Here is a 72,089-nt window from a genome sequence, read left to right as displayed (position 1 = left end):
CCCCCTGCAAGTAATTGACCTAGATAAACGTACTCCTTCACAGAATCTAGAGGCTGACTGGCGATCTTGAACTCTTGTTCACTTGCCAGGCTATTGATCATTATCTTTGTCTGCTGCATATTAATCTTCAACCTTGCGGTTACACTCTCTCTGTTAAGGTCCTCAATCATGGGCTGTAACTTGTCCCCAGTGTTCCTGAACAGGACAATGAAGGTTGCTGAGATATTCATAGTTGATCCTCACTATACACTGTAAAATAATTTACACCCCTAAGGGTTTTTTTGAGTGTCTATAACTAACCCCCTAGCACCCTAGAAAAAGCTGGGTTTTATAGGCAATTACACCCTTATGGTGGTTATTCTATGTTCCAATAACACCCTATCCCTTGAGGGTGTTTTGAACATATTACCCTTCGACCCATGGGGTGTAATGAGCAATATAATAGCCCTTGCTATAAGGGTGTTGAAGTACGGCATGTTGAAGCGGGTACACATGCACTTCATTGTTTGTTTCGTAAGTCTACAGTCAGGCTAGCACACAGAAATGTTATGTACGGTGTGCATACAATAGCTAATGTGTTTCCAAATGCATGGCATAGCAACTTTGAAGAAAACACATAATCACGTGTGAGTGTTCTGCGTGAAATAATCCATTTACCACAGATACAGGAAGAGTGACTGCATGGAGGGTCATTTATTCTAGCCACCTGTACAATATTTAGAGCTTGCACTACGCCTTGTATGTGGTGACAAGTCTTGTGGTCGTTCTACACTGAAGAACAGTCTTATTCAAACCAATGTTCCAGGGCACAGGCGAGGCTGGTGATGCCTTTGTGTAGCTCCATTCCAATGTCCTAAGGCGAGCCATCATAGATGAAGCCATTCCTTCATTGATCGCTGTAGCCATCTGCTTGTTTTCTACCTGCAAAATGATTTGTTGCAATTTAATGTCAGGAAAAGTACACGAAACATGACAAGCAGCGCTTCCCTGCATCATTCACTTAAATATTTCAAGATCACATGAAGACAAGGATAATGAAAACAAGCACAGATGGTGCTTACTTCCAAGAAATCGTTATTTCGAAAGAATAAGGCATTTATTCTGCCACATCATGAATGTAGGAGAGAGAGGCTACACAATTATATGAGGGCAATTCAGAAATTACTGCCTCCAAGCCCACTACTTCGCCAATATTACTGCAAACATTTTGAACTCTTTATCATTGATGCGCTTATGTTTATGCTATCGAATGTCGCCTCACCATCCTATCTCTTCTCGTTCCAGAGTAATCGAGCAATTCATGGCATCCAGTGGTGAAGTCCAGTTGAAACAGCAGGCTGTAATTGAATTTATGGCTGCGGAAGGTTGTGCGCATATCAACATTCATCGCCATCTGACTGCAGTTTACGGGGATGCCTGTGTTGACGTCAGCACTGTGCAGAGGTGGGCAAGGACTGTGAAAGACCAAAATCCTGCCACATCAAATCTCCAGGATCAGCACCGAAATAGACGGCCCACAATGGCTTCTGATGAGGGTCATGAACATCAGGCAGATAAGTTGACTCAGGGCAATCGCAGGATCAAGCAACACCAGATTGCAACAACACTCGCCATTTCCACTGGCTCAGTGAACCACATCATTAAAGACCTGCATTACAAGAAGACTTGCGTTTGTTGGGTGCCACGGCAACTGAAGACTGACATGAAAAAGTTCAAGAATAGCCAGCAAGTTAAAATCTTCTTGTAACCCAGGAGTTTCTTAATTATCTGGTTCACTGAACCAATGGAAATGGTGAGTATTTTTGCAATCTGGTGTTGCTTGATCCTGCGATTGACCCCATTCAACTCGTCTGCCTGATGTTGATGATCTTCATCAGAAGCCGTTGCAGGCCGTCCAGTTCGGTGCTGATCCTGGACGTTTGATGCGGCTGGATTTTGATGTTTCACAGTCCTTGCCCACCTCCGCACAATGCTGACTTCAACACAGGCATCCCCGTAAACTGCTTTCAGATGGCAATGAACGTTGAAGGGCGTAGAACCTTCCGCAGTGAGAAATTCAATTACAGCCCGCTGTTTCAAGTGGACATCATCACTGGATGCCATGCATTGATCGATTACTTTGGAACGCGAAGAGATAGGAAGATGGGGCAAGTGACATTCTATAGCATAAACATCAGTGAATTAATGATAAAGAGCCAAAATGTTTGCAGTACTACTGGCAAAGTAGTGTGTTTGGAGACATTATTTCCTTAACCGCCCTCATATTACAGCAATAACGCTGGGCAGTTTGTTTTTGTGTGTGACATCTGACCCAAAACTACAATTTGGAATGTGCACAAATAAAGATGCTCGTGTTGAGTCCAATAAATTGCTTACAAATATATCAATCCTTTCTTATGCAATAAGTTTACAATGAGAAGCCACATCATCTCACTGCAACTTTTCCCTACAAGCAAGTTATATTGAAAATAAGGTGCAGCCATATGCTTCGCTATGCATTGCAGGGTAACCATCAAGAGGTACTTTGACATTAATGCCTTGTTCCCAAAACCAATAGTGTAAATGCCAACCATTATTTCACAGGAGGTGGTGGCCACAAGGCAAAAACAAATTCGCAGGGTTTACGTGCCTAAACAATGACCTTACGTTCATCGGTTAGTATAACACATGGCATTGTTGTTTTGCCTGCCTCCTGAGGAATATACATTATTTATGGGAGTAGAAATCAGCATTTTCACAGAAGCTTGCTCCTTTAACAAGAGACACAAACGATGCTGTTCTTCAGATTTCCCAGGCAAACAATGCAAGCATCACTATACTCACTATCACAAACAATGCAAGCATCACTATACTAAGCATCACTAAGCTGACCTTTATTTTTTTTCTTAATCTATGACCTACACAGTGGCTGGTAACAACCCCTCTCTCAGAACTATTTGGCATCTCTACTAGAAGCCCTACCTACACTTTTTAACATCATCTTAGACATCTCCACTAAGCAAGCACATAATCCTGCTGGTATTTTTATTACAGAGGTTTTCACTAAAGATCTTCCAAGCAAGAACTTTTTAGCATCTGATCATTTAGATGCTTTGAACTGGAACAACACAGTGAATGCATCATGCTTAACAGAAGTTTAGCTATTTTAATCAAAGCACAGTTAAAGCCTTTCATGTATGAAGTTTGTCATCTGCTTTCACTTGATCTTGCTGGTTATATGATAGTGAGTTACACTAAGATGAAACATTCTAATGGCCAACATCTTTCATCTGTGAAGCGCAGAAAACTTTAGTGCACTTGTCAGTGTTGTTACGGCATTCTTAAATGTGATGATTAGGCTGCTGGCTGTTTAGCACTGTAGTGGCATTGTACAGGGTGATCATTTTCAAGTTTTATGGAATTTTTAAAAATTTCCTGTGGCAGATGGCATAATTCTTGTCCTTGAGCTAGATTATTTGAAGAGGTGGACATCACTAGCATAAGAAATCGAAACACATGTCCGACTAATTAAAAAAAATTCACTATTCACTTTGTCACTAATTATTTTACTGCACATATTGCAATTTACGAATTGTAGCCAGTGAGCTTGGAAGACGTGTGCACTTGAACTTCCAGGATGACACCAGTTTAGGAATAATTCCCTGATAAAGAACACTACACAAGGGTGTTCCAGTTACTTTTGTGCATCAGTGCATAAAAGCACATTTTGTTAAAAAAGTAAGTGGAACAACAGTGCATTTTTACGGCAAGTTTGATGGTACATATCTCCAAACTGGCGTCATTCTGGAAATCAATTCCAGAGTGGATGCATCTTGTAATCTCACTGGCTATGATTCGTAAATTACAATATGTGCTTCATATATGTGGTGGCACTGGCAAACACTCCTAGAGTTCTACTAGGAAACAAATACCGAAGAAAGTGGATGGGGAAAAGGCACCTGTTGTAGTTCAATTGGTAAAGCATCGCACGCGTAATGCGAAGACGTGGGTTCGTTCCCCACCTGTGGCAAGTTGTTTTTTCATCCACTTTCATTTTCAGTAATTTATAATTTCTTTGTTTCATTTACTAATCACAAGTAATTTACCCTAAGTTGTCCTTGGTGTTAGTGTTTGCTGGCTTCTTAGGATAAGATTAATAAACATCGGCCCCTCGGTTAAGCCACTTTCTTTTTGTTTATATGTGCCATGAAGTAATTAATTGAAAAGCTAATTAATCGATTTTCGTTAATTAGTTGAACATGTGTTTCGATTTCTCGTGCAAGATATGTCTGCCTGTTTGAATATTCCTGCTCAAGGACTAGAATTATGCTATATGCAACAGGTTATACTTAAAAATTCCAAAAAACTTAAAATCATCACCCTGTATAAAGACACTGTGAATTTTAAAACAAGCTTCAGTGAACCTTACTGAATTAGCAAATGGCCAGTGTAACTAGCATGATTATCCTGGAAATTTTTTGTAGCTTATAAGCATAGAGCATTTCACTTACACATTTAGGAATGCAAAATTTTCTTGAAATCAGCCCTTTCTTTTTAACAGCTAGCATCCCTGCCAGTTTGGTTAGACATAATGTTGCATGACTTCAATAGTACTGCAAAATCAGATTTTCTTTCTGCTCCCAGTGTCTAGTGATATATCTTTACCAGTGCCCTTAGCAGCTGAGATAACTAATGTTCCTGCAGGTAAATATCAGAAAACATTGCGAAAACTGCCAAGTAAATGCAATCGTGCGTCTTGTTTACAATACAGCATGTGCTCTACCTCCTGCCAGGTTTGTTCTCCATATCAGGCCAGCATGCAACTTGTACAAGAGGCACCTTTCGCATGCATGAAGATATTTTATGAGGTTATGGTGGTGTCAAAATATGACATCAACCATAATGCCTTAAACTATTATATGAAACACTTGTAGAAAGATAGAAAAGGCACCAATCTTGAATTTATCACGTTCGGTTTACAGTACCATAGTAGAAATGGCTCAACTAGTACAGGTACGCAAACGGGCTAGTTGGTATTGGTCGATGACGTTCGACAATGTGAACTCGACAAAGGATGGAGAATGAGGTGATAGCATTTGTCTCCATTTCTCGCCACTTTCGACGTCCTTTGTACAAGTCCGCACTGTTGAACATCATGGGTCAACTAGTACAGCCTGAAAAAAATGTAATGATAGGAAACTTGGCTCTCAACCTCGACAATTCTGCCTGTCAGGTATTATGGTTTCTTCAGAACGTATTTCTTTATAAAAAGTCATGCCCATCAAGTAAAGCTTACTGAAAGAAATGAAGAACAATATCAACACCTCTCAAGGCACATGCATCAAAGGAGTTAGAGCATCATACACATTACCTTTAAGTGCAAAAGTATTGTTTTTCTTAGGCAAACTGCATTTCTAGTTTCTTAAAGCCTATATATTCATTTGTCACAGCTATGGGAAAATCACAACGTGGAAAAAGATGTGTTGGTGCAATTTCAACATTTATGTACAACAACAAAAGGTAAAGCACAGGAAGTCTCACTGCTCCTCTGTCTAAATGACACTCAGTTTCATTTGTCATGTCCACTCCCATCCTGATGGCAGCAGAAACAGGAAGAGAGCAGCGTGGTTCAGAAAGCAGGCGAAGGTGCTGATATCCTAGCTGACATAACGAGTAAAGAAGGGAGCTGGTCAGGCCATGTAGTGCAGACTTGAGACATCGTTAACTAGCGCGAAAAAAACAACGGACGACAGCTAGAAGCACACACGACAGAGCTCTAGGCTTCAACTGAAATTTTGGCTACACAGAAACATAGGATCCAGGGGATGTGACCTCGACGGATGGAAGCAACATTCATCTCTCCCTTCACCTCTCAACTCTCAAACCTGCAAACACAATTAAGCATTTACCAGCTTAATACATACATATATACAAGCCAAGAATAGTTACAATAACCATACGCTTTATAACTAGACATTAGAATAAGGTAGTGAAACGTAGAATAGCCGTAGGATGTTCAGTGCAGTTCATTTCAGAAATACTGTCGACCACTGACAGGACGCCTTAGGCAGGGTTCAGTCGTACAACAAGAAAACAAATAGCAGTAGTAATAAGCATGCGTGAGTGAAATCAAAAAACGAGTTCAAGGTCGAGAAAAAAATGATTAGGCTCGATGTACTTATTTACACAAAGATAAATTCATAAACAAATAGCGCAACCACGCGTTCATCCGCAACGGCACGAAAGCTTCTAGAACAAACGAGTACAATTGAAAACGAAGGATAACCACATAGCCGGGATGGTTATGGTTCTTTTGTATTAGTTCTAGCGATGAAAGCACAAGCATTGCAAGCTACCAGCGTCATTACCTACCACGTGACCTGGGACAAAAAATAAAAACAAAACGAGTGCAAGTACACAAGCGACATTTAATACGGTTGTCACACTGCACACTTTTGGCCGCGATCGATCCTGACTGGGATCGAATTTCTGGTCACGTTTGGCTTCCTTGCTGAATCTGCGGACGGGGGCCAATCGCGGTCGAAAATTTCGATCCGGAACAGGCTCAACCGTGGTCGAAAGTGGCCGTGTGACACCGGTATAAGTATGCGCCCATCTTTAGCAACAGAATGAATTAGCCAAACCAAAGTATTATTTACCTGCCTGCGCCGTATACTGACGCGTAGCAGTACTTAATTCTCTACAACTCAATGTGCTGTCACAATTAGTTGAGGACACACGAACAATGAAACATCCGATATATTTTCATTTCTTTTTCACGTTCGGTGCCCGTAGGCTCCGCCTGAAGTACACATACTACACTCGCATCCAACACACCTTGTGCTGTCCTTTAAAGAAATTACGCGAAAATTACTACCACAATGACGCACCATAAAAACGCGACGCTGAATGTGACCACGTACGTACCTTTTATATGAGCCGTCCATGCGCCTTGCAAGAGGCCCTCGGTTTGAAGGCGGAGCGCTGTCACGATGTATACTCTGGGCACGCCATTTCGTTTACGTAGTGGATGGACGATGTTGACGATGGATTCCGCCGAAAAAAAAAGTCCACTTCCTCACTGGTCAGGCCGAATGGAAGATGTTTTCTCGTTGGCCACGAATGACGGCCGTCGTAGGCATAGTAAACACACTGTCACAAAGAAACACCGATGTCGTAGGCCGCTACTGCCTTTCTTTCTCACGCATAATCGCGTCGCCTTCAGTCCGGATGCTCCCTTCGCGTCGATGAGCACAAAAGTACACGAAAACAACGAGGTGGTGCAACGTAAACGTAGCGAAAAACAATCTAATTACTCATAACTCCAAGACTGTCACGGAGAACACACACATGTGCACCCGGCGGCCCGCCGCGAGACTCAGCAGCGATCGCGGCGACACCCGTCGGTGGAAGTTATCTCAATTTCGGTTTCGTTTTCAAGGCATAAATACATATATTCTTTTAAACTACGTGTGTATATTACTTTCGAGGCTATTTATTTTACGCTACCTCTAAGCAATTATTTATTATTATTATTATTATTATTATTATTATTATTATTATTATTATTATTATTATTATTATTATTATTATTATTATTATTATTATTATTATTATTATTATTATAATAAACAACAGAGGCAGATCCCACGCACTGTGGGAATCGACATAAGCGCAGCTTGCTGTTCTGTTTGCGTTCACTGACGATATTTGGCGATGATGTTGACGGCCTACCACAGTCGTGATGTGATGTTGAATGTTATAATACAGAAAGACGTGCTTGCTCGAGGCGCTGTTGCACGCCATTTTTCGTAGCTTACGTGAAAGTTAACGCTCTAATTCCCTTACACGAGCGCATCGCATCGGGGCTGAAGCGTTGATTTGCCGAACAGCCGTTTGCGTGTCTTGACGCTGCGGTGCTTTAGTGCGGCTTTGCGTCTCTGCATGCCCTGAGTCAGTGATCCACGTGCACAAAACTGCGCGGTGCTTACTTTTTAGAAATAGCAGAAACGTGCCCTTTCATACCTTGAAGTAAAATTATTACTGTTTGCCCGCAACTGTTGCCATGTTTAGTAGTAGTGCTCCTTTTATTGAGGAGACCCCAAACGAAGCATGCTTTGTGTTTGTAGAGTGTGAGACCGGGCTAGTTGGTATTCCATGCTGAAGTGACTAGCGCTGGAGGGGACACGGTGCACAAAAGGGCGACCACGGCGACAGTGCCCTTACCTTCTCCGGCGATCATCCCATGTATGCGAGCTGCCACGGCGAAAAGTGGCATTATTTACCAAGTTCGTCTGGGTGTTGGCTTTAAACATTCTCTTGTCTCGTCGTTAGTCTTCCAGATGGCATTGTGTCGATGACCAGGGTGTTTCAGTGGGCATTATGACGGCCAAAGGGGTCCAGAGAGTATTGTAGCGATGCCCACAAAGTTCTCGCTAAAAGGGCTCGCACACGCCTTCCCCGAGTCCCTCTCATGTACATTATGCACGCTCTAAAACCACCCACCGCCGCGGCTGGCAAGGCAGTGACAGCAGCAGCAGCAGAATTGGAAATTATAAGGGAGGAGGCATAGAAAGCTTCGCTTTAAAATCTAGCAGAATGCCTCTGTGCACACTGTAACCTGTCATCCAGAGCTCTGGTGTTTTGACAGAGTTCAATTTCATTCTACAAAGTATTTCCCGTATTCAGCATGTGCACCTGTCCTACCCGTCTCGCGAGGGGAGACGGGCGAGTCTCGCGCAGGTCTGCATATGCCAAGACATCTCGAACGTACTTTGCAGGTGGGCAATCGCGCGCACACTTGAAAAATGCCTCGCCACTGTTCCGTGAACAAAGATGGGTCTGCAAATGGCCCGCCAATTTCTGGAATCTCATTCTATCTATAATGATTGGCTTAATGTCCTATCCATGCAGGCAATAATACTGTCTCCAATTTGGGAGGGGAAATATTTGAGTAAATAGCGCTGTTAGTCGGTGTGGCAAATACTGTATGCATCGCAAATTGTACGTTGGTTCTCTATACTTTCTCACATTTCCCTCCCTTTCTTTTTCAGCACTCTGTTCTGGCAGCTGTTTGTAAGCCAGTAGAACTTTCCTTTCCTATACAACTACAAACTTAATAGTTTCTTTTTGTACAGCCAGCTTCGTAAATTGACGCAGACGCGAAGCCATGAGCGTTTTGCACGGCTCTTTCTGTAGAGGCTGCTTGATCAAAGCATTGTGGTGGGTGAGAAGGCTCAAGTTTGCCTACGAAGCTACCTTGTTTTTAAACGTCAGAGAAGCAGAACGAATTGGGGTTATTGATTCCGCGAAAGAATCTCAGGTGGGGTCAAATCTTCCCGAATCGGCGTATCTTTTGTCCGAGTATAGTTCGTCGCCCCCTTTTCTGCCTGTTTCGTTGTGCTTGAAAGAAACCTAGACGACCGCATTGCTTTGGAGCAATTGTGGCGCGTCCAGCTGCATGCTGTCACGTGGCCTATTCATTTTGCTGGATTGCTGGCGTCCCACAAGCAAGAGCTGCACTTGTTCTGCCTTGCTGAAAACGTTTTGAACATTTTTCTTTTTGGTTAAATATTCAATGCTAAAAAAAGTATGTGCGCGCTTTTGGATTCCGCGGAAATTGTGCGTGACGAGATTTGAGAACTGTGTGCCACCTAGCCCACTATGACATAATAGTAGTGCTTCAGCAACAGGTTTTTCGCAGGACATATTTAAAATGGCTCATCAAAACAGACAGTGAAACGGTGGGGAACCCTCTTCAGGCGTTTTGTCGGCATTGAAAGTCCGACATGTCTCGGGGGGAAGGGGTTGGGGTAGGGGAGGGCCCGCTTCTGGATCCGCCACTGGTTTGTAGTGCCGTGGGACACGCTGTCTCTTTGTACAACTGTATGTTTGTGAATGTAATAAAAATAAACAAAAACACCCTTGCACCCACCCCCAATATTGTTAGTCAGTGCACCCTTTTGGTGGGTAAAAGGGTGTTATGACATCTAGAACTGCCCTACGCTTCGCAAGAAATCATGATGATGGGATATTTCTAGAATGAAAACACCCTTCGAGGGTGTTATGACTCGCAATTCTCACCATCAAGGGTGTAAATTATTTTAAGCCTTCCCACTTCAATAGTTTTAATAATTTTTGTTAGACGCTTTGCTTTGTTGACCCTGTAATGGCCCTAAGGCAGTTACTTCCACAGCAAGGAACGTACTGGAACCATGTGTTGAAACAGCCGGAATTTCGGTTTCCCTTACAAGTTTCGGTTTCCCTCTTTCTAGTCAAGCAATGTTCCTGAACAGGACAATGAAGGTTGCTGAGATATTCGTCGTTGATGCTCACTACTAAGCCTTCCCACTTCAATAGTTTTAATAATTTTTGTTAGACGCTTTGCTTTCTTGACCCTGTAATGGCCCCGAGGCAGCTACTTCCACAGCAAGGAACGTATTGGAACCATGTGTTGAAACAGCCGGAATACTTAATACTTCGTCCAAGCGTACAGTGAATGGCATTAGGGAGATTGTGTCTCCTTGTCTGACAAATTTCTCTATACGTATCTTTCTACTTTTCTGGTGGAGATTCAAGGTGGCTGTGGAATCTTTGTGGATATTTTCCAAGATGTTTACGTAAGCCTCCTGTAGTCTTTGATTACGTGATGCCTCCATAAGTGCTGGTAGCTTTACTAAATCAAATGCCATTTCATAATCTATGAAAGCCGTATAGTGAGGGTTCTTATACTCTGCAGATTTCTCCGTTACCTGATTGATGACATGGATGTGATCCATTGTAGAGTATCCCTTCCTGAAGGCAGCCTGTTCTCTTGGTTAACTGAAGTGTTGCCCTTATTTTATTTGAATTTATCTTCGTCAGTATTTTTATGCAGTACTTGAAGTAAGCTAATGGGCCTAAAAATGTTTCAATTCTTTAACGTCTCCCTTTTTGTGAATTAGCATAATTCACAAATTAAGGACTCGTCTCGTCCTTAATGTTTCTTTCGCGCTTTTGTTTTTCTTCTCGAGGAAACAAAAGTGAACATTCTAAACAAATGCGGTTTACAATATATAACACACAACATAGCATAACGTAACAAAGTATGACATATAACATGCAACAACAACAACAACAACAACAATTGACGAGTCAAAAGGGACTCAGCGGCCCCGAGCGTTTGCCTACGGACACGACAGACCCATGGGGAGGTAGAGCTGTACAGTTTTCGCTGTTACCCGCCGTGGTTGCTCAGTGGCTATGGTGTTAGGCTACTAAGCACGAGGTCGCGGGATCGAATCCCGGTCACGGCGGTCGCATTTCGATGGGGGCGAAATGCGAAAACACCCGTGTACTTAGATTTAGGTGGACGTTAAAGAACACCCGGTGGTCAAAATTTCCGGAGTCCTCCACTACGGCGTGCCTCATAATCAAAAAGTGGTTTAGGCACGTAAAACCCCATAATTTAATCTTTAATTTAGGTTTCGCTGTTAAAAGATGTGCCAGGGCTCCCTTAAACATATGCGCCGCGGTGTCGTAACTAACAGCTATTATGCAGGATCGATTCGGAGCACGCATTTTCCGAGGAGTCGAACGAACGACAGACCTTTGTGCGCGTGGCGCATCATGACGGCGTATGAACGCAGTGCCAACACCGTTTAGAACCGATGCGTTAGCGAGATCTATAGCTGATCGTATCTTTGTGTGCACTTCGTGTGACGTCGTTGCTGTATCGACCGCCTACGTTTTCCCACGCTCGCGTCATCACATAGCCTGTACACCCCGTTCCCGAGGCTTCTCTTTTTATCAGTACAGGTATTTGGGCTTGTTGGTGTGACATTTCGCATTCTTTTTTTTTGCAGCACAAGGACGTAGGAGAGAAAACAGAGACACACACAGCGTCTGTGTTTCCTCCGCTACGTCACTGTACTTTCTTGCGCCACAGAAAAAAAAAAAAGCCTGCCAAATTGTCGTTTTAATCGTCCGCTTAACGTGGCAATCGTCCACGGTCCCGAAAGATCATGCGAAATCCAAAGGTGACGCTGGGCCCGCTGGTCCTTCGCTGTTCGGCTTGCTGTCGTGCGTAAGTTACGCCAGCCAACCAGATTTGCAGGCGTTCCGAGAGAAAAATAAAAGTCGGCTGTCAACGAGCCAAAGCTGAGCAACAGTAGACGGTACAGAAAGAGAGAGAGATGAATATAGGAAGGCAGGGATGTTAACCAGTCAAGGGCAGACGGCACAAAAATCAACGCGGGAAAGGTTGTCTTTCCCGCTTTCTTTATCATCGATGAAGAAAGAGATCGCCCGGAATGAAAATGTCATATGAATTCGCCTTTTCTTTCTTTTCTCTCTCTCTCTCTCACGTCTTATTCACCAGGAGGGTCCTCTTTTTTTTCCTGTACGAAGGGCTACGTACGCATGAAGCTTCGTAAACACAGCTTTCATTCGCGGTTCAGCCCGCGTGCATTCGTTTTCATACGACCTGAAGCACAGAATTGAAAAATCGGGCCTCTCGACAACGCTTCCAAGAAAACGCGGTGTATTTCGCGTATGACGGGCACATACTATATGAACTATGACTATGAGTGTGTCTATGAACAACAACGTGAACTATGACTTGTACAGACGGCGTCAAAAAAATGATAAGTTTCCGTCCAAAGGTTGCGAAAGATTTCCCTCACGTTCCGACACATTCCAACGGTACTCCTTTCCGACGCGTCGTCGGCAGTCGTCCTACGCAATATATATATATAATAGTGATTTTGATGGAAGGGGAAGAGTCACTGGTTTCACGCCTCCCATTCTTTCGAAGAGTGTGCGTCGTTGGCCACTTTGGAAAGAAATATGGAGAGGAGGGAAACGCAGGTGCGCTTGGAAAGGGCTCGGCGGTAATTCGGCGAAAATGCGATGAGCAATGCGGCCATCCCTTCCTCGTCGTCCACGAGTCGGATGGAGAGGCAACGGAAAAGGGGCGGGAGGGGAAGGGGGTGTCTGTGCGCGCACTCGGCGTCACGGGGTTGACAAATTTACTTTAAAGCCTGGAAGGTTTTCCGTTGTGCGGGTAGGCTTAAAGGAAGGGGGGGTGGGGGGGCTAAAAGGCATATGTATGCTCGGGAGAAGCACTTACGTCAGTTTGGACCCATAAAGTGTCCTTTCGAAAGTCTATTGTCGTTAACTTTCGTGGTGATAAATCGTTTGTCAAAAGAGAGAGAGAGAGATAAAACGAAGGGTGACCTTAAATTTACTTTTAAGTTTCGTGCTGAAATCTCCGGCGTCGTTATGTTGGTGTGACGGCAGAGATTTCAGTGTGTATGTGTGTGTGTGTGTGTGTGTGTGCGTGTGTGTGTGTGCGTGTGTGTGTGTGCGTGCGTGTGTTGTCGTACTTAGGCAGCTGTGGTTCAGTAATAGAGTTCTTGAATGTTGCTAAGTTCTGGCTCATTTTAGAATAAAAATGTAGCCCACCCTTAACGATTCGTGTGCCAGTCGTGTGCCAGATTCGTGTGCCAGTCCGTATGACCAACTCTGAGCGACCCGTCAACACCCGAGCGGCAAACACGGGGATGTCGATATCATCCGACCATTCGCACAATGCGTTTGAAAAAAAAAAAAAAAATGGCTGCTCAGACTTTTGAAGCCTCGTGGAACGAGTTGTAAACCCGATTGCAATGTGCCGGAAAATTTGTTGACTGCCTATTGTTGGTACGGATAGCCGCACGACGAATGTTATCGTAGACGCAGGCGTGTCAGAGCCGTCTGACGACGCGCCGGAAAGATGGCTTCTTCGCGGAATGTTTTGGAAATCCGATGCGAACCTGTCGGGCGCGGTTGTTGGCACGACATGGCACGATCGCTATTATTCAAATGATTTTCGTGCTTAAGTAATAAACGCCCGTTGATCAAAACCGCCTGATCTGTCGCAATGTTGGAAACCTGTTGAGCATAAACTTTTAAACTTGCTGCGTGCTTTTGTCGGATGTCTCGACAACGACCGTGCGTACAACCGACCCTGAGGACTCTGCGTACACGTGTTTTACGCTTAATGCATGTCTGTTCCGCATTCGTGCTCGCTTCAAACTAAGTTATTAACTGGGTTAGCTTGAGCGGAATAACGACTATTCAAAAGACGCGGGACATTCTTGCGTATCTTCAGCCGCCTCTGTCTATTCTCGCTTTAACAAATCGTCATCACCGTGTACAGGTGTGTCAGACACGTTTCTCATCTTTCACGTTGATTTATTTCCTCTCTGTTGTCTTCCTTTGCTGGTTTGAGCGACAGCGGGGCAAGCGAAAGCAACGATTAGAGAGAAGAGAGAGAGCGACAACCACAAACTTCTCGGCAGACGGCTTGGGGTACGTTACCAACTCTTCTCCTTCTTTCCTTCCCGTGACTCAAGGAAAACGGATAAACAAAAACAAAAAAATCCCACGCGTTCAGAGAAAAAAGAAAAGCTATTTGCGAGAGAGTCACAGCAGCGCTGACTAAATGGAATAGGCTTGGCCGGTCTCTCCGAAACGCCTCGGCCACAGACTGCGTGGCGACTGGTACGCCCTCTCGCGTGGAGCGAAATGGAGAAAAAAAAATAAGAAGAAATAAGATATCCTTTCTCGCAGGAGGCGCGGGTGTCTTTTGTGACAGAGAACACCTACCTCATCCTTGGATGGATGCCCTCTCTCCTTTGAGAGACCCCTCGGACAACGCGCATGTGTGGGGGGGGGGGGGGGGGATGATCTCGCGGAGTCGTGGGGAACTCAACGTCCGCACGGCGTCGCTAGCGTCGCTAATGATCAGCTCGCTCGCGCGTGGTTGTACGAAGCGGTGTCACCTAATAGCGTATGGCGCTGACCGGCCCTCCAGCCGGCGTCAAAGGGGTGGTGCGATGGAAACCGGTAAACTACGGTGGACGAACCGCGAATGCTCGGGTGCGCCGATTCTCGGAACACGGCCTTCTTTTTCTTTTTCTCTCTCTCCCTTTATTTTTTTGTCTCGTTCTTTTTTTTTTTTTCAAGAAAGCCCGAGGAGGCTTCTACGTAATCGCAGAAGTTGCGTAGTTTCCAGTGCGGACGTCGGTTTCTGAAAAGAAAACGAAGTGTCGGTACCCTGAAATGACACTAAAATATCGTCTGACGAGGCGATCGTTGGGACCATTCGTGCAGCAAGAGTGGAGTAGCGCGAACACAGACCGTGGAGATGAAATCAACATTATAGCATGGTCATCGTAATCAGCGTCAACAAAAACGACAAAGAACGAATTGATTTTACAAGTGAGCCAAGCAATAATACTGTTTATCGCGGATTCAGTCGTGCGTTCCGTAATCTCCCGCCACCTAAGAATTGTTGTACCCGTATGTGGCGCTGGTAGCAATTTGCGTGCCGCTTTACATAAACATAAAGAACACAACAAACCTACTTACTGTAATTAGTCTCGGTTTGCCGCCGTTTCGTCTGCAATCGATATACAATAGGCAGAAGGGAAGAACTTCGAATAATAAGGAGAGTGTGCACCGAGCGTAGGGAGCTTAGACATAAAGCATCAGTAGGGAACCCATACTCTAACCTTTGAAGGGCGGATTTCGAATCTGTAAGAATGACTACGGGTTGAGGCGTACAAAGCCGTAGCTTTTTTAGGGCTGCCTCAATGGCAACGCTTTCGGCCGTTGTGGAGGACACGACTGTAGTGAAGCGAACCGACCAATCATACTTTAAAGCGGGAATATGAAAAGCAGCTGCACTAGATCCTCTGACCTTGTCCACAGAGCCATCAGTAAAAATTTGAAGATGACGTGTATATTCAGTTTCAAGATGTTCCAGTACGAGCGAACGTGTTGCCGCCAAAGGAGAACTCCGCTTAGCACGAACGTGAGGAATTGTCAACGAACAATCGAGGCTCGCGAAAGACCAAGGTGGATTCAATCTCTTAGTTCGACCTCTAGCGTCAAGACCCAGGTAACCAATAGTATTAAGGGCCAAGTACGCTCGGGACTCGGATCTCTTTCGAAGGCTCTGTAGAAGGGCTCGACCGGCTATCGTCTGTTTGAGGCGGCCAATTTGCATCAATAGCCTTTGTGAAGCGACTAGGCTAAGAGGTCTCGATAGAGACTCATAAAGTACTGCATTATTAGGAGCAGACTGCGGAACGCCAAGAGCCCTCCTTAGGTCCTTTCTGTGCAAAACCTCAAGTCGTTCCAGCTGTGATAGTGAGGGGGAAATTAAAGGGAGCTGGTACATTATTCGACTCGTCACTAGTGCATCGTGCAGCCTGATCATTGAAGAAGGGTGATTTCCCCATTGCTCACTTGCAACTCTACGGATCACATTGAGACGCGGAGATAGTGATGTCACAATAGAGTCCACAGCTCGTCGCCCATAGGTATCATAGGTATCGCCTCGCACATAGGTATCATAGGCAACGAGATGGCGGACAGCCTTGCCCATAGAGCGCTGTCTGGGAATCCTTTGAGAAAAGTGCCTCAAGAGGACAAGAGACTCTTCAGAGAAGCGGTGTCGTGCCACTTCCACTCTTTGTGGAGCTCACCTCACAAGCCATGTGTGACTAAGGGTCTCAAAAGAAACCAAGCCACTTTACTGCTCCGCATTCGCACGGGCTCTGCTCGTACCCCTGCGTGGATGTGTAAGACTGGCCTGGCGTTGTCACCATTATGTTCAACGTGTGGTGTGTGCGGTGACATAGAACATTACCTTATGTGCTGTACTCTGTATGACGCGGAAAGGAGCGTGTTATTCGGGTCCCTCAAGAGGACAGGAATTCCCCACAGTTCTATACAGGACATTGTTTTCCCGCGCGGGAACCGGTTAGATAGGAAGGAGGTTTCTCGCCTTCTTTTAAATTACCTGCAGGACACGGATTTGGCCTCCACATGGTGACCTTAGGTGTGACTATGTGTAGTGTAGTTGTGAGGTCTGTGTCTGATTTATATGATTTATGTATTTTAAGTGTCGCTACGGTGGAGCAATTGCCGGCAGCTACTGCAAGGCTAATCCCACCAGTAGCCTACAACCACTCAACTCAACTCAACTCAACTCAACTTCGAATAATGTAAAACACTGAGGTCGGTTTAGAACCGTGTACAGCAACTGAAAATACATACATCATGGGTAGCAAAATCGCTTCACCACAGTTACCTGAAAGACTTGCCAAACTTTATTGAGACCACAAACCTTCAATTTGTGAAAGCACAGTGCTCCCCCCCCCCCTTCCACGCCACCTCCTCTCGCACTATAGCGTCACACGACAGACCTCAGTTGCACACTTGTAACAGCTTGGATACAACCGATAAAACGAACGCGCATGCGTAAATATGCGGGTAACAAAACACCCGTCAGTATACGGGCAATGTGTACCGCGAATCAAAGAAAACTTCTCGCAGACTACTATTATAGTAGGGGTGTGCCAGCATTAGAAACATTTGAATAACGAGTCAAATATTGTTCCATTCAATTCGGTCTTGGAATCGAAAAAATCAACATTCTCATATAAATACGAATACTGTTCGAATATTTCAGTACAACTGTGTGGGGCAAACGAGAAATCGGAACCAAAGTGCGGTAAATTTCATCCCTGTGGGCATGATATATATATATATATATATATATATATATATATATATATATATATATATATATTTGTGTGTGTGTGTGTGTGTGTGTGTGTGTGTGTGTGTGTGTGTGTGTGTGTGTGTGTGTGTGTGTGTGTGTTGCGAAGAAACTGGTTATCTGTTCCCGACGATGTAGTTGTGCTTTCAGTAAACGCTTCATAACGTACAAAGTAGTCACCGAATATTGTTAACTTCAAGAATAGTATCGGATGTGAACATCATATCATATCAGTTGTTATTAACCCGTTTTTAATTATTTAAAAGCTATTCGAAACCCGCCGCGGTTGCTAAGTGGCTGTGGTGTTCCGCTGCTAAACACAAGGTCGCGGGATCGAAACCAGGCCACGGCGGCCGCATTTCGAGGGGGGGGGGAGGGGGGCGAAATGCGAAAACACCCGTGTACTTAGGTTTAGATGCACGTTAAAGAACCTCAGGAGGTCCAAACTTCCGGAGTCCACCCACCATGGCGTGTACCCCTCATAATCAGATCATGGTTTTGGCTCGTAAAGCCCCATAATTTTTTCGAAAAGCTATTCGAACAAAAATTTCATTTGACTCGCTTCTGGCGCTATTCAATTCGTATTCGTTGTTCGGTGTCGGAAATTACTATTCGCATACCCAACCGAGAATAAAGAAAGAGGTGCGGCGAAGTTAACGGGTGCGCCTCAACGTCTACCACGCCGCACTTAGCAATCAACTCAAAGTCAAAAGTCAGGTCAAGCCAAGCCAAATCAATTCTTTCCTAGAGACAGTACAAACGCATCTCTAAGAATGGCTGAGATAGACGCGTTAAGGGCAAGCTTTATCTGGGGACCAAGCCTGATTTCCAACTCCTATTCCTAGGGAGTGTTGGAATCGCACCGCTGGCCCGAGTTGTTGGGGTCTCGGTGCTGACGCCCGTTATTGCCAATGGGTCGCAAGCCCCAAGGGTAGCGTTGGCCTGGCGGCCTGGGGCACTGGAAGCATCCGAAGGTCCCGGCAAAGCATGAGAAGACTGGTAACAGAACAACTTGTTTATTCTAACATAGCAAAAGAGCGGCCGGTCAGGTCGACCGGAGTGGAGAGACGGGAGAGCACGTAACTCAACAGTACAAATCGGAGCCTCTCCTCTGGCGTCCGGGGGCAGCTGCTCTTATACTCCCGGCGTCGCGGTCCAAAAGGGAAGGAGGGAAGGTCACGGGATGAAGGTCACGGGACGGCGCAGCAGGAGCCCACGACGGCGCGAACTGTCGGGCCGAGAGACCTGCTGAACCGAGTGTAGTGACGCATTGCCAACCGCCCACACGACGGCGCGAACGGTTGAGCCGAGAGACCTCCAGGCTCCTCATTCGGGGAACTCCGCTCCCCGGCTGCCGCGCTTTGACAAGCGAGGGCACACAAACACACACGCACACATGAAGACACGTGGCACTGAAACACGCCTGGACACGCTTGGCGGGTAGGCGTTGCGGCGGCGTCGAACAGGCCAAAATGTCCGCCGTTTTGAACAAAGCCCCGGCGTCCGTTGCATCCGCGCCGGCATTACCGCGCGTTGTAGGCGAAACGTAACAGACCGCCCCGCCGGGGGAAGGAGATCCCGATGGTCAGGGGACTGCATCCGCTGTCCGGAGGGATGTCGCTCGATGATGCTCATAACCGAAGTTGGGCGTCCTTGGGCGTTTCTTGAGCGCAGCGCACAGAGAAGGCCTCGTTCTCACGTTCAGGTGCACACAGGACACTGCAAAGTGACTTCGGGAGAGTTGACATTTTTGTTCTCGTTTTCGGCAAGCGTTAGAACCACGCCAAAAGTCAACCGCTCAGTTAGCAAGCACGGCACAACCCTCACTAAGCCCTGCCAGGCTCTTTCCCCTTTTATACTGCTGCCTAGTTCCTTACAGTAGTTTAGCAGCACTCAGAACGCGTCCACAAATCGGAAAAATTGCACTAAAAAGCACATCATCACTTTGAAACACTACACAAAAGCAATAAGTTAAAAATCCTGCCTCAGGAAGAAAAACATCAGTAACAAGCAATTTTGAGGCTGATTCCCACGTTAGGGGCTTCGACTTAAGCCATCGGCGTTACCGTTGAGACTCCCCTTTTTGTAACGCACCTCAAAGGAATATTGTTGCAAAGCGAGGCTCCAGCGCAGGAGGCGGCCATTTTTGGGAGAGATGGTCTGCAGCCATTGGAGAGGGCAGTGATCCGTTTCAATGATAAACCTCGAGCCGGCTAGGTAACATGACAATTTCTGAACGGCCCACACGATACACGCACACTCTTTCTCGGTGGCGCTATACGCCTGCTCACGACTGGTCAGCTTACGACTAGCATACAGGACGGGGTGTTCTACTTCTCCATTTTCCCGTTGGCACAGTACAACGCCCATGCCTCGCTCACTAGCATCACACTGAACAACGAACCCTTTTGTGTAGTCGGGCGATCGTAGCACAGGCTGGCTTGTTAGGGCGCTCTTTAGGGCGCTAAAAGCTCTTTCCTTCGTCTCATCCCAGACGACTGTTGGCGGCTCTGTCTTTCTTAGAGCATCCGTCAAGGGAGCCGCGATATCAGAGTACCTGGGGATGTACCTCTGATAGTAGCCGGCGACACCTAAGAACGACCGAATATCGGTCTTCGTGCGCGGTTGCGGGAAGTCTCGCACAGCGGCCACCTTTATTTCAGAGGGGCGGCGACGACCCCGACCAATCACGTGTCCGAGGTAGACAACCTCGGCCTGTGCTAACTGGCACTTGGGAGCCTTGACTGTCAAGCCCGCATCGCGCAGGCGGGTTAGCACTGCCCGCAAGTGCGCCATATGTTCCGGCCAGGATGCGGAGAATATCGCTACGTCGTCTAGATACGGTAAAGCGAATTCTTGCTGTCCCCGCAACACTTTATCCATGAGGCTTGAAAAGCAGTATGGCGCGTTCTTCAAACCAAAACTCAAAACTTTAGGACGGAATGTCCCCATTGGTGAAATGAACGCCGCATACCTACTAGCCTCTTCTGTAAGTGGAACCTGCCAATAACCCCTGACAAGATCTAGGGTGGAAATAAACTGAGCGCTACTCACTCTCTCAAGGCGCTCCTCGATGTTAGGGATCGGATAAATTTGATCCTTAGTGATGGAATTAAGCCTGCGGTAGTCGACGCAAGGACGAGGTTCCTTGCCCGGTACCTCAACTAAAATCAAAGGGGAGGTATAATCACTCTCACCCGCTTCAATAACACCGAGCTGTAGCATTTTCTTTACCTCAGCCTCCATAATATCGCTCTGGCGGGGTGACACCCGGTACGCCTTGGATCGTACTGGCTCTGGGGAGGTAAGTTCTATGTCATGAGTAAGGACAGAAGTCCTACCAGGCCTCTCAGAGAACAGACCTTGAAACTCTTGTAAGAGCTGGTGTAGTTCGGTTTCCTGCTCAGGCGACAGCGATGCTTTACTTATTAAGTCACTAATGACTTGATCGGTGTCTTTCCTGTTCGTCACTGAGCCTAGTCCCGGAAGCTCGACCGGAAGCTCTTCTAACTTTCCCGCATCGGGAATTTCCTCTCCAGTATCTGGTGCCTTTAACGCTACAGGCTCAATTTTATCCCGTTCGGGCGTGCTCTGAATACTAGCTTGCTGCGCCTCTGACCCTTTTTCATCGTTCAACAACGTCGGCCCCGCAACTACCGCCTTTGCAGCGAGCTCCCGAACCTTCGATCTGGTTAAGGCCTGAACGCTAGCCTCACCAAACAAAAGCCCCTTCTCGCGCAGGAGGTGATCGGACCTGTTCGAAAATAGGTACGGGTACTGGGGGGGCAGCATAGATGACACTGCGGCCTCCGTCTCAAGTGCTCCGAAAGGTCCTTCAATAAGCACTTTTGCTACCGGCAGACACACGCTATGAGCTTCCACTGCTTGCTTGATCCATGCGCACTCGCCCGTGAACATATCGGGTTCTACGTAAGAGGGGTGAACTACATCCATTGTAGCTGCGGAATCGCGAAGCACTCGGCACTCTTTCCCGTTCACGAGGAGGTCTCGCATGTAAGGCTCGAGAAGCTTCATGTTCTCGTCAGTGCTGCCTAATGAAAAAAACACGACTTTTGGTTTTGTTTCTGGGCACTGCGCCGAAAAGTGTCCCGGCTTCTGGCACGTATAACACACGCGCACTTGCCTCATCTCGAACCGCTTTCCGCGTTCGGCTTCGGCTGCCGCCGTCTCCTCACGTTCGGTCGGACACTGCGCCGAAAAGTGACCCGGCTTCTGGCACGTATAACACACGCGCGCTTGCCTCGTCTCGAACCGCTTTCTCATGGGCGTGAACTTCGGCCTCTCAAACTTAGAGCCAAATTCACCCTTTTGACCGTCCTTAGCTCCACGAGCCCGACGCGTCACAAACTCCTCGGCTAGCTCAGCGGCTCGAGCCACCGTACTAACGTCTGGCCTATCCAAGACCCAGTACCGCACGTTCTCAGGTAACCGACTATAAAACTGTTCTAGCCCGAAACACTGCAGAACTTTCTCGTGGTCACCAAACGCTTTCTCTTCTTTGAGCCACTCCTGCATGTTTGACATAAGCCTGTACGCAAACTCTGTATACGACTCACTTCTGCCTTTCTCATTTTCCCGAAACTTCCGACGGAACGCCTCCGCTGACAGCCGGTACTTTTTTAGCAGACTCGATTTCACTTTGTCGAAATCCTCTGCCTCCTCTCTCTCCAAGCGAGCGACTACGTCGGCCGCCTCGCCGGGTAGCAAAGTGAGCAAGCGCTGTGGCCACGTTTCCCGAGAGAACCCCTGCTTCTCGCACGTTCGCTCAAAGTTAACCAGGAACAAACCAATGTCCTCTCCAAGCTTAAACGGCCGCATCAGGTCAGTCATTTTGAACAATACTCGTTCTCCTGCACCGTGTGCCTGACTTCCATTACGAGCGCGTTCCATCTCTAACTCGAGACGCTTCATTTCCAAAGCGTGTTGACGGTCGCGCTCTTCTTTTTCTTTCTCTTTTTGTTCTTTAAGTTCACGCTCCTGTTTCTCTTTCTGTTCTTTAAGTTCACGCTCCCTCTCCTCAATGGTCTCAAGGCATTCCGACAGCTCGTCATCCTCAGCTTCTAACTCAAGAATAGCCCTTAGCAGTTCTGGTTTTCTGAGTTTGTCTGAGACATCCAGACCCAACTCTTTTGCAAGCTCCAGCAATTTCGGTTTGCGCAACGACTTCAAATCCATGGCTGCTCTGAATGCTGCTTTCTCTACTGCCTACTATTGTCTTGCCGCAAACTAACCCGGCAGCAACGACAACCACAATTACCAGCTCTGTTTCTAACACTAACAAAAGCCTGGCAAAACTCAGAAGAAGAAAGTCCCGCACTCACCAAACCTCGCAGTCAAGAATTCAGCGCAGTCGTTCCGCTGCAGGCAACCAGTCATCACACAGGGCTCGTTGCACTGCTCCCGGATGGTCGTTGAGCTGCTCAGCATACAGTCAACCGCATCTCTTCGCTGCTGGCCTCCGTTGTCGCGATCTCACCGCTGGCAACCAGATATTGGAATCGCACCGCTGGCCCGAGTTGTTGGGGTCTCGGTGCTGACGCCCGTTATTGTCAATGGGTCGCAAGCCCCAAGGGTAGCGTTGGCCTGGCGGCCTGGGGCACTGGAAGCATCCGAAGGTCCCGGCAAAGCATGAGAAGACTGGTAACAGAACAACTTGTTTATTCTAACATAGCAAAAGAGCGGCCGGTCAGGTCGACCGGAGTGGAGAGACGGGAGAGCACGTAACTCAACAGTACAAATCGGAGCCTCTCCTCTGGCGTCCGGGGGCAGCTGCTCTTATACTCCCGGCGTCGCGGTCCAAAAGGGAAGGAGGGAAGGTCACGGGATGAAGGTCACGGGACGGCGCAGCAGGAGCCCACGACGGCGCGAACTGTCGGGCCGAGAGACCTGCTGAACCGAGTGTAGTGACGCATTGCCAACCGCCCACACGACGGCGCGAACGGTTGAGCCGAGAGACCTCCAGGCTCCTCATTCGGGGAACTCCGCTCCCCGGCTGCCGCGCTTTGACAAGCGAGGGCACACAAACACACACGCACACATGAAGACACGTGGCACTGAAACACGCCTGGACACGCTTGGCGGGTAGGCGTTGCGGCGGCGTCGAACAGGCCAAAATGTCCGCCGTTTGAACAAAGCCCCGGCGTCCGTTGCATCCGCGCCGGCATTACCGCGCGTTGTAGGCGAAACGCAACAGGAGAAACACTTAACCAAGCTCAAACTCTATAGGCTGCTGGCCTAACTGTTAAGTACATCATTACCGACTGCTAACCTAAGTACATGCGAAACGAATAAATGTTCCAATTATAGACAACTGTTCAACTGACGTGAATAAATTCTATTGCGTGTAAGGCAGAAAGCTTAATTCTACCTGCCACAGAAAACATCACTTTGACTTATTGCCTCCGATATTTTGCAAAAATTTACAAAAGAAATTCGAAGCGTAAAGTTTACAAACCCTTAACTCTCCACCAAACACCGATATCGCAGTTTTGTAAACTGCGTCTGTGAGAGCATTTAAAGCGGATAAACACGGTGAATGCGTTTCAAGCAACTTTATTGCGTTAGCGAGAGTTTTGCAAGAGTCCTTACAAATTAGTGGCATATATTTCAGAGCGGCGGGCAAGTATCACATTACGTCAATTTTGTCCGCATTAGAAGCCTCATTATGTTTAGCTTATGGAGTTTCAATATCACTCTTAATGCATCTTGAAAGTGTAGAGTGTAAATGTCACTTTTTTTTTTTTTAATTCTGCGATATTCAACAATTCCTGCAAAAGTAAGATTGTAGCCTAAACCGTAAAAAATGCCTTCCTACAGTCGTCAGATTGTAACTTCTTTTTTTCTTTTAAAGGCAGCGAACCTTTTCGCATTAGGTCCACTGGATAGGGAGCGAAATTCCTTCTCCATTCCCATGTATTTGGGTAGTGGCTCCCTTACGTATATAGCTTCCTATTAACTCGCGAGCGAACTTAGCAACTGCCGCCTTACAGCGGAAGTTGCGTGAGTGAAAGTTTGTTGGCGATCGGGAGCTGAATAAATACGCAGTTGGGTCAAAATGCACAATTCTCTGAACATCCAATTCTGAGAAGAAGAAAATGTTCCAGGTGATGTGCATCAAGTGAGAAAACAAACAGCTGGCGTCACTAGGAAGTTAAAGGTCAATACAATATGGAGAGTAGGCTGATCCATCAAGACGTTGCTGGGTTGTACCGAGAAAACGTGCAAACAAGCCGTAATGTCAACGTTCCTCAACATAAGAATGACCTGAATGACGACCTCGACGGGCACGACATTTCAAAATTAACGAGAAATCCGACTTCCACGAAAACCAAGGTTGTTTGGCCCTGGTCGGATCTGAAAGTTCAAGCATGTACGTTTCAGATTCGTGGTAAACAATTCAAAATGATATCGTTGACAGCATTCTTTTTTTATCTGACACTAAATTTTATCACGCAATGTGTATTACGCAGAAGCTAAGATAGTGAAATATTTAGCAACGTCTCTTAAAGGTAGCTTTGAGACTCACCTCATAAGCTGCGCTAAACAATATCTTAAATGTGGGACATGCGCTTTGTCTTTACAGACGAAGGTGTTTCTGTATTATATGCGATTTTCTTACCCCGCTCTGTGTTTTTGTGTTCCCATTGCTGTTCTGTGTTTATTTCTGCAGTATTGCGCTACACTGGCAATTTTTCATTCGCATCCGGGCATATACATCAAGGTAACTCACGCCGTATATTATACCTGGCACGTTTGTTGATATTTAGCATCGTCTCCTTACTGGCCTGGTCGGCTAGGAGCCAATGTGATCACTGCATAAACTCTGACTTAAACCTGAATAAAATTATTCAAACGAGCAAGATTTTGTTAGGCTGCATTTTTTAAAAGGGTACTCTGGGGAGAACCAGGGCCCGTATTCACAAAAAAAAAAAAAAGCATACACTGTATCTGCTTGCAAGAGCAAATGCTGGCCAATCCTGATGCAGGACATATCATTAGCAAAGGATGCCATCCAATGGCGAAGAGCGCTTATAAAACGAAAAGCTTCGTGAATTATGGACCTGATACCGCGGTCCGTAAACTTTGCACTGGACTGCATGTAGGGTTCGTAAATACTTTCTCGGTGCTACAGTCGCCTGTCAGCAGTCATACATATAATAATAGCTGCAAAGGTCTTTTAAAGTATCAAGATGTCTAACGCGGCAAACATGCTTTAGGCGGGAATCGATGACGGCCAAATCGCTTTCGACCTACGACCTTTTGAGCATTTTGAGCACTTATATGGGCACGGCTTCGCTGGTAACGTTGGCGGGACGGCGTCACCGAGAAGTGACGTCAAGCTTCCTCTTAGTGCTTTAACCTCCCCGAAGAGCTGGAGATTGACATGTCTGTAATCAAACATTCACGTTATACGCCGATTTTCTTCTGCCACGACTGTCTCAGAGTTACTGAACACATTGGATCCGAAGTAAAATGACAACATTTCTTCCTAGCCATGCTTCTTAACGGTGAAGGTCATTAGAATATTATCGGTAAGTTGTCAATGGGATAATTCAAGAGTGTAAATTTAAAGTCGTTACCATTTAAGACGATGTTCTTTATTTTTGTTTTGTTTGCGGACTCGCGATGTGAAAATCGTATTTGGTATATTGACGGCTATCACCTCCTGGCGCTATTCGATTCGTATTCGATTCGAATCGCTTCTGGCACTGTTGCATTCGATTCGTTCTCGATAACTACTGCAGTCGAGCGCCTGTACAACTAACGCCTCTACAACGAAATTACCTTTATAACGAAGAAATAATTCGGTCCCGGTTCGATTGCGCTTTTGTTAAAACCTTTGTTAAGACAATCACAAAAACTTTCCGCCCCCAGGAAGGGGTTCCATCGGGGTGAGAGGCTCCACTGCGAGACGTGCGGCTCGCGACCCCTCTTTACAACGAAGTAGCCTGTATAACGAATTATTTCGGAGGTCCCAGGAGCTTCCTTATATAAAGAAGGGCGTTGCACTGTATTCGCACGCCCACTGTTATAGGGGGAAAAAAGCGTCCCCGACAAAAGCGCCACACCGCGAGACATTTCCGACATGGCGCTGCCTCCGGCTTCGACACGCACGCGCCCTCCAAAACATAAAAAAACAAACAAAAAAAAAACAAGAACTCCACCTTCCCAACCCGCCGCCACGTTTCGTTCGTCGCATCCGCTGCCGTTTTACGCGCGAAGCCGAACCTATCTCGTCTCCGCGGAGCTGCCATCTTTCCGGGAACGAAAGCCGGCCGTAAGGCGTGCGGCTCCACTTCTTCGAACCAACCCCACGCGCGCGCGCTCGCGCGCCGAAAGGCGTCCGACGTTCCTCCTCCTCCTCCTCCCCTACTTGGACATGGCGTGGTGGGGATCCGCACTCGGACGCAGAGCCGAGGACGCGCAGCGGCGAGCCGCATCTGCGGAGGCCACAACCGCCGCCGCCGTAAAACCGGCACGCAACCAACGCCGCGGTGGAGAACTCTTCCGACGCGTGACGGGCGCGTAGGCGAGAGGCCGAGACGGCGCGGTTGCCCGACTAACCCAAATAGAACGGGCTCGTCGCAGGGCGATGACGAGAGAACGCGCGCGAGCGTGCGTATGCACCCGCGTTTGCTCGTCTGTAAGCAAATGCCCTTCCTTCGCGCATGCTCTGTGCGTATGACTGCCCACGCAAAGCACTGCCACGACGAAGCCTCGCAGGAGTACGCCGCCCGTCCGCTCCAACCCCGATCCTTCCTCGAGGACTGGCTCACTGTATGGCGCGCGAGGTGCCAGGAGAGCTTCTGTGGGCCCTCGTGCGGCACGTGCAACTAGAGTTACTGTGTGGGCTCTGCTTTTACCAAACGGAGCCTGTGCAGTAACACTACGTCCGACAAGCGTCGGGCGACAGGTTGTGGGGGATATTATGTAAGCGCCCACCTAGTGGGTGGACGCTCGTCTGCTGCTGAAGTTCTGATCGGCTGACCTGGGGTACGCGTCAGAAGGAGACAGGTGCCCTTCCAGCCAGTCAGCACTGGTGATTGCCATCGAGTTCCGAACAGGGGACCTTCTTGAATAAAGTGTCTCTCTCTCTCTCTCTCTCTATCTTGTCTGTAAGCGCGCATGAGTCACGCAGTGCCTGAAGAGCGCGGAGACGCTGCAGTCGATTCCCGTTTAGTTCGACCCTCGCGGAAACGCAAGGTTTGGTCGAATTATCCGAAAGGTCGAATTAACGAACGGCGGCAAAATGAGCGAATTCAAAACTTTTACATCGCTCGAAGAAGGCTGTTGCGTCTGTTTGTTTGTTTGCTGCTCGCTGAAGCGTTACTCGACCTGCATGAGGCGTTAGTGCGGCGACATCTTTGACGCCCTGCCTCGGGGTGACACGACACGAAACAAGCGAGAACGGATGGCTTCACGGTGAGTAAAGAGCGTCGGCCTCTGAAAGATGAAAATAAATTTAAATTAATGCAGCTTCACGCCTAGGGAAGCGGAAGCACCGTACACGTTCAATTACTTGCGTATTCAAGCTCATAAAACCAGCATGCCTCCATGTAGTCGCGTCGCTCGAGGTTAACTTAAACCGAAGCGACATGCTTTCTTGTTCGTATTAACCGAGCTTTCCTTCCATAGCCTTGTATACTTTATTGCCGGCATAGAGTTTCTCACTATATTACCTAGAGGGAAATCTGGCGCTGCTGCGCTGTGGTATGCGTGGGAATGCCCGTATATTGTAACTTCGGATTGGCATCGTTCTCGGAGAGCCAGGCAAGCACCGTTCCGTCTGTCACAATGATTAATTTTCGACTAAAAGAGCGAATGACAGGCTGTTTTAGCTTTATTACACAAAAACATGTTTTGTTTAACTATGAGAACTCGTTGTTGCATGTACAATTATATGAAACGTAAAAAGTATCAGCGGCCCGCTAAAGTTGGAGGACAGACGACAAGATTCGCGCTCGCTTTGAAACAGTTTGCCGTCTCTTCTTGCTTTTCTTCCCTTCGTCATGCATTGTAGGTGAGTAAAGATGCAATTTGCGTGAATTGAAACATTTCATGAAGATTTTACTTTAAGAACGCGTTATTTGTGTAGCCATATCCACGTTTTAGACGAAGCCTCTTACAACACCAGCCAACACAAGCCTCGCAGACACATATACCGTTATTCCCATGACGGCACAGCGCCTCTTAAGAAACTCCCATAGAATGTGGCGCCAGGTTTCCCTCTAGGTGTTATAGTGAGAAACTCTATGATTGCCGGGACTTCGCAGTGCATTCGAATTAGGCGATATGTCGAATTAACCTGATTTGGCTGCGTATTATCCATATTCTCAGCAGTGCCAAACCACTTAGCCAATGTAGCCAGCAGGGGAAGGACTGTCTTGCAGGAGACGTCACGCGTTCACGGTGCCCTCTGGTCATTTCGAGGCGAGAGTGTCCAGGTTCTGCAAAGATGGCGCAAATGCGCATGACTTGCATACATCACGGCGGCGAAGGGCCAAAGAATAACTCGTTCTAACGCTGCCTTTGATAGGGCAAGGTTTCGTTTATCGGGTGTTCTTCGAGCACACCGTGAAACGGGCGCGTGTCTGTGCCCCGTTCATGTTGTCGTTTCATTGGTCTCGGATTCCAAGCGGCTGCAAGCGTCGACAGCACTTGTAGGAGGCCGAAACATCCCCAACATCATCTGGCCAGTTAGCAAACTGGGTGCCGGTTAAGTTTAAGGTAAAGATGAGGCTTTCTTTTTTTTTTTATTTGCGGGCAACAAAGGGTTAGATCGCTTAATGATGCCGTACTCGAAACATTACGACCGCTTCTTGCACATTGTGTCTGCCAAATGGTCCACAGACGTGCAGCAGACGCGGGCGGATTCGCTGTAAAATAGTTTGCGCCCTTAAAAGTGAATGAGGGTGTGTAACTCACTTCCATATTCCCGGAAACGATGTAAGGGCTTGAGTTATAGATTAATTTACACCCGTGTTCACTTCTAAGGGTGTAAAATTCTGCTATTTACACACTTTCTTAGTTTACACCCTTACGCCCAGAAAGAGCGTAAGTATGTGATTTACAGATCAATTTACACCCATTTTCACTTTTAAGGCTGTAACTTACACTAAGATGTCTATGGGCAACTGTACACAAATGAACTACATATAGCGGAAGGAGGTGGGGGAGGGGGGGCGGTAGCTGGTTACGACTGATGAAATACGGCATACAACGTGCCCCGCTGCGCCGCAGGTCCCTGCATATTTCCGACACTCGTTGCTGTCTCCCCCCTCCTCCCCTCCCTCATTTTCCTTTATTCTTTTTTTTTGTGTGTGTGTGTGCTGACGAAATTTCTGCTTGCCCGATCAGTTCCACGAAGGGTGTACACATGCGCTGGCGTTTACACTACATTCTCTTCGGAGAAAGGCGCTTCACGGATGAATAATGCGCTCGCACACATATAGCGGCGAGTCAGGATCTCTTGCCGAGCGATGCGGAGGCGAGCTGACTGGCAGGGATTATGTGTTCTCTCCTTGCACACGCGTATGGCCTTCCGGTAAAAAAATAAGAAGAAAGAAAAAACGAACAACTCCGTCGCTGTCTTCTGTTTGCTGCGTGCGCTTTCGACGCTCGTTTTCGACCCCCCCTGACATCGCGTCGAAATCGGGAGACGCGCGCGCGCGTTTTGGGTGCGCGATCGTGAAGCGGAAGTGAAGCGAGCGAGCGACGCTGGCGGAACTGAAGAGCCAGTTTCTTTTTCCGCGTGTCGAGAGATTTGCGTATACGGCGACGTTTTTGTCGGCGCGTGTTGCTCATTTTTCGCCCGAAAACGCCGCGCTTCGATTACCGCGCCGAGGTGAAACGCACACTCGGCCAACGATAATGTACGAGCAAGTCCGCCGTGCATGAGAAAGAACTGGAACAACCGGGCCGTAAGAGATGCGACGCCGAAATTGCGCAACTTTCATCACCCGTCGAGAAATCCGCCGCGCTCGAAATTTGGTGTATTACGTACGCCGCCCTGATAGGAAGCACTTCCTATTTGTCAGGGGCCCCTTTTTTCTTCTTCTCGAAACTATCGTTAACGTTGTGAAGACGTCGTAAGCTGCAATCTTGGAGATGAAGTATAGCGGTCACTGACTAAGACAACATGAAAAAAAAAAAACGCACACAGGGACTTGGTCAGTGAGCACAAATTCTTATTCATCGTGTTACCTGACCAGTCAAACAGCGTCTAACCCATGGACGACAAGCTGTATGCTGATAAATCCCTTATTTGTCCCCTTCAGAAGCTCTAACAGACGCGGTTTTACAGAAACGCTATATCTGTTAGCTGCAGCGAGCTCTGGGATTTGTAAACTTTGTGATTCAGTGTGTGTGTGTGTGTGTGTGTGTGTGTGTGTGTGTGTGGGGGGGGGGAGGGGTGTGTGTGTGTGGGGGGTGTGTGTGTGCGTGCGTGTGTGCGTGCGTGCGTGCGTGTGTGTGTGTGTGTGTGTGTGTGTGTGTGTGTGTGTGTGTGTGTGTGTGTGTGTGTGTGTGTGTGTGTGTGTGTGTGTGTGTTTCTCGATATTCGGCAATTTCTTCAGAAAGTTTAAACATTTTTTGGAAAAAACTAAATTCCGCTTTCTTGCTACAGTCGGTAGAAGTACTCTTCTCTCTCTTGAGGGTAATAAATTTCGCTCACATCGGTTAAGCGGTCGCGTACTGAGAGTATTTCTGTGATTCGCGTGCACTTGAATGGTGGAAATCAGAGCTAGACTCGTCTTAAGTTTTGCAGTGTTCAACAGTTCTTGTAGAAAAAATATTGATCGCCTTGATACAAGACCTACTTCCTATATTTCGCATATTTTTACTTCTTTTTAGTCTAACAAACCATACCAAATTCGTTGTAGTGGGTGCTAAGCAAATCGATTTGTCCACTCCCATATATTTCGATAGCAGCTTCCGATAGCATGTGGCCTTTGAGTAGTCCAATTTAGCCCAAATTGCTTGCTGTATGTTTTACATACTCCTTCTCTCGTCATCGTCGCCCATCATGCGCCTCTTCCTTCCCCCTTTCTTTCGCTCTTCCGCTTCCTCTCTCTCTCTCTCTCTCTCATAGCACACGCTCGTAGCCACTCCCGTGGCTGGAAGTGGTTTTTGCAAAGTCATGTGCATTTCGCGTCGAAATGCCTACACGATTACGTTACGATGCCATAGTTTAGCATTCATCTACACCATGGACCCTAAAGGTGCTGGATCCCGTTCACCACCCAGGCATCCGCCATGGGTACAGGCGCCTTCAGCCTTGTGGCAAGCCTCTCCACGTAGAGGTGATCGAGTGGTCACTCCGTCTGCAACGGCGATACTTAAGCTTCACGCATATATTTCTTTTTCTTTTTTTCCGTAACCGAATGCTGACTCAGAGCATCCATCATACTCAACCACAAATGACATGACCAGCAGTAGCCGCACTGTTTAATAATCGACCGGCAGCGATGGTATCCTTCTCACTGCGTTTAAGATATAACTTGATGAGGAGATGGGTGTTCCAACTCCCTGAACATAACCGGATGGCTCCGGCGAAGCCATTGTCGCCGTGGCATGTGGCAGCTCGTAGAATGTGACGCATCGCTTGTCGAGGTGACAAAACACGCTCCAGAGGCACATACTACGACGCACTTCCTAGAACATCGGTCGACGTACGCGTTGCACATAGTTTTACACTGACTCTGCGGCAGTTGGTTCACCCTTCTCGGAATCCGATGTCCTGCACCCGGAAACAAGCACTTCTACGGCTGAGGCTTATGCACTATTGTCGGCTGTGAAACGCGTAAAGAAATGAAAACTATGAAAAAAGCAATTAGGTTTACAGTCGACCTAAGCCTCGTAAAGCCTCACTGTCGCTACGTAAACACAACAAATCCTTTACACAGTGAGCTCTATTTCGTTCCGTGCACTGCGTATTTGTCTGACTGGCATGCCGTCATATGCCAGGTGCCTGTCCGTATATATATATCGAGAGCAATGTGCTAGCGGGCCCCAAATTGCCGCATCAATTGCATCACAAGGTAACGCAATCATTCCGCTGCTGTCCCAGCTGCCGCAGATCTGAAATTCTTTCCTGGGAAAGAAAATGAAATGTGGCAACGCTTGTGGGACGCTGAAACGAATGATAAGCGTCAAGTAATTAAGCCGCAGTTAGGTTTCTGGCCCTCCACAATTAAAACACGACGAACTGATGTTCTATTCTGTTGACTCGTGATAGGAACTTAAAAATCGCCTCCGATGTCTTAAACAGGCCTTGGTCCTTGCCCAAGTAATGTCCCATTTTACCGTGAGGTTCATAAAGCCGGAGAGCGCCCGATCTGAGCTGTATAGATAGGTTCGGTGAACGGTAAAAGAAAGGAAATTGCTTTGACGTGGAACAAGACATGGAGCAAGGCTTAGTAGTCCGAGGCGATTTCGAGGCGATTTGGGGGAAAAGTGACAAAGGATGGCTTCACTCATGTTTTCTAGGTAGGCTTCAGTATAAATGGTGGGACACGTTCGTTTCACTCACTACATAGAAAAGGGTAAACTCCCATATGAATAATTTTCAGAAAATAAAAAAAAAACACATTCAGAGCTTCAGTCTGAGGTCTTCATTGAACAACCCGCGTTATTATCATTCTTTTTACCTCCCCCTCCTCCCCCGTTCTTCGATACAGGGTAGCAAACCTGATTTTCCGTTGCGGTAGACCTCCGCGCCATTATTCCCTTTTTCTCTCTGTCTCTCCTCCTGAAATAAAGCGTCCTAATGCATTCATATGCGCACTCGTGTACCCCGATTTATCTGCACGTTAAAGAACCTCACCAGGTCAAAACATAATCCGTAAATAGGGTGTATGCGCCTCCCTCGAGACACCCTACACTGTCACGCCCGTAGAAAGCCCGCGAGCCCATCGGCTCGCCCGCCGGGTTCCTTTGTGGCTATAGTGTTGGGCTGCCGTGCACGAGGTCGCGGGATCGAATCCCGGCCACGGCGGCCGCATTTCGATGGGGCGAAATACGAAAACACCCGTGGATACTTTAGATTTGGGTGCACGTTAGAAGAACCCCAGGTGGTCGAAATTTCCGCAGTCCCCCACTACGGCGTGCCTCATAATCAGAAAGTGGTTTTGGCACGCAAAGCGGCGTAATTTTTTTAGCCCATCGGCTCGCCTTCAGACTGACACGCAACGAATTACGTGTAATTGATTACCCGTGATCAATCACGTTCTTTAGTAGTTTTGTATTTTATCGATTGCATTTCTTTTCTTTTTACTCGGTAACGCTCACTGTTTATCCAACCACATTTTTTTTTCCAGTAACAAGCTGTAACAGGCGAATACCGGGAGCGCCTTCTCAGAGCAGCCCAGCAGCAATGAAGAGGTGAGCTTCACAGACAGTCCTGATGGGCTTGCGTCGGACCATTGAGTAACCGCCATATTTTCCACGCTAGTTTGTGCTCCGATCTTGGAGATCGCAGGGATCTTCGTCCTGCAGTGGACATAAAAGATGATGATGATGATGATGATGATGATGGTGATGATGATGATGATGATGTGCTCCAATGCGTTACAAAACCGTGGCTGTTCCTCCAGCACACACATCGAGTGAGTTTCCGGTGTCGTTGCTGATGTACTCGTGAAAAAAAAAAAAGGAGCGAAAATAACCGATCAAACATTTTTTGAAACGTAATCGTTCGTGAAGGCATCTAGCGATCTAAATAAGTGAAAAATTAACAACGCGCGAATGGCTGCATAGGATCGACTGGAACAGCCAGTCCGACTCGTTCTATTTACTGCTTTCTTTTTTCCTTTTTTTTCTTTTTTTTTTGCAGCGTTGATAAACATTCGGAAGGAGAGTAGCGTAAAAGCAATCGATTACATTTCACTATAGTTGTTCAGTTACTTTCGTGAGTCACTAATTTGTCGCTGTAAAGAATTAAATTTCTGGATGAAGTAATTCTAGTTGGTTACTTCTTTTCTGAAACGCGTACAAATCTGCTCGCTTTGCCAATGTCGAATGAACTAGAAGTCATCAATCGTTACTCACATTTGTTAATTCATCGCGGAGAGAAAGACAATTCAAACGTTTAATAACGCGAATCAGTAAGAAAGAGTTCTTTCTTCACCCAAGGCTCGTGGCTTCCTCAGTCCGGGTAGCCATTGGCCCTTGCTGCTTCCCTGACCTCGTTCACCGGCTTTCGCTGGTCCTCCAAGTCCGGGGCCCGCCAGCACGGACTCCCACGATTCTTGGCGGTCTTCTTCTGCGCTTTTGTTTTCGGTTCTTCTTGACTGAGCTTCTTGATTGTTGGGTTCAGCAAGATTGGGATACCACGCGACACAGGGTGTCCGGCGCCCCGCAGGACAGGCAAAGGTATGAGAATTGGGTGGGGTTCATCCTATTCATTATACTGCCGTGTACGTAGCAGTTTGTTTGGAGACGCCGCAGGCCAACTGTCTCTTCTCTGGTTAGACTGACTTGTGGTAAAGGGTGTACCCTTCTTTAAAATTTATAATAGTGCAGGATATACAAATATTTTTTAAGGGGCATATCCTCGGACCTCGTCGCCTTTCGGAACCAACGCGGAGGAATAATCTTTTACGTGCCAAAACCACTTTCTGATTACAAGGCACGCCGTAGTGGAGGACTCCGGAAATTTCGACCGCCTGGGGTTCTTTACCGTGCACCTAAATCTAAGCACACGGGTGTTTTCGCATTTTGCCCCCATCGAAATGCAACCGCCGTGGCCGGGACTCGATCCCGCGACCTCGTGCTCAGCAGGCCAACACCATAGCCACTGAGCAACCACGGCGGGTAAAGCCTTAAGTGGCTCACGTACCTCCGATGGTCGGGAAAACGCGGCGTGCGGTACAGAAGGTCACGTGAGCTCGCCTCGCACAGACACGCGCTCGTTCCACTGCTCTCGTGTTCGTCGTCGTCTACTTCCACAGCTGTCTCCGATGCCGCTCATCCTGCCAGAACAAAGGCAAAGTTAATTAAGGTGGCGTCAGTTAAGACAATTGAACCCACGACCTCTGGAGGGAGAAAACAAGTAACAGCGCATTCTAATGAGAATGTCAAGTAATTTTCTATCTATCTATCTATCTATCTATCTATCTATCTATCTATCTATCTATCTATCTATCTATCTATCTATCTATCTATCTATCTATCTATCTATCTATCTATCTGTCTGTCTGTCTGTCTGTCTGTCTGTCTGTCTGTCTGTCTGTCTGTCTGTCTGTCTGTCTGTCTATCTATCTATCTATCTATCTATCTATCTATCTATCTATCTATCTATCTATCTATCTATCTATCTATCTATCTATCTATCTATCTATCAATCAATCATTCTTTCGTTCTTCATCTCTGCGAGGAGAAGCAAAGGGGAGCACTGCGAATGTCAAGGGTGAGCCGTTGTTTCCGCGGACCGGAAATTGCGATGCCACACCACTCTCGTTCCGTTCGATGCTCGCTTCGCACGCCACGGGAAGCGGAGACGGGCGGAGGAGAGGAGGCGGGGGTGATCGAGGCTTTGGCGGGTGCGGTCCCACCGTACACCTTTGGGACTTCCCGAGTCTCGAAGAGCGTTTTTGCTCGGCTATTCGGTGCCGATGCTTCGCGCGAAGAAAAAATGAATATGACAAAGCGCCCTTAGACCGAAGATGGATGGAGCAGCAAGCGTCGCCACACAAGCACTTTTCGGTCGTGCAGATCTTTCTACAGTAGTACCATTTCTGTTGTTGTTGTTAGGCGGTGGTTTTTGTACATTATTGTGAAGCATCGTCGTTTCTTCGCCTTGCCTTCTTGCGCTGGCGTGCTTGCAGGGGCGCGCTGAAATAGTTGTGATCGAACGTTTGCCTTAACGGACGCTGCTTTCCTTGAGGACTCCAAGTGCAAAGGCCAACTGCCTATGCAAGATTGATGGCCTGTTAATAATCGGAAGCTTTGAGTTAACTGACTTCTTGTCTTCGACATACATACATACATACATACATACATACATACATACATACATACATACATACATACATACATGCATACATACATACATACATACATACATACATACATACATACATACATACATACATACATACATACATACATACATACATACATACATACATACATACATACATACATACATACATACATACATGCATGCATGCATGCATGCATGCATACATCATGATCAGTCTATTGTTATGTCCACTGCCGGAGGAAGGCCTTCTGCAAACAGAAGTCGCTAACAAGTCCATTTCCAACAGTTTGCTGTCGTTTGTAGATTTCCGAGCGTTATCGCTTCCAGAAAGTACCTTGACGATAAATCAACAAAAATGTGAAAAACGATAAGTTCAGATCCTTTCTGTATAGATAATCTCTAGACACCATGATGTAAACTTTTACTTTCTATAGTGTGCGTTAATAATTTTTTTTAAGATGTGTTGTCTTCAAACCCAGTACCACGACGAATTTTCTTCAACTGCCAACCTCGCTTTCCGACGAACGCGTATCGGTTTCACTTGCAGCTTCGGACTATACGTTCAGGTGGGCTCGACGTTCGCGTTCATTACGCATCTCATCAGACGCCGAAAGCAATCAGTGACTAGAATAATTTGTCACCTCACCGTCTCTTGCCCGCTGGACATCTAGACACTATAGCTTAATTACCTTGTATCCGCTCTCCCTTCGTCATAAAGGTCACCTAGTCGTAAAGGTCGCGCATCATTCCACTCCTAATACTGTAGCAGGCTACCATCCTGCTTTGACCACGTGACCGGCGATATTTGTGTAATTAAATAAAATAAAGGGGTGCTTGCGAGCTCTCCAAAGTGAGCCCGCTAACTCTTCTTTGTATTCAATTATCCCCTTCAGTCATGGCGTCCACATTTGTGGACGCAGCTTATTTTTGTCATTTCTGTGCAGTGGTAGCAAGGAATAGAGCATAAACATTAAGCTTAGGGTAAATTGAACCATCTGCTAACCTAAATTACTTCTATTTTACTTCTAAGTGATATGTATCATTGCAGAGTACGGCTTTGGCGAAGGCACTACTGTGTTCTACGTGACGTCTGACGTGGGGCATGTGGGTAGCAACCCCGGAATGTTTTTCTTTTCTTTCTCGAAATGCTTGCGGCCAATAAATAACTTGCGCGTGTAATTTGAGCAGGCGATTCGATGCCATTTGCGAAGAAACCCAGCACGACTGCCTTTACAATATTCAAATATTTATTTACTCTGTAATTACAATGACTCATCGTAAAATGCACCAAGAGTCATTCTACCACCTTGATTTGCTTTCAATGGAGTCTCAAGCACCCTGGCACGAACTTGTCTGTTTCACCCATGTACCGACTATCGATCGTTATTGCGGATTGAAGGCGTTCTAACCGAACGCTCGATGCTCGATCACTCTCGATCGATCGAGCGCGGGGGCAGGTTGTGGGTTTCGATCACGTGGGACTCGGTCAGAGGGCACAACCTTGTCGTGTTCCGACACGCCTTCAGCCTCGACCACGGTGTAAGAGTAGGTAACTACTCTCACACCGTGGCCTCGACTCCTTGCCGCCGCTTTCGACGCCTCGCCTTCGGGTCGAAACTGACGCCATATTGGGGGGAGGGGGGGGGTGCCAGTGAACTTATAGCGATCTCCGCGCGTGACGTCCTCCGGGCTCTTGGCAATGGAGAACATTAGTTTAGGGGGCGCAAGCGGCTTGCGTACGCAAGAACTAGGGGCGACGGTACTACGCATGCGCGGACCTCTACGTCAGAGGTCTGCGCATGCGCAGTTCCGTCGCCCCTAGTTCGTGCGTACGCAAGCCGCTTGCATACCCTTAAGTAAATCTCTCTAATGTCTGGCTGCGACGGCAAGAGGAAACGGGCCGGTCGGATATCAGCTGAAAGAGCTCCTTTGCTTCAATATACAACAAGTTTTGACGCCTTGCCAACGACGTCGTCTTGGAATGCCGCGCGTTGCCACCCTGCCCAGCTTTCCTGGAGAGTTTAATGCCGATGAGTAATCCGCACACGTGGGGCAAGACCGCGAGTTCCTATTTTAGGTGTCTCTATACGGCAAATGCCAATGCGTGGGCTTCAGTGAGTCATCGCTGGCAATAAGGTGGCCGCGACAGTTGGCGTGTGAAAAGCTCGCAACCGTTTCCGTTCAGTGGTTGGACGTGGTATGTGTGTGTGAACACCTGCAACAGAATTTATGGTTAGTCTATAGAAAGTTTTGTTATAGCGCCTACAAAATGCCTGCAGCCAGCCGGTGACTACTATGGATTTACACTTTCTGTCGGCTATGGTGCCGAAATGCTTTCTGTGATCAATCTGCCTGGAAGCCTGTAAACGACAATAGACAAAACTAAATCTCCGTTTTAGCGCCTTTTGTTCATAGGCAGATCGGGGTACTCTTTATAGACCAAGGGACAAATCTGTCAGATGGCACAGTTATCTATAGATGCCTTCATGTAGCCTATAACAACCTTTATGCTGCCTAACTTGGTTTATGCCGCGGAAGGACCACCTTCCGAAGACGTTCTTCTGTGACCTGTACAGATAGTCATTGAAAATGAATAAATAAACAACCTGTAGGAATTGCGTTTTCTATAGATTGTATAAACGTATTTTTTTTTTTTTTTTTACAAACAGCAACTTCTAAAGTCTACTATCCACACTAACCATAGTGAACCGATTTCGTTATCAACGTTTCTCTATATGCAGCTCACGTAGGTCATATACCATGAGTCCAAGTCTTCAGGAGGCGGAGTGCGTGGTCTTCAAAAAGGATACAGACCATCCATAAACGGGTTGAATTCATTTTTAAGTCACGTCCACCTGTAACGTCAAAGGGTGTAACGTGCAAGGAGCATCGTCTCCGAAGCACAACTTTCCTTCAACATTCAGATCGATGTCTGGCCAATGACTTCGCCGCGAAAGGCCGCGACGTTTTCCTGCTCGGTTTTCCTGAAATGTTATTGCCGATTAGGCACTCAAGTGGGCGCGAAGAGCATCTTGTTTTCAGTGACTGCGTGGTAAGCAGCAGTTGCCCACTAGCTGCATGCGTCATTCGCAACTGGCTATGTCCGGCTGTACCGCCCAGGAAAAACGAGCAGACGACGCCGTCTGAAGGCACGTCTGCTTCGCAGCGATTTAGTTGATGACGGGCCAAGCACGTTGCCTTGGAATCCTGTTTCGATATCGCCCGACTCGATAACTCGCAGTCTCAGCGCCAGCGAGGTGAGCGTAATGAGTCAGGAGGGTTTATTTTAGGCGTATTAAGTTGCAAGACGGAATAGTCGAAAGGCATTCAGTGAGTCATCGCTCACATCCGAGGAGTCTATAGCTATATGAATCACGGCAACTAAAGTGACCGCTGCCCAGTATAGACATCAAAGTGCGCGTCTCACATAGGAGGTGTGTCGTGTTATGACGTCCCGTTACGCTTTTTTTTTTGTATAATTCAAATGAAAATAAACGGAAGAAATGCTGTCACCCTATAATGGTGACCACTGCTACTTTTCGCACGATAGTAACAACACGCCTTCATCTGTAGTATGTCGCCTGCATGTTCATTGCAGCCGTTGGAGCAATCACGCCTGCTACGCGCAAATGCAGATGGTGCAATTAACGGTTCCCGTTGTTTTCCCTCTGGCGTGCAGACGACAACCTCACACATTTCTCGCGGCATCTGCAACGCCAAGTCCGGAACAGACGGGAAAATAAAACGATGAGGACAAAAGAAAAAAAGGTATTGTTCCCGAGCTTTTCTTATTATCCTAACTTTATTTTCCACAGCCACATAAAAAGAAAAAGAAAAGAAAGCAATCTCCGTGGTTTGCGTAGCAAATTGCACCGCAAGCTTTCCTCTGTTACGTGTCGAGTGTGCAACTCAATCACTCGGGGCGCTAACAGCGCGCAAGCCATAAATGCTTCGCAGGAAGATTATCATGTCTCCGCCGCGGTCCTTCCTCATATTACGCCAGATTGAGCCACTTCCGCCATATTGTTTCGCAGACGTATCACACGTGTCGTCTGCAAACTTGCAGCAGGCATGCGTGACGGACATTGAAAAGGCGCGGGAAAGCCCCTCGCAATCGCCGCTCGTCCACTTCTGCTTCTGCTTTTCTTCATTTTTGGCTTACGCGAAGCCGATCTCCTCCTATAGAAAAGGATAGAATCACGCGATGCTTTAGTCGTGTGAGTAGTACTGTGCAGTATTGTAGAATGTGCATGGGGCGTGCTGAGGCTGTCATTAATGCGCTCAAGAAATTTGTGCGTTCGCGTCTGTCGCGTATAGCCCTTCAGCTTTGAACCTGACCGCGTTCTGGTATTTGATGCACTTTCCGTGTGGCAAGCGCGGTTTTCGTCGAGATTGGTCGCTGTTCTAATCGCAGTGCGTATTATACTGGCGCACACGAACAGAACAGTTAATTAGCCTCCAAGGAAAGCTGCGTTGCACGGTTATGTTCCTCGTCCGAACAAAGATATGATGCAAACAGGGCATGAAGAAATATCCACCGAAGAAATAAACAGTATAAGTCATCATCGGCCCAGTATTGCATGCATGTCCCCCCCCCCCCCCCTTGTTCTGTTATTCCCAACTTTAATAAGCCTCAAACGCGCCATGCCGCAATAATTGGAAGTCCTTCGAAATTCACTTTTGCGTTTTTGTGTTAAGAGGAAGCTTTAGCTCGGGCCCAACTCCGACGCGGCCTATTCAAATACATGTAAAAACGCAAAAACGTTTTTATGAGATAACCCCTGGACCGATTTTGATCAAATTTGTTGCATTTGAAAGAGAAAGTTAAATTCTAGTGACTGTTGGAAGCGGAATTTCGATTTAGGGCTTGAAGTTTCTTAAAACGATTTTCAAATATATGACCATTTGAAAAAAATAGAAGCACGAAGTTTACAAATTCATAGCTCTGCATCAAAAACTGATATCGCGGTTCTGTAAACGGCATCCATTAGATCATTCAAAGCGGACAAATGCAATATGTCATTTTACATCTTACGTGAATTTGTTACGTTGGTTACAACGGTTTTGCAAAAGTTGTATTTCCCTAGGATTAAATTTTTTTATATTCATGTGTAACGTATCAATTTTGTCCGCTTTAGATGTACTATTAGATGCAATTCACAGAATTGTATTATCATATTTAGTGGTTGAGTTACAGAGTTGTAAACTTGATAGTTTCGTTTTTTGAATATTTTCAATTTTTGCCAATATTTAATAAAAAATTGACGACCTAACTCAAAAATTCGAAACCGACAGTCACTAGATTTTAAGTTTTTCTTTTAAATGCAGCAAACCCCGTCAAATTTGGTGCAGTGGTTGCCGAGAAAAACGAATTCTCCTTTTACATGTATTTAGATAGGAGCACCCGAGCTAAAGCTTCCTCTTAAGAAAACGTTCCGGGATGACGCAATGTGGAGGCATCTTAAGGAAATTAGAACCGCAGGACTTCATTTATAACTTGGGCTGTAGTCGGTGCTGTAACGTCAGTTTACGACTTAGTCGCGCTAATCAGTACTAATATGATGTCAACTTTCACATTTAGCCATTTTTTTGTTTAGAAACATGACGACGATGTTGCCTAAGGTCTCCATGAACTCACTCTCCGTGGATTCGTATCTAAACAGAAATGCAATCGCGTTGGGACTCGCCGCGGTGTAGCCGAGTGTCTATGGCGTTGCGGACCTGAGTTCGAGGTCGCGGGTGCAATGCCCCCAGCCGCATTTCCATGTGGGCGACATGCAAGAACACTGGTGTACCTAGATTTATATGCACGTTAAAGAACTCCAGGGGAGGCAAAATTAATCCGGACTGCCCCACTCCGACGTGCCTCATAATCAGATCGTGACTTTAAAACATAAAGCCCCAAAATTTGTTATTATAATTATTTTGACCACGTTGGTTTTCACACAAATCTTGTGCTGCTGCTGTTTGTCGTTGAGGCCACCTTTTTCTCTCGCCAACGTCAGTTGTCTCCTTATTCTTCAGGATAAAAACTACAATAAAGTGAAAGTAAATAAGTCACGCTGAACTATAGTATGGGGCATCCCCTCAATATTTGGACATGGTGGCTGTAACTACCAAAGAGCCACAAGGTGTTCCGACACGCTCGCTATTCTGAATAGCTAACTTCATACATTTGCTACAAGTCTATGAAGTTAGTTATGTGCTCGATACAAGTGTAATCGGCAATGCTGCCCAGTGCTAGCCGCGTAACGTGGAAGCAGGCTGGCTAGCAAGGACATGCGGATGACCAGTGCAGTCGTCTGGACGTGAAACTCAATGCTTAATTGTGTCTTTTTTGTCCGTCTGCTGACGAAGCGCGGTGCAGACGGCTGTGAACACGCCCTGCGGTGCAGACGAACGCTGTTTCACCTGGCTGACGCAAGTTTCGTAGCTTTGAAACAGACGCTTCATGCTTCGCATGCGACCTGCTGCGGAAGGAAAAAAAAAATTTGCCGACGATTACGCTTCTTGGTAATGTGATCTTTGGGCGCAGCTGCTGCCTTATTTAAAAACAGGCAACCGCATGCAGAACACGCAGCGCCGAATGGCGGCGGTTCGGCGTTTCGGATTGGGCAGCACGCACCGCGATCCGCCGCCACTATTGAGCCGGCGCTCCGGCGACGCGCCATCGCGCCATTTTATAGTGCGTCACTGCCGCGAAGAGGGGCGGGGAGACTAGCAATTATTACTTAATGTTTCTTCCGAGGTGGGATGAGGAAACGGGTGGAGAACAAGTGTATTTAATAGAGGTCACACGCTCATTCACTCTCAGACACGCCTCAATGTGGCCGCACAAGGTTTGGGTGGGAAGTAGAAGTAAAGGGACGAAACGATATGTCTTTCCTGTCACCGCAACGGCACTGAGCCAGGTAAGGGGAGGTATAGGGCGAGAGTGGAGGCGGGAGAAGGACAGCCAGGCGCAAGCACTGTCAGAGGCAAGAAATGCCACTGAAGAATGCAACCCCGCAAACGGGGAAGCGAGACACGGCTAGACGTACAGCCACGCGACGTGGAGACGGAGGAGGGAAGAGCCGTGGATCACGCGCGAGGCTGCAAGTAGCGCCCGCCGCCGCCACCGCGGCAGTGCCGCGACAGCGGAAAAAGGGATGGCGAGGGCGGAGCGGACGGTAGCGGCGAGAGTCACCGCAACGGCGCTGCGCGGAGGTTGGGGGTGACAAGATAGGCGAGAACACGCGATCCGGCTTTGTAGGACAAGGGGAGATCAAGACAAGCCTCACGCGAGAGATGGCTGCAGGAGCGCGCGCAGCTAGAGCAGCGCGTGACCTTGGTTACGGCGAGGCCGACGGCGAGGCTCAAGGGCGACGCGACACGGTTGGAACGGGCGCCAGAGAGCTGCGCTCTGAAAGAAAGGAAGCAGCAAACGACCTGCTTCGAGCCATAAAAGGACAAAATGTATATTGTTTTTCTAAGTATTATGTTCTTGCGAGACTAACTATTTGCTTGCGCATTCTCCTTCGTCTCTTATCGTCTGTTTCTCAGGTTTTCTGCCAGCGCACGCAATCTCGGAGGCTATGCTCGGTGCCGCGCGCTGCCAGCCGCAATGCTTCCACGTCCCCTTCTAGCAAAGACAGCTGAATTACCATGTTGCACCGGGTATGTTATCATTCATAGTGCACGTTGGGCGGGCTCTCTCCTCCCTTCTCTGGAAAAGCTATCAAGGGCTCCTTCCTTACCGTAAAGCGCTAATTACGTTCAAATTAAATGCACAATTACACTCTGATATGCTTTATTCGCTGATTATGCTATCTATTATTACAGTGAAGGGACGCCTACCTTAGCGTAAGATTGGGCTGTGCTAGTCGATTTATACTTTAAAAAATGACCGTAAATAACGTGACGCAGGAAGTATGACGAAAGGTAACAGGACAGAAATGTGACGTCCCATCACTCTTCCTGTGTCAGTCGTATTAACTCTATGCGGTTATTGCTGCAAACGTATATATTTCGCGCTTTTTTGGTGTTTTGTTCGAATCATCTCTGACTCGTCTAGAAAAATGAGGCTGTCTCTTCTGCACATATTTATAATTCTTGTCAACCACTGCTACTGCCTAGTAGGCCCACTCAATCGGCATACCGCTTCTTTTAGGCCCTGAAGGACGTTTGTCGCGTTCATTAGGGAAGCGCGTTCATTAGGGAAGTACAATTGACTGGAATTTGATTTATCGGTTAACACGACCGCTATAGCCCTCACTGCGCGCGCACGCACGCACGCACGCACACACGCACACACACACACACACGCACGCACGTACGCACGCGCACACACACACACACACACACACGCTAAAGACGTTCTTAAGCTGTTGAACTATTCCTAAGAGCAACTGCCAGCCAAATCACGATTTTGGACATACTAGTCGCGAAGATAACCCGGCCAATGGCAAAGGGCACTCACGGACGAAAGACTGTGTGTACTCAGCCTCAGATCTCGCGAGGACAATAGATGGCTTTAGATTAGGGGACGCAACGGGCCTGCGTACTAGAAGCCATGGTGACACCGTCGCCCCTAGTTTTTGCGTACGCAAGCCGCTTGCGTCCCCTAATCTAAAACTCTCCAATAACAAACCAGCAGTTGCTTCTCGTCTCTCAAAAATGGAACGTGTGGAACTCTCCCGAGGAATACAAGAGAGGCAACTCGCGGAGCCGCTTTCTTCTCTCGTTTATACGTTTGCGGGGCAACCGTAATCCGTTACACCGAACGCCTCTTTCGTACGCGCTCAGGAATAGCGCGCGTTACGTTGCTGGCTTATGCAAGAACGAGGCGAGCGCGGTCATCGAGTTCCCGGTACTTCCCGACTGATGCGGCAGAACGAGTCGTTTTAACGCGGCGTTTCTCGCAGCTCGCATCAACTGGCAGCGCTTATTCGGAACAGGAACGCCGCAACGCGCGCATTCTAATCCGGCTTGCGAATGCCCGCGCCCTGTTCAATATGGAGAAAGGAAAAGCAAAAAAAAAAAAGACATTAAAGTGAAGGCGGGGGAAGAAGGAAAAAAGGCATTGAACCGGCAGGGAGCTCTGGAGTGGTTTCTCGAAATGGCCTTCCATTTTTTGCGCCCTTCAAGTGCACTCGATGCGTTCGAGTCCGCAAAACTGCCACCGCGTCTCCGCTTTCTTCTTCGGATTTCGTTCCTTATGGCGTAAGGCGAGATTCGCATTGCAGAAGACATTCGGGGAATTAAAGACCAGGAAAGCTTCGTCGGAGGCTGTGCCACGCATCGGATCAGTTTGATACGCAACTGTGGCGGTGTCTCGGTGGTGCCAGCTTTGTTTGGTCTTTCTTTCTCTCTTTCATTCCGCCTTCCAGTGCTTCGTTATTCTCTCCTCTTCTCTACCCTTGTCTCCCTACTCCCTGTCTCCTTCGTCTTTATCGCAATAGCAATTGTATGGACACGCCTGGCAGTTTTTTGCCGTCGGCGTCGCCGTGAGGTTCCGTACAAAGTCCTAGCGTTACAAGATCATCTCCAGCGCCGTATGCTGCAGGTGTGAGGAACGTAGTGCAACGGTCAGCCGAGATGCCCGCCAAATGTTAGAGGTCACGTAATAAATCGCGCGAAAGGCGGGTTGGGAGGGGGGGCAGGGCAGACGCGTGCCGTGGATGATGGGGAGGGGGGGGGGGGCAGGTGAGCGCACGTCTCCTGCGCTAACCCGGTCGTGGCTGCACACGTCTGTCCGCGCGGCTGAGTGCGTACACCGCCCGCGCCCTACTTTGGAGTTAGTCTATGCACGTGCGCAGTCTTTCCGCGCGCCTATGCCTGGAGGTAGCAGCGTAATCTCAAGTTTCGGAGACGTGTTGAAGCGAGAGGCGGCAGAAGCAGTCGCTCGGTGTGTGCGCTCTTCGTCAGTCCGGCGTTGTCACAGCGACTGTCTGCGGCCATCCAGTGAAATCTGTTCATGTTTGCCTGCGCGGGCGTGACACCGCAGTTATATTTTTTTGTTTAGTAAACAAATATTAACAGAAATTTATACGGCCGGTAAAACTGCGAGCCTTATTTTGATTAGTCGTCGAATACTTTGGTATCGCTGTTGTCAGTGCTTCGATTTTGGAGCGAGATTGCGATATTTTCTTCCTTCATACATTCTGATTCTCTTTTTTTCAATTATTCATTGTTTATTCTTTTCCATTCCTTATTTTCTTCTTCATTCTTTCTTTCTTTCCTTCGATATTAATACTTTCTTACTTTTATCTTTTTTACGTCTTCCATTCATCCCTCCTTCGTTTAGTTAATCCTTTCATTCATTAAAGATCTCTTGATTCCCTACTTTCTTTTGTCTCGGTTATTCCACTTATTCTTTCCTTCCTCACTTTTTCTTTCTCGCGTTCTTGCTTTCTTCACACCTTCATTGCAACCGCTCCCTCATTTGCTGTGTCCCCGTAGCTTCACTTTCAGTTTCCTGTCTGTCTCTTTATCGGCGTCGCCGAATGAGGAGACGTTGACAACGCGGTGCGGTCTACTTGTAACACGAAAGAAACAGGAATATCGCACAAGCCGTAGGACGCCATGAAAGCAAAAGATACCAAGGGCTAATTTTTTGCCATATTCTATGACTCATCGCTAAGTTATTTCCCTCGTTTTAGGATTGTCAGCTTCCTTCCTGCTCCTTCCTTAGAGGCTGCTGACTGACCGCACCACACATGCGAACCGGACTGATCCACGGTCCTGGCGATGTTGTGTCACTTCATTCCACAGCGACACGCACATAGGGCGCTCAATGCTAATAAGTCATCACCCGATCGGTGACCAAGTGGTCAAGGATCACGGCGTTGTCTGGTCGGTAGGCGGGAGGTTCGAGATTAGTGTTGTGACGGGGTGGCCTCACAGTCACCCCGATTCGGGCTTGTTCGCTGGGTGGAGTGCGGTAGTGTGGCCCCGGTTGGCCGCCGTCGAACCCTCGTCCCGAAGTTCAGGCTAGGGTTCTTCGCGGTCACGGTCACCACTCGCCCGCGCTGCCGGCCCTTGCAGGCGAGAAGGGGCGGCTGCAGACGACGGGAGCAAGACCGTCTGCGGGCGGGTGTGGCCGCAGTCCACTTCCATTCATTTTATTTCTTTTTTGCAGCATTAGCTTCAACAGCTAGAGAGAAAACTTTTATTGGTTGTTATCAGCGTCTGCATGAGCGCAATAGGCTGCATATTGTAGGCGAGTCCTGATGACCAGTGGGCCGGACACTTTGATTTATAACAGAACGTTAGCCCCGATTCAACAGTACCATAGGCGACGGCTGTCTTCGAAGACAGTGAGTACTCAATCCTCGGCAGAGTGCTCGTGGGACAACAACGTCAGCTCACCGAAGAAACTGGTTGAGAAGAGACACTTCATGTGTCGCCACTACGGAGCCTTCGCATAAGTATTGCATGCAGAGGCTCCAAAGACTGGGGAACAGGCAGCCATGTGGACACGTCAACAACATCAAGAAACGCCGAATTTTCCTTTATGTCCCACTACTTAAGGGGACTGGGCGCACGTGAGCATATACCGGGCGATGATATTTCAAGTTGTATAGAATTTTTTTAAAAATAGCCTGTTGCAGATAACACAATTCAAGTCCTTGAGCTGGATTAACCAGAGAGGCAGAGATTACATGCACGAGAAATCGAAACACATATTCAACCAATTAACAAAAATCCACTAATTAGCTTTCGAAGTAATTACATTGCGGCACGTATCACAATTTACAAATCGTAGCCGGCGAGCTTGCAAGACGTATGTCCATTTGGATTGAATTTCCAGAATGACGCCAGTCTTTAGCGTCATTGCTTATATACCGGGATACAGGACACGCGAAAAAAAAAACTCTCTACCGCGATCACGACTTGTGCTCCACGAAATCGCAAGCTGCCGCTCCGTGTAATGCTGCGACCCTCCCGCTTGCACGCGCACAGCCGCGCCGGTTCCCTTATCGGACCGGGAAGGGGGGACGCCTCTTTTTCTAACTCGTAACACCGAACACCCGTTGGACGTGACCGTGAAGCGCGCACCGGACCGTTATTATAAAGGTGCGGGGCACCCAACACCAGCTGCCTAGGCGGGCGTATGCGACGGGGGAACATAGAAAGGTAAAAATTAAAAGACAACTGAACGTGGGGGCTGCGGTGATTAGGCAAGCCAGGGCGCGGAGACGAGCGCGCTTGCTCGTCTATAAACCGATTTCGCAGAAACGCCGCCGCCGCAGCAGCAGCAGCACTCTCAGCACTGCCGGTTGTGCAGTGTATGTATAAGCGTGATTCCGCGAAAAACTCGCCGGTGCCCCGTTTCGGGACTGATTATTGAAGCGGGGGCGCTTAGCGGACGGCAGACGCCGCTGTGTTACAGGGGGGCTTGTGGTCACGTCACGGCCGTGACGTCACCAGCTTCGACGAGTGACGCGCGCGCCCCGTGGTGGCGTGCCTTGGCTGTGCCAAGCAGACGACTTTTGTTTTCTGGACGGGGGGCGGGGGGGGGGGAGAGAGGTGGGAAGGAGGAGGAGCGGTGCGTGAGGTACCGAACGAGCCCGTGAAGAATCGTCTCCTAAATGCTTTCGGAAATGAAGGTCCCAAATCTCTCTCTCTCTCTCTCTCTATATATATATATATATATATATATGTATAGTTTACAGTTGTGTGTGTGTGTGTGTGTGTGTGTGTGTGAAGAAAGAGAGAGAGAGAGAACACAAGAAAATGGGTTAGAATGCATGCGGCAGGTATTACCAAATCCTGATTTGGAGCTCAGCACTCTCGTTGAAAAGAAAAGTATATACGATCATTGCGTTCATTGCCAACATAGATGGGACAGAAACTTGTAGCTTAACAAAGAAGCTCGATAACAACCTAAGAACAACGGAAAGAGCGATGGAACAAAAGAAACTTAAAAGACTGAAAGGCGGGCTTGTTGGTTTGACTTCATTGTGGAAACTTTTGCGCAGACTGAACGAAGACAACAAGAAAAGGTCACAAAGACCAGCGCAGACTGACAAATGAATTTTTATTCCTAAAAACAGCACATATATGCCCTCGAGACCTATCACATGATCACCACGCATGCGCAACAGAGCATCTGTTCCACAGGATAACATTCAGAATTGCATCCTAATCGACGCAGTATCGTTTAATATTGAGCAAGTTAATTTCACTATCATTCAAAGGGACGGACGGGTGGCTAGCGCATGCTCCCTGCAGTCTAGATATGTGCCAAGCTTCTACAATTTCTCTTGTTGTCTGATTAAGACTAACTTACAAAAGAGCGGTTTGGTCAAACAGTGGCTCACACATGCTCAATGGACATTGCGCACAGTACATTTCCAAATGCGTATAGGGCCTTCCCTTCGTCATCCGTTAGATCATCAAAAGCGGACAAATTCGATATGTCATCTTATGTCACGTAAATTTTTTACGTTGTGTACAAGGGTTCTGCAAAAGCTGTGTTTCCATATTATACTAAATTTCTTGAGATTCATGAGTAACATATCAATTTTGTTCGCTTTAGATGTACTATTAGATACAATTCACGGAATTGTGGTATCATTTTTCATTGCTGAGTTGCAGAGTCGTAAATTTGATAATTTCGTTTTCTGAAAATTTTTAATTTTTGCCAATTCTTCATTAAAAGATGACGACCTAAATGAAAAGTTCGAAGCCAACAGTCACTAGATGTGATGTTTTTCTTCTAAATGCAACAAACCGCGCTAAATTTGGTGGAGTGCTTGCCGAGAAAAACTAAATCTCCTTTTACATGTATTTAGATAGGAGCACCCGAGCTAAAGCTTCCTCTTAAAGAACACCACGAGGTTAAAATTAATCCGGAAGCCCCCCCCCCCTCCCACCACCACCACTACGGCGTGCCCCATAACCATATCCTGGTTTTAACACGCGAAACCCCAAAATTTATTAATTGTTAACTTTCACATGGGTGTAAAGTGTGCATGTCCTCTTGCTCCAATGCAGGGCATGTCCAATGAAGGGCATTGTCGTCATGCGAGTGCTTACAGACTCATAGAGAACGCATTTCAGGGATACATATATGAACGCGAAGAAGGGAAACCGAATGGTCCGATTTCTATTAGTCATATCTAAGAAGCCATAATCAGTGAAGGTTCCAAGTCTGTTAGTACACCATCAGTTTTGGTGACAGAAGAAGAAATTTTATTTTCAAACTGAGCAGTAAACTTGCTTCTTTGTTCAGAATCAGCTTATTCATGACAAAATGGGGATAATTACAGCATATGTATATACAGTGCATGCAGCGATTGTATATGTATATACGGTGCATATACATGCGACTTCCGCTCCCCTTCACACAGTACTCGATCCTACTGAAGCCTATGAAGCACATGAATCAATCTGTCTCAAGTTTTTTGGAAAACGTATGACGAAGTCTGTCTGTCTGTCTGTCTGTCTGTCTGTCTGTCTGTCTGTCTGTCTGTCTGTCTGTCTGTCTGTCTGTCTGTCTGTCTGTCTGTCCGCCTGTCTGTCTGTCTGTCTGTCTGTCTGTCTGTCTGTCTGTCTGTCTGTCTGTCTGTCTGTCTGTCTGTCTGTCTGTCTGTCTGTCTGTCTGTCTGTCTGTCTGTCTGTCTGTCTGTCTGTCTGTCTGTCTGTCTGTCTGTCTGTCTGTCTGTCTGTCTGTCTGTCTGTCTGTCTGTCTGTCTGTCTGTCTGTCTGTCTGTCTGTCTGTCTGTCTGTCTGTCTGTCTGTCTGTCTGTCTGTCTGTCTGTCTGTCTGTCTGTCTGTCTGTCTGTCTGTCTGTCTGTCTGTCTGTCTGTCTGTCTGTCTGTCTGTCTGTCTGTCTGTCTGTCTGTCTGTCTGTCTGTCTGTCTGTCTGTCTGTCTGTCTGTCTGTCTGTCTGTCTGTCTGTCTGTCTGTCTGTCTGTCTGTCTGTCTGTCTGTCTGTCTGTCTGTCTGTCTGTCTGTCTGTCTGTCTGTCTGTCTGTCTGTCTGTCTGTCTGTCTGTCTGTCTGTCTGTCTGTCTGTCTGTCTGTCTGTTTGTTTGTTTGTTTGTTTGTTTGTTTGTTTCTTTCTTTCTTTGTTTCTGGTTGTAAAATCACACGTATCCACAACAGGTGTTGCTGTAGATGCCTTTGCAAGAGACTTCAGCTCTTAACAGGACGGAACGCAAGCAAGCTTTTCCGCTGGCTGAAAGCTGTTTCCACATCCAGGCGACTTCCCGGAAACGCCGTGGGCGCGAAACCTCCTACTACGCTGCAGCTGTAGACAAGGGCACCGCACTGGGATGTGATGGTCGCTAGAGCAAACAAGACAGCCCTGATAAGGCGAACGATGGTTACCTCAGATCGCTTCTTCCCGGAATGGCGCTTCAAACGAAAAGGGATGGATGAGCACAGGGCCTTGTGTAATCGAGGTTGCTGAAGAACAGCTGCAGTTTTATTGAAGGCCGCTTCTACCCCCCCCCCCCCCCCGCATTCTGCGCACAACAGGCGTAAGCACACGTCCACGGTATGCTCACTTGTTAAAGGAGAACTGACACGTTTTTTTTTTTTTTTTTTTTTTTTTCAGGTTGCAGAAACTCGACCGCACGCTTGTATCCTGTCAAAGATTGACCCTTAGCTAGTGCCAAGGCTCGTTAAACACTCATAAAATGTCTTCATTTTAGGGGTGGGCGAATATTGGAAGTTCCGAATAGGTATCGAATATCGCCACACTATTCAATATTCGTATCCGTATTCGTTTCGTATTCGTATTCGAAAATAAACTAGTTCGGGATTTCCGAATATGCAAACCAGCGAAATATTTCGCAACAACCGATTGTTAAGGCAGGTTACTGTTCTCCGTCTGCTGAACAACATATCCCAAGATATCAGAAACGAAACAAGGACAAAAGATTTTGAAGCAATGCAGAAACGAATTATGTAATGCAAGCTGTGTTTTCGGTTTTTGTGGTGGAAGCCTGCATGAAAAACTTGTGAGTTTTGCTTGCAGTTTCTAATGCATTGTTCTTGTACTCTGGCCACGTAGAAGTGTTATCTTCTACGCTACAATCAGTGGTCTTTCTTTTTGTCTTGGATCAAGCCCTTGTACATGTGTTTACGGCACACAAATCCCCCAGCAGCTTTTCTTTTTCATAACTTTTGACCCTTTCTTTAACAACCGCTTAGCGTTTTTCGGAGAGCTATTCATACATTCATTCTTGAAAAAAAGCTAGTTTGTAACTGGTTCTAAAGATTTGGGAGGTTAGTTTTGGCTACTTGTTTATTGACGATTGGTGATATTTTGTTTAAAACTGGTACTAATTGTGCGTTACAGTAGGCTCTGTTTTTGTATTCGGTAAAAGTGTACGTGGTATCAAATTTTACTGAAGTAAAGATGATATTGCTCTGTTGATACTGCTATAAATATTGGTGTCTGCGTTTGTCTATACGATATTCTATTCGGTACTCACTGTTCCTGTGCGATTGATTCGTATTAAAAAATTGATATGCGGCCACGTTTACCTGATTTTAGACACTAAAGTTGGTCTGTGAACGTCGGACCTGGTGCCGTCGACATTATCCTGACGTCGCGACGCAGACCGAAATTTTGCTTACGTCGTGGAGCGATAAGCCTAATTACGATAAAGTTGCTCATAAATAAATAAAAGCAGTGCTGGCGCCGGTTTCTTTTGGCGTCGCCCTTATTTCAGCCGTTGCACTACAGTAAGAAAGTTCGAAACTCTCAGCGTTGGGTATCTCGCTCTTTTAAAATGCAATATAGTCAATCGTGATGCTGAAATTGATTGATTGATTGATTGATTGATTGATTGATCGCGCAGCGTAATTTTTTTACTTGTACTACATTCGTTCTTTTTTCTCATTTTATTTTCTCCCTGCTCCCCTTTGACGTAGACATTCAATTACAAGACTGCGTTCATAGGTCTGTGTTTTTATTTTAGACGCCAAACTACATGTCAAAATAACATCCGGGTCATCAGTGCGGGGACTGTGAAGTCAGGTGTGCCTTCTTCGTTTACTAGGGACAAAAAAAAAAGAAAATAAATGCTAAGTAAGTTTACACTGAAAAAGATTTCTTTCAGAACTATATTTTCGTTAACATTGCCGTAATAGATTGTTTATTGGAAGTTAAAGTGGAGGTTAGAATTAAATTTCGGAATTTCGCTCCTAAAACCCGCGTGCCGGTACGTCAGTGTGACGTCACGGATTTCAAAGCTTTTTTTTTTCATATTTGGGCCGTTGTTGGCCTAGTAGACGTTCCTAAATCGTGGCACTTGAGCCTTTTGGCTCCTTTAGAATACAACGTAGTTCATCTCTACCAATAAAAAAATTATCTGGACTCTAAAAAATACACGCAAAGGGCCTCGATCGGCCAGTCACGTGGCACTTTTGCGCGTATTCGCGGGCTTCTTTCCCGCTCGGAAAAACACCTTCATGTAACACGTATAGAGCAACAGAAAGTTGTATCGACAGTTCTTGATGTTGCTCAACAATTTTCTCATTGACACTTTTTCATCTAGTTGGAACATTTGAGAAGTTGATGAATTAATTAAAGCTAATTTTACAATTCGCCGGAATTCAAAAATAAATGATCTGAGTACCTCCAAGCGACGGCAAACAATGTTACCTTTGTTCTCTCCAGCTACGTGGCACTTGCATATATATTTTTAAAAATCTTGCTGCATGATAGTTGGGACATGCCCTGTTCACGTGGCTTTTATCATTACGTGTTCTCGATGTTTGCGCTGCTTTCGTGAGGCGAAGCCACGAAACAAAGGTCGAGCTAGTCGCGCGTGAAGTATTTCTGGGAAGAGCTGTGTGCATACGACTTTCTCCGCGCACGCGCTTTACCTTTTGTACAGAACCTTACGAGAACCCTTGGAAACAAGACGCTTTGTTCGTTTAGCCAGAAAGACAGTAAAAAAAAAAAAGAAAACTTGCGAATAAAACTCGCGCCATCGTTTATCTTCCCGGCGCGGTCGGTATTGTTTGGATCGAGAGTGGCTTCCTTGTTATGGTTCGCAGTTCGGCGAATTTGGGCCCGAGCCTTGCGGCGAAGCGCGCGTACGTCACGCGTATGCGGATTATTATTCCGAAAGGGAGAGAGTCGCGGAGAGCGCGGAGCGGAGTGGCGAAACGCAGAGCGAGATGATTTACTCCCTTAGTAAGGGTGTAAATCTCTCTATGGCTCCCACGCCTTTACACCCATTTTGAATGTGAGGTTGCTAGTTGTACACCGACTTACACCTTTTTGTTTTCGCTTTTCAAGGTGCGATTTATTTTGCTGTGCGCGCGTGTGAGTCGTTAGAGAGCTTTAGCTAGTCCGTAAACGTATTTACCGTTTGCGAAATGCCGAGTTATACCGGGGAGTAGGACGGAAAGACGAACGCTGGTGGCGACATCTTCTGGATAAATGTTTAGGCAGAGAGAATGAGAGCTATTTTTAGAGATGCACAGAATTCTGCCGGCGTATACACAGGCGCCTATACTACATCTTGCAAGTTATTTCAGCACTGTGGAATCTGCAGGACTCCTTAGCGAATAGGAAGGCCGAATGCCCTCCTCGAGATGTGTTCATCCGCGCCGTGTGAATTCAGCGTTGCTCGGCGGCTGCTGAATTCGCCTTATACGACGTGCTTGCACAAAAGTCCTAGCACGTCACGTATATCGCTGTATCGCATCGTGTAGAAGCAAAAATGAGACAGTCTAATAATGCCATTAATTAAGCAGTTACATCCGAAATTATATTCCGCTGCGCAAGGACATCACCTGTCAACGCCTCCATCGGAAGCGCTCTCAACGACTTGCTAGTGAGGTGCAGACGTAATACTGTCCCCAGGGAAAGGGGACTGGGTACAAAAAGGCTCTAGAAGTGGGGAAGGGGAGTAAAGAAGCAAAAAAAAAATATGATCACGGCACATGCAAGTGAGACACAGATGACGGTGTTAATGTAAACAGGCTGGCGCTTGTCGATTAAAACAATGTCGTCAACGAACAACGAAAAGGAAGTTTTAAAGATTCCCGTTGCTCTGAAGGAGAAGGCATGGTGCCTAGTATTTTTTTCCTACATCTAGTGGTTCTCGGAATGCAGAGGAGCCCCATTCTATGAAACAAGATCTGTGGGCTATGTCCCAGGCTTTCCTACAAAATGTCTTCCACAGTTTCTAACGCGCCAGATTTATCACAATATGGGTTGGTGGTCAGGGTATGAATCGGTCCGTATCTCGCGCCCTAATTACGCCCCTTTTTTTGGACCTCAGGGTGTGAGTTATGCATCGATTTACACACTTTTTCGCTTTTAATGGTCTGAATTATTTTACAGTGCGCCGGGTTACATGGAGCTGTGGAGCAAAGCTGATAGCTACACCTCGTGGCAATTTGTCCAACTATAATGAGTTTGAATATATGTTCCGTTGCGTTGCATCAATGTTCTTGTCGAAGGAAAGCGATTGTGTCGTCCTCGACGCTTTACATAAGCATGGAGGTAACCGGAATATGGTAGGTCACTGCAGTATATCAGCGGTTGTGTGCTCTCGTGGTTAGAGTCGACGTCACGAGATGTCACTACCAGCGCTGTTGCTCCCGTGTACCTCTCCGGTAACCCGGTATACCGCAAACTCTGATACGCCTACAAACAGGTTAAAACACTTGCCAGATGTCTCGCGTAATGCGCCCGAAAATCCTCAAAAACAGACAAGATGAGGTAGTTGACCAATCTCCCCTGGATTGCTTTAACTGTTGAGTGATACATCTTGCAATGAGTCGATGTAGCTGTTGGAGAAGTAATTGTGCAGTCTTTTTTTTTTTTTTTTTACTAGAAGAGCTACACAAATAATTTCAATAAAATACCTGAAGCCCGTGGTCTGAGGAACTCGTAACCGTTTCCAGAAGAGCAACAAGTTGAGGCTGCTAATGTTTACAGCGTAGTGAATTCGGGTTCACTTCGCACAACAGCGCGAAACGGAAAGGCTTGCTTGCACCTCACCGTTCAGCAAGCATGAAGCGACCGCGATGGCGGCTTGATAAGAATCCTCGCTTGACGCTTGCTCGCCTGTGAGGGGTCTCTTCATTAAAGCCGCTATCACCGTGTTGTAGGGCTACATATATCTGTAACGACTCCGGTTCTATCAATTTCTTACCGATAGTTAAAACGTCTCGTGCTTGTCTCTACCGCTGACCAGTTAGTGCTTCCATCTGCCTTTAATCCTAGTGATTCTGGAAGGTGCACCTTCCCTACGAGTCATGCTGGGTGAATATCTTGGCATACTATTACGATGTGCTATATGTCAATTTGTGCGTTGGATCTGCATATATATATATTTTAATCTAACGGATCCAACTTACCGTGTCTGTTTCTCTTGCTTCATTTTCGGGAACTCCTGTTTTTCTATTGGCTTTTCGATTTCTATGTACTCCGAGCACCGCGATCATGAGGAATCTCGGAGCCGTTGTGCTGGGACTTACGTCATATCCGCTACCCACAATGGTGCATTTGTAGTCTGCTGGCGTGCGATTTAAAGGCTGTTAAAAAGAAAATTGAACTGTTACCAGCTCTGCAGTTTTTCCAAGGTGGCTTCAGTAGTGCATGACACGCATCAATAAATGCCTTAGCCAAAGGGAAATTGTGTTACAGCTGCCTTTTGAGTATATTAGGTGAACATTAGAATAAAAGAAGCACACTGCGCACTAAAAAGCAGTGGTTTTCTTGGATATTATACGAAAAGAGTGAACATGGAGCCATACCGCTGGGGAAAAAGCAAATTGCTAGAGCGCCTCCAGCGTATTCCCTCAGGCCCCCCTCCCCCTTCCCAATCCTCCTGTTTATCGTTAATTATGCCCCTTCCACGTAAACCCGCACCTTTCAAAGCTGGACACGATCTCTTTGTGATTATCGCAAAGGTATGACGACTTGAACACCAAAATGGACACCTAATGCTGCTGTTCGGCACAATTCCCACGCTAGATTACCGTCAGGGGGCGCGTCGTGGCAACGCCCTAACGTCCCGTTATTCTCCTCCCATATTCAAGACTTCTCAGTGCACGTTTAATCGTACCATAGGTCACAGTGTCATTCTTTTGTTTCTTTTTTCATGAAGGATGCATAAATAGGTAGGTTCGGACACGTTCTCGCAATCCTGGTTATAGGGCGGACTTTCAAACACTCGTTGTCCCGACGACAACGTTTCCGCGAAAGCAGACGGCGCTCAGTAGTCCTGGTTCTGCAAGGCTTTGACGTCACATGCCCCAATTCATACACGCCGTCCGAAAGTGGGGCATTAATGCGTCGTCTGCTCGATCTGGCCTTCTGAGAAGTCGAGCGGCGCGTCGCCGACGTGACCACCTTTTGGGCCGAGCGTTGTCTAAAATGAGCGACTCGAAACTCATGTACGTGCTCGCGCAAGCGGTCACCCACTCGTCCTCTTTCAATCAATAATATCATTGTCCTTCTCTCGATTCCTGGAATCAAGGGACAGATGGAGCACGTGTACCTACAACGCCGTGACGTCATGCCCCAAAACGCATCTAAAAAGGGGGCGGGTGGGTGCTGCTGGCTGTCTGCTCGATCTGCTTTTCTCAGAAATGGATTGAGCGTCGCATACGTGACAGTTTTCCACGTCGAATGTCCAATGAAAGGATCCCATGGATGTTCTACACCGAGCGTCATTAATGCGTGTTTTCTTTTTTTCGGCAATCAATATCGCTATTGTCCTGTCGGTTTTGGAAACCAGTCTGAAGGTGGCGCACGTGCCGCCACAACGTCCTGACGTCACAACTATGAACGTCCATTGCGGGGAAACTGTCGTCTGCTCCATTCGTCCTCGTGAGAAGTGCCGGTATAAACGGGCGCGTACCTGCCAGTTTTACGCATCGAAAGATCTATAATGCGACTGAAACCAAAACACGCCCTCGAGCGAGGGTCGTTAATACGGCTGCCTTTTTTGTGTGTGTTTGTTGTTGTTCAATATTCTCATTGTGCTGCCTCCAGTTCTGGGAACCAGCCGACAGGTGGCGCACCGGTACGTCGCTGTGACGTATCGAGCGGGAACTCGTCGTCTGCTCAATGCGTCCTTCCGAGAACCGTCGTCCGCGGACGAGACCTGTCGCGTACGTGACATCTTTTGCGATCCTCGTTCAGCGCAAAACATTGACCGGTCATGGAGCCGTGGGTTACGCAAGCTTGCTTCTTCTGGTATAGCGATTTGCTATGAATGAGCTGTTGTTTTCCTCCAGTTCCAGGAAACGGCCGCTGGGAAACGCGCGTGACAAAAAAAAAAAAAAAAATAAGCGAATGACGTCATTCGCTACCCCCAGGGCGAATGCGCGTTATCTGTGCGATCTTCTCGGAAACGATGGCAGACGTCGCAATACCTCGTTTTAAGTGCGGTCTTGTCGCGGGTGAAAAGACCCCACAACAATCCACAATAGGTTTAAACTGACATGAAAGAAGGGCAAGAAAAAAGAGCAAGACGCCAGTAGAGTTTCTGCGTAAATACTGTTGTGGGCAAAAAGCCCTTCTTGTTCTCTATCGCCAGTTCCAGGAAGAACATGCTGCGTGATGCGCAGTAGGCACATCTTGACGTCATACTTCCCCGATCGTCTGTGAGTCAAGTCTTTCTTCAAGTACGTCGTCTGCTCGGCATTGTGCCCTTGCAGAAGTGCATCTGACTCCACCAATGGCTAGAAGTTTGACTCGGGACGAAGTCAGATTCCCTTATTGAGGTTCACTCGCGTTAAACTCGCAAATGCTCCCTTTATGTGCAAACGTTTTATTCATTTAAATTGCGTTTTTTTTCCGCAATTAAAATAGAATGCAAGCTCAACGTATATTGTCGACGAGAATGCCGAACTACGCCTTCGCGCTACCGAGCATTAGCAATATTTTCGCAGACTTTCTTCTAATCATCTAAAAAGGGAAGACTGACGTTGCCGTGCGGCTGTACATGTATAGGGATACTCGGATGTCGTGGACTGGGATTCTTGTAATGCATAGAACAGATAACAAGCGGTCTATTACATTTACAGAATGAGTGCCAAGAGAAGGGCAACGCGACCAAGGACGGCATACGCTGAGGTGGTGTGATGAGATCAGGAAGTTTGCAAGGTATAGGGGGGAGTCAGCTGACGCAAAAAGAAAATAGAGTTCGCTAGAGGAGGCGGTCACACTGAAGCGAACATAAAATAAGCAGTTGATGATCGTATGGACCTTACTTGAGAATGAGCACAACTTTCTGACCCTCGCGGAGGAACACGCCGCTTCAGTTCGCGAGAAGTCAGTTCTGGGAGGCTGAAGCTCTGTAGTAAGCAAATACCAGTGCACTGCCCTTTGAGGTACGAGCTGGCTTCCTGAAGACAAGACCACGCAGGAACAAATATTCGCAACAGGCTGATACACGTGTCCTCCGCACAAAAACAAATTTGACAACAACTCAGCACTCTTAATGGAATGCCAAGATATTCGCCCGGCAAGCACCATACGGAAGGTATGCCTTCCAGTACCAATATTTCGGTACCGAATTCGGTACCAAATTCGGTACCAATTCCGGTACCAAAGCCGACAGGAGATTTATCTGGTCGGTGGTCCAAATAAGCAAGAGACGTGTAGAGTATTGCTTGAAAAGAAATGGCTGTGGCTTAGCTAAGGTTAAGCCCAGGATGCGAAGCATACTAGCCTTTATTTTAGTTGTTGAACCACTGTTTAGCCTGGTGAACTGCTGTTGCTTGGCTATATTTGGTTCGGCTAGACGAAGAAACAACTCATGCGTTACACTGCTTCGCCTTCAAGAGTGGAACGCGACAGCGTTCCCGTCGACCCGCCAAGGGGTGTAAGACAATGGGCTACGGCGCAGCGACTACGCGCCGCGCATTGGACGCGGTGAGCGTCGAGCAACGCAGCGTTCGGCATGGCAACGAAATGTGCGCCTGAGCAAGCGACGCACGCCTGAGCCTTAGAAACAACTCGTTTCTAAGGCAACACCGCATTCACTAGAGGCGCTTTTGTACCGCTTTGAAGCATCGTACTCGTGGCTCAGTGGTAGCGTCTCCGTCTCACACTCCGGAGACCCTGGTTCGATTCCCACCCAGCCCTTCTTGCAAGAGTTGAGCCAAAGCCACCTAGAAACAAGCGCAGCTGCTTATATACCGCCGCGACGCCGCGAGCGACGGCGCGAGTTGGAGCCTCGTTTCTCCTCTCTCGTGACGTCACGGTGTCACGTGGTATTGAAGGCGACACCGCCGCGCCTGAGGAGCTGGGTTCTAGTAACTGAGGAGCTGGTTCTAGTAGCTGAGGAGCAGGCTCTAGTAATATGCTTCGCATGAAAGGGCGAAGAAGAGATGGAGACCGGGTCAACTGCAGATATTGGTAATTTTACAAGATAAAGTACGAATTAGGGTAAATGCTGTACACTGAGGCAGCATAGTATAACCTGATTACCATTTCGCAAGAGTACTCGTAGGACTAGCTTGCGCCTATTTAACGACATATATTGGAGCGAGGAGACACCGAAGCACCTATGACGTGTCTCTCTGTGTCGTCTTTGTCATTGTCGCCTTCGCGCTAGCGTGTGCCATTAGAACAACCCGATTAGTTCACGCAGGCTACCGGGTGACTGTTTGCGGCCACTCCCGTTTCAAAGGACGTCGCGAGACACCGTGCACCAGATGAATTTTCTAGCCGACCGTAGCTCGTGCTGCAGTGTTAAGAGGAAGCTTTAGCTCGGGCCCAACTCCGACGCGGCCTATTCAAATACATGTGAAACGCAAAAACGTTTTTCTGAGATAACCTCTGGACCGATTTTAACGAAATGTGTTACATTTGAGAGAGAAGCTGAATTCTAGTGACTGCTTTAAGCGGAATTTCGATCTAGCACCTATATCTTGTTGAAAAGATTTTCAAGAATTGGAAAGCTTGAAGAAATAGAAGCACGAACTTTATAAATTAATGGCTTTGCATCAAGAACAGATATCGCGGTTCTGTAAACGGCACCCACTAGACCATTCAGGGCGGACAAATTTGATACATTTTATATCTTAAGTGAATTTGTTACGTTGTGCACAAGGGTTCTACAAAAGCTGTATTTCCATGTTACTAAGTTTTTTTTTGGAATTCATGTGTAACGTAACAATTTTGTGCGCTTTAGATGTGCTATTAGATGCAATCCATATAATTGTGATATCATCTTTCATTGCTGACTGGCAGCGTTGTAAACTTGATAGTTGCGTTTTCTGAAAATTTTCTATTTTTGCCATTTTTGAATAAAAAATTGTCGACCTAAATCAAGAATTTTAAACTAACAGTCACTAGATTATATTTTTTTCCTTTTAAATGCAACAAACCACATCAAATGTGGTGCAGTGGTTGCCGAGAAAAACGAATTCTCCTTTTACATGTATTTAGATATAGGAGCACCCGAGCTAAAGCTTCCTCTTAAGATTGCCTGGAAAGCAAAGGGTGGAGGCTTGTCCGTTCACATATACCCTCTGACGAGGAGGACACCAAAAGAAAAATTTGACTCCTCAGCTAGAACGCGTGTCGTAAAACTGTACGCTTAGGAAGCCGGGGCTGGCCAGGTGTGCAATGAGAAGTGACTGACAATGTAAACCATACGCGCATCGCCAGGACATCTTAGACAGAATAACTGACCCTATACTTTTAAGAAATAAAAAAACAAGGTGTTATGATTGCCGTGCGGATGGAAGGGAATGGCTAGGCTATTCCATTTCTCTCTGTTCTACATCAGCAACAACCGAAAATATTACGAAATTGAAAAAACAAGGACAACTGGATACAACAACGCCGATTTCTGTGTGGGTGGCGATGACCGTATGAGCATCCCCATTGAAACGGGCCTGTGGCACGTGTGACCAAGCTCGTTCTTTGAAATTTCCTGGCGCCTTAAAAATCTTTAACTCATTTACATGTTAAGTGTACTTACACTATAAGCTGCGTTATTGGACGTAGAAAGCTCGTTCGATTGCGTGATATCCGTCCCTTCGTGAAACTAATATTCGAGCCGTTGTTTAAGCCTTCCGGTGCAGAAGGCAGGCGTAGCTTGTCAAGGCTGTATGCTTGCAAAAAGATAAAAAAATAAAAAATAAAGATGGAGAGAGAGAGAGAGAGACGGACGAAGAGCCCAACTCATCCACTGCTGTTTTACCTTTCCTGCAGCGCTCAAGACGATTTGTGCCCGTCTGGTGCTCTGTGCTTGTTGTAAATAAGATCGCTTGGCGCAATAGGAACCTGTTGAATTAAAAGTGACATGCAGCCAAGACATGCAATGAAGCCTGCCTTCATTGTACTGTGTGAAAAAAAGAATTGTCTTTTTTTTTCTAGTGAACTTCGCCTTTCGGGCACAAGCTTTTCGCTTGGTGTTTCTTTATGCGATCAACGAATCGTTCGCATGCAAAAGAAAAATTGTCTTTTTCGAAAGTTTTTTTTTTCTATTTTTCCTTTTATGTTCCCCACACACATAATTTCATTCACGTTTCCTCTACTGTCCTTAAAGGCTAACGCCTCGGTGGAGCCTGTTTTCGCACATTTACCGCTGGATGGATGCTCTGACATTCCAACAAAACGTGTGCGATGTTTCCCGCACTATTTCCACACGCTACGGACGAGTCGTCTTCAACTCTGAATGTCAGGATGCACGTTTTCAGCCGCTCCGGTCTGGCTTTGAACAGCAGTGTGCTGCGCTTTGAATTATCGTAACATTTTTTTCCCTCCTCACTTTTTTTCTATTCGGTGCTGTACCATAGGTGGCTTGCCCTCCATTGCTACTATCCAGTACACTGTTTCCGTAACTAGATCTGGTTTTACACTTAACAGCTTTCCTCTCGCTGTTGTTCACACCACCACGCAGGTGTTTGATGCGATATACGTACTGTCTTTCACATTTTCAGATTCGGTGAACTCAATCACGCACGGACTTTGTTTGAACCCTTTGTGTTCGGTTCGACAGGTACACGACGACGCGTCCTGTCTCGGTCGCACAGCTTTGGAAGCTCTAAAATAGCCCATTTTTCTCCCCGCCCTTCTGCTTCAAACACCGAGGGAGAAAAGAATACAACCATCCAACAAATCGCGCTCGACGCAGCCCCAAATTCGGCAAGCACTGGCCAGAAGCGTGATTTCGAAGTAGCGCCGAGTTAACTCTGACTTCTGTTGCCCACCAATTCCCATAAAACGCCGTCGTCTGCTAGATTTAAACTTCTGCGAACCAGCAGCGGGCGCGTCGCGCGAAGCGAACGGGTCGAACGTCGCGCGAGCCGGTATCAAATCGGCGAGATAATTTTTGACGAGGCGCAGTCGCGCAAGGCCAGTTTATGGCTCGCTCGTTCGAACCGTCACCCGTATTCGCCGAAATTTCTGTACCGCCCGCCGCCGCGAAGTGACCCGCACCACCCTACAACCACTCACGTCGTGTTTCGCGGAAGCACCGTGAGGAGTGCCCGCGTCGACACCGCTCTCCAGACGTCACTGGCGCAGCGGGCGTGACGTCACCTCTCCCAGTTCGTCTGCTGCCCAGCCGAAAAAGCGTCCTTCTGCGAAGCGATAGGATAAGAGCCGGCGGGCGGCTTCGTCGGTGACAGTTTTAGTTCACTGGAACGGCGGTGTATGTTTTTTTGGCGCATGAGTCTGGGAGGTTGAGTCAATTGGAAACCTTCGATCGCTCCGCCACTGCGCTTTCGATCCACCTGAGCCCTTTTTAGGATTCGCTCGAAAAGGAAGAGGGTTGGAGGGGAAGGTAATGCACGCTTTTGTTTTTTTCGTGCTCCACGCCCATATGGGCGCTCTCTGATTTGAGCCTCGAAGGGCGTGGCTCCGGGTTGGAACCTTGTGACCTTTTCAGAGATTCGTGTCTAGGCTTCAGATGTCGTACGAGTTTAACTCTGACGCACTGTTTTTCTCGTGCAGCGAATGACATTTTCTCTTCTTAGATCGGCGTCCTTGCCTTTATTTCGTTCTTCGTGATGTCGTTTCCCCAAGGAGACTAGCGCGCAAATGCAGAACTGCCGTAGTTTAACGCGTACGCACTACACAGATTTCTGAGTAAGATGCAGACGAATGCCTGTAGGAATGCGTGTAGCTATGACGATACAATTACGAAACAAATGGAGTAATTTGCGTTTACGAGATGGCAAGTTACATATCGCAGTACAAAATACGCTCGCGTAGTTTTTGTAGCCATTGCCTAACTACACGTTCAAACGTAAGGCTTGTAGTCTTACGAGCAGTATAAATTGCAGTAAACATTTATTTACGAACTAAACACGCGTCGAATCAGGCGCTCAGAAACACGCGTGAATCTAGTTCAATCGATGACCACGAGCACTCGCGGTAATAAAGTTGGCATGAGGAGTAGCGCCGGCAGCGAGGAGAGAGAGCGCTTTTTACAAAGTGAATGTTCCGTGCAGCCAATCCCTTTACCATTTCATTGTGCCGCAACTCCGAAACCCAGGTGATCACGTGACCTCCAGCATACTGGATGCGCGGAATGACGGGGCGGTTTAAGGCACAGGAACCTTCACGGCTCGCGCAAGCAGGAGACCACGTGGCTTCCAGTACTGGACGCGCGGAAAGATAGCGCGCATCAAGGCACCAAGCTTCGCAGCTCGCACAGAGAGCAGGTCACGTGACCTCCAACGTTCCCGGTGAGAGCGGCATCGCGAAGCAGAAGAACGATTGGACACCGAGATAAATAAGGACGAGCGCTAAAAAAAATCACTTTTGAAATAAAAAAATAACATGACAAAGTTGATTTTATTCAAAGCAGACGTCATTTCTAGTTAGCTTTATATAGATGTGATGCGCAGGGAAAATTCCTTTGCCTTTTATTTTAGTAATAATAAAATACATAGTTTTATTAGCGGCATTGTAAAAAAAAAAGGGGGGGGGGCGTTCACGCCGCTGCGAAGAAACGCGCTCGTAAAGTTCGTCTGCTACGATACGCCCCCCTCGAGAATGTTTTTGGTGTGTTGCTGTCGCTCCTCCGTGCGATTTCCGAGTTCCGGTGGCTCGTATTTCACGCTTGCCGAGTGCGGTGTTTCCAAGGCGTGCTACATCGTGAGTCAAATGGCTCAGCGAAAAGATTCCACTTGAAGCGGGCGCAAGAACACCGGACGAGTTGTCGGCTTCGTGCGACTTCTGGGACCGAGGCTGGCTCGCACCTGAGGTTGCCCAGGTTACGCAAGCGGTACGTCCGGGCGGCGAGTTTCCCTAAAAGGTTAGGCTTCGGCTCAGTCGCAAAAAGTATGTTCTTTTCTCTTATGCTCTGTATCCTTTTTTTTTTTTTTCATCCTCATCGTAACACGTTTTATATGATTGATTGAATGCTTGATTTATTTATGTATTAATTGATTCTGTGGCTGATTGATTGACTGATTGATCGATTTATCTATCACAGACGCCCTAATTGTCATTTTCACTACAAACTTTTCGAACGCGCAATAGTTTGCGCACAATGCCACATAAGTTACTAATCTATATCTACATTCAGGTTCGCGCGCATGCGCCCATCCTGCCAATCCAGAAAAAAGAAAGGAGGTAATATAAACAGATTTACGTTTTTCGAGCCGCACATGATTTCTTTTTTGAAAAAAAAAAGAAAAAAACTTGAACACTTACTGTATCAATCGAAATATGCACTGACCCTAAACATAAATCTCGATCGTTCCCACTTGATTTTCTTTACTTAAAAAAAAATTTTTAAGAGGAGAGCACATATTTATGAAAGATACGCAAGGCAAGGGTATCAACTTTCGAAGTTTAAGCAAAAAGCTGCATCTGTAGTTGTCCGGCGCTTGTATTCGTCTCCCCATCTGGCCGTACTTTGTCACAATCCGTGCCGTTAAAAAAAAAATTACAGGAAGCTACGGTACGTCCGCATGTTTTCTAATCACTCTAGTATTGGGGGAGTAGTTCATCAGTACGTTGACATCGCATTGTGATTGCTATGCGCGAGGATTTCAGGAGCGCATAATGCTGACGCTCGGCTTTCTTTCTTTCCTTTTTTTTTTGCCACAGCTGGTGCGGATTGCATGCTACGCTGAATGATTCTTGTTTTATCGTTTCCAGCCAAAAGAATCCCAATTATAGTAAAATATTTGGCCATAAATACCAATCAGCTTTCTTTCAACGGAAGCTCACTAGCGATGTGGAGCGTCACTTCGCACTTTTTAGTCCCCCTACATACCTGAGGGACCATAAAATAATGCAAGAACGTATGGTACGTGGCCATGGGTGTGCTTAGCCGGCCGTGGATTGACTATTAATCAATGACCAAGTTAATGCCAAGGTGGCTTACACGCAGAGCACTAAGTCTTGAAGCGAAATAAGGGCGGAATGGCAGTATTGCTAAATTTATTTGACTTGCGCGTACGTAGCCGTTCGTGAGCCTTCGATCAGGCTTTCGATCTAAAAATTCCGGCATAGACTTAAATGCACCCATCGAGTTGAGTTTCAAATTTCGAACGTCTACAGTGGACTCGTGTCGAGTTACAGAATGTTTAGAAAGGCCACCGTAATCGCGCGCCTACAAAAAAAAAAGGAAATTCGCTTGTATGAACAAAAATGACGTCACTCTTCTTTTCTTGCCGAATATGGCATCGCTACCGCTCCTTTTCTTTTTTTTTTCTTCCGCCGGGAGTGTCCCCCCCTGACACAGATGGCGCTGATGGCCCTAAACCGCCGATGAGTCGCCATTTTCTAAAGGCATGGGTCTCTGCCAAAGTTTGCCTACCACCACGTATACATTTATTTGTCTTGTGCCATCTGCGCGGCTTAAACGATAATACGTCTGCGGTCGTCCCTGTGTCCGTATACAATGTTACAGTGCCCTCGAACCCGGGTCAGCAGGTGTACGAGTGGCAATGTTGTGCAAGGAAGCCATCTTTTCCCGTCGCGGAAAGATTTTTCGTCTGTTTCCCGCAGGCGGTCCTAAAGACATATGTGCATGTTTGGCCTACTTAACACGCACTTGACGACACAGGTGTCCTATAAACAGCGCCCCCGCGCAATCCACATAGCCTTTCCTGTGTTTGACGTTAAACATGGCGGACTGTTTTTCTTTTCGGTTTTCAATGGGCTGGTTAGTTTGGCAACGCCCGCCAATTCGAAAGGTGCGGAAACACAACTCGAACGCCAGCACGCTGTCCGATCGTTTAAGCATGAAATGCTTTTAACTCCCGTTGTAGGCGACCTTCAAGTGACCTTGAGCCAGAAACCAGACCCGTTATCTGGACACTCAAATGAGATCGTCCGGGCAACCAGTCAAAACTTAAGGAAATGTGGTCTCTTGCTCCTAACCCTTTGTACAGGACCGCATTACATACGCTAGTTACTGCTCAAACAAGTTCCAAAAAATATTGTTTTCGTGGTTTTCCTAACGTTTGTTCACACTGGTCACTCAAGGTGTAACTTTTCGTACGCTCAAGTTTTATTTGCCACTTCCAATAGCAACGTTCGAAAGGCGGATACAGGGCAGCATACACTTCATTGTCATCTTTTGGCGCTGAGACAGGGTTGCCTGGGCTCTTTTGAACGCCAGCGGTCCGTGGGTTCCGCGGCGCGGGTTTTGCGTCCCCTCGAGAGATGGCGCCACGCTGGGTGGCGCCTCCTCCAGGCGCTTTTCTTCTTCTAGCTGGGCAGTGCGCTCTGCCTTTCTGGCGTCTTTCACTACTTGTTGTGCCGCCTTCAGCGGGTTTTCTTCTCCTATCTGGGCAGCGCCCATATGGACCAGTGCACAGTGTGGCCTGGTGCGGTGTCGTACGGTGTGGTGTGGTAGGGTGCGCCATTGCGAACATGCACTAAAACCATTTTAAGATTGTGGCTACTATAATCTCCAACCAATCTGCTTTGCCGGTTGCTGTTTCATGCTTGCATCTACACTCGATTACGGGAGAGCAAGCAATTTTTTTTTTTTTTGCCGCTGGGATAGCCTGTGCTTGTAGGGAATCACGGCTATTTTTGTGTTTCTCTAAACGAAGGAATAATGCTTGTCCCGGTTCTGTCGTGAGCTGTTTGGTGCGCAAGCCGTTTACAACGAAGTGACTTGTATAACGAATTATTTCTGAGGCTCCGAGCGCTTCGTTGTGAAAAGCGTTCGACTGTATACACGAACGCTTTCGCATTATAGCTCCGTCGGCGACATCCCCATATTAATATAGGACAGACAACGCTACTATGCATGCATAGTGGCGTTAAAACATACGACTGTTGTTCCCGTGACACTCAATGAACGAACATCCCTTACGTTGTCTCTGTGTAGCCTTATCCACTTTTTCTTCTCTCCGGTAGCTCATGCGTATTCCTGGCCTGGCGCGTGCAGTTTCTTATCCGTATATCAATGCACGTTTCGAGCGCTTATCTGCCCTCTTTGCTCGCGTTCGAGGCGACCGCAACACGCGAGCAAGCCTATCTTTACCGGATGCAAAAAAAAAAAAGGAAAAAAAGCTATGCCTGTCGTGGTGTTAAAACAGGAGGGGACAGACATAAAAAGAATCTTAAAAAGAAAATAAGTCGGAATATTATATACACTCTCCTGTTCGGAGCGCTCGCGTCATCTGATACATACAGGGTGATCATTCTTTAAGTTTTACGGAATTTTTAGAAATCACTTGTTGCAGATAACGTAATTCTAGTCCTTGAACTGGATTATTCAAAGAGGCATGCAGACATTATTTTTACGAGGAAACGAAACACACAGTCAACTAATTCACGAAAATTCACAAAATATTTTCTTAATTATTTCGCTTTACGGCACATGTTAGAATTTACGAATTGTAGCCGGTATATGTTTGCAAGGCGTAGCCGCTTAGAATTAACTTCCAGTATGACGCCAATCTGAAAATATGCGCCATCAAAGTCGCCGTAAAAATGCACTTTTGTTCCACTTACCTTTTTTAAAGAAAACGCGCTTCTCTGCATTGAAGCACGAAAGTAACTGGAACGCCCATTCAGAAATAGCAACTCGAGACTGGAGTCATTCTGGGAATTCATTTAGAGTGGAGGCGTCTTTTGAGCTCACCGGCTACAATTCGTAAATTGCAATATGTGCCGTAAAGTAATTATTTAAGTTAGTGAATTTCCGTCCATTAGTTGAATGTGTGTTTCGATTTCTCGCGCTATAGTATCGTCTGCCTCTTCGAATAATTCTGCTCAAGGGCAAGAATTACGTTATATGCAACAGGCGATTATTAAAAGTTCTGTAAAACTTAAATTGTCACCGTGTATAATTCTTCCCTGCATCTTGATACTTCACGACGTGTCGAGTGCTGTGGAGACGGCGTAGGAGACGAGCACGCGACATTCGTTGCTTATAGCTACTGACTTTGAAGGGAAACTAATCAACTGCGCCGTAGCGTAGATATCCAGCAACGAAAGGAAGTAGAGATCCACAAAAATACAAACATAGTGCATTTTCAACTTTTCCTTTGTGTCTTGTGCTTTCGTCCTCGGCCTGTAACCACCGTTGTTGTCCCTCTTCCTGTGATCACATTGTCTTGCATAGATGTTTGGTGCTCACTTTTTTTTTGCTTTTTTTAACCGTTTTGCGTGCCGATGCACATGCAGGTGCCTCTTAAAAAGCAAAATTAGGTGAATATCAATACCACTACCACAAGAAAGAAGTGAGGAGTAAGCCGGAGAAGTGAACGTTACACGCTGGAAGAAAAGTGTTCTTCTATTTACTCGCGATAACGAGTTAGAAGTTTTCGAGCTGGCTTGTGAGGCCCGTTGTGTGTCATATGGGCCTCTGAGATGTGTGACCACACAAAATATTACTTGCGAGTGCAAGTTATACACTTACGTACAGATCCGTGTCGTTTTGTGTGATACATCATGCGTGTTCTATGCCTGTTCCTCAGCGCAAAACGAAGAACACGCCGTAAAGGGCAAAAACAGATGCAGATATGTGCACTAATATCCCGGAGGCGGCAGCAGCCATTCACCGAGATCACGCTAGATGGCGCCACGATACACGAGCCCCAGTACAGATCGAGATCATGCGTGGAAATGAGGCTAACTACAACGAAAACAATTAGGTACGCATGTTGAATACAAATATCAAGACGTTTTCAAAGGAATGAACACCAGCGCAGTATATTGAAAGACTGTGTTAGTAGTTACCAAACACCTAAATGGAAACTCCACAATACGCGATGTGAATAATTCGAATGGACACAATGGTGTAACCATGTCAAAACTGCAAGTAGAGGTGAGAGGATGTAGGATGGTCAAAATAGGAAAGTCGAAACGGGATGGTCTAACAATATAGAATGGTCCTAAGTTGCAGGAGGAATGGAAGCTACAGTTCAGTTAGCAGACACGTCTAAGGCAGAGCACAAGCAAGTGCATATGGAACAAGCGCACTACTGCAAGCAAGTACCGCCACGCAAGTAGGGTAGTCGTATCGTGCTGTCGTAGGATGTCACTGCTTTAGTTTTCTTCATAGTCATAGTCGTTACTGTCGTCTTCGTAATGTCATTACCGTGCCGTTGTCGTCGAGACACCGTCCATTGTTTTGGGTATACCACTTAAGAGGAAGCTTTAGCTCGGGCCCAACTCCGACGCGGCCTATTCAAATACATGTAAAACGCAAAAACGTTTTTATGAGATAACCCCTGGATCGATTTTGATGAAATTTGTTGCATTTGAAAGAGAAAGTTAAATTCTAGTGACTGTTGGAAGCGGGATTTCGATTTAGGGCTTGAATTTTCTTAAATCGATTTTCAAATATTTGACCGTTTGAAAAAAATGGAAGCACGAAGTTTACAAATTCATAGCTCTGCATCAAGAACTGATATCACGGTTCTGTAAACGGCATCCATTAGATCATTCAAAGCGGACAAATTCAATATGTCATTTTACATCTTACGTGAATTTGTTACGTCGGTTACAACGGTTTTGCAAAAGTTGTATTTCCCTATGATTAAATATTTTTGATATTCATGTGTAACACATCAATTTTGTCCGCTTTAGATGTACTATTAGATGCAATTCACAGAATTGTATTATCATGTTTAGTGGTTGAGTTACAGAGCCGTAAACTTGATAGTTTCGTTTTTTGAAAATGTTCGATTTTTGGCAATTTTTAATAAAAAATTCACGACCTAACTCAAAAATTCGAAACCAACAGTCACTAGATTTTAAGTTTGTCTTTTATATGCAACAAACCTCGTCAAATTTGCTGCAGTGGTTGCCGAGAAAAACGAATTCTCCTTTTACATGTATTTAGATAGGAGCACTCGAGCTAAAGCTTCCTCTTAAGCCTTTCCTATGAGTTAGCTCTTTTTTTTTTCTTTTTCGCACATGCACCTCATACACGTGGATACACCTTTCCCCATTCTTCGCTGCCCTGCGAAAGCGATAATGACCAGCTGATATCTGCCCCCCCCCTCTCTATATCTCTCTCACTCCAGCCATCGATTATATATTATGCCTTTTAGACGCCGATTTCCTGGAAAGTTATGCAAGGAGAGGTAACACCTCGTCTCCGAGCGTAGACAACCGTGGCTTGCGTGCAGAAAACCACGTATGCACTTC

At 46.8% G+C, this 72,089-nt stretch overlaps 1 long non-coding RNA gene across 1 annotated transcript; it reads left to right on the top strand.

The window, feature by feature from the left end:
* The first annotated feature begins 32,630 nt into the window (after positions 1 to 32,630).
* LOC140213037 (uncharacterized) lies at positions 32,631 to 65,397 on the top strand. The gene is made up of 3 exons (XR_011889979.1): positions 32,631 to 33,973; positions 40,255 to 40,343; positions 65,008 to 65,397. It is a non-coding gene; the product is annotated as an uncharacterized lncRNA (long non-coding RNA).
* Positions 65,398 to 72,089: the final 6,692 nt, after the last annotated feature.

Source organism: Dermacentor andersoni, chromosome 8 (genome assembly GCF_023375885.2).
Source record: "Dermacentor andersoni chromosome 8, qqDerAnde1_hic_scaffold, whole genome shotgun sequence".
Classification (NCBI taxonomy): domain Eukaryota; kingdom Metazoa; phylum Arthropoda; class Arachnida; order Ixodida; family Ixodidae; genus Dermacentor; species Dermacentor andersoni.
This window is presented reverse-complemented; position numbering and strand designations above follow the sequence as displayed.